Source organism: Pleurodeles waltl, chromosome 6 (genome assembly GCF_031143425.1).
Source record: "Pleurodeles waltl isolate 20211129_DDA chromosome 6, aPleWal1.hap1.20221129, whole genome shotgun sequence".
Classification (NCBI taxonomy): domain Eukaryota; kingdom Metazoa; phylum Chordata; class Amphibia; order Caudata; family Salamandridae; genus Pleurodeles; species Pleurodeles waltl.
The window spans coordinates 1,404,059,904-1,404,131,992 of NC_090445.1; positions in this window are offsets into that span (position 1 = coordinate 1,404,059,904).

Genomic DNA, 72,089 nt, shown 5'->3' on the forward strand with positions numbered 1-72,089 from the left:
AAGGCAGCCGAGAGGTTGAGGAGGATGAGGGCGACTGTTTCACCGTTGTCCATCAGGGTTCTGATGTCGTCTGTGACTGAGATGAGGGCGGTTTCAGTGCTGTGGTTGGTTCGGAATCCGGTTTGTGAAGGGTCGAGCAGGTTGTTGTTTTCCAGGAAGGTGGTCAGCTGTTTGTTGACGGTCTTCTCTATTACCTTGGCGGGGAAGGGCAGGAGTGAGATGGGGCGGAAGTTTTTCAGGTCGCTCGGGTCAGCCATAGGTTTCTTTAGTAGGGCGTTGACTTCGGCGTGTTTCCAGCATTTGGGGAAGGTAGCAGAAGAAAATGAAGAGTTGATGACGGCCTGGAGGTGCGGGGCGATGATGTCGTCGGCTTTATTGAAGATGAAGTGAGGGCAGGGGTCCGATGGGGCGCCGGAGTGGATTGAGTTCATGATGGTTTTGGTTTCTTCAGTGTTGATGTGGGTCCAGTCGTTGAGGGTGATGGCCGGGGGTGCGGGTTCGGTGATGCTTGGTTGGGTCTGGTGTCCGAAGCTGTCGTGGAGGTCGCTGATCTTGCAATGGAAGAAGGTGGCGAGGGAGACGCACAAATCTTGTGAGGGCGTGACGGCGTTGGCGTTGGGGTTGGAGAACTCCTTGACGATGCTAAAAAGTTCTCTGCTGTTGTGGCTGTTTTTGTCCAGTCTGTCGGTGAAAAAGTTCCTTTTGGCAGCGCGGATCAGGTGGTGGTGTTTGCGGGTAGCGTTCTTGAGGGCGGTCATGTTGTCAGCAGTGTGGTCCTTGCGCCAGGCCTTCTCGAGGGTGCGACAAGTTTTCTTCGATTCTTTGAGGGTGTCAGAGAACCAGAGAGGTTTTTTGGTGTTGGCCTGTCGATGCGTGCGTTTGAGGGGAGCAAGGTTGTCTGCGCAGTTGGAGATCCAGTTCGTGAGGCTGAGGGCTGCGTCGTTGGGGTCGGTGGTGAGGGTGGGTTGGTTGGCGGCGAGTGCGGAGAAGAGTTGCTCTTCGGGGATTTTGTTCCACTGTCGACGAGGGATGGGTTGAGTGCGGAGGTGGCGGGTCTCGCGTCGGAATGTGAAGTAGACACAGCTGTGGTCGGTCCAGTGTAGAGCGGAGGTAAACAATTTACATAATTATCAATTAACTATTTTAATTAACATTAAACAATATTAAAAATTACAACTTTTACTTTCAAAACCTTCCTACCCTATTCCCTTACTAGCAAAACAATGAGCTGCTAAATTACAAATAACTAATTAAATGTTAAAATATGTTAGTAACACATTAGAAATTACAAAATCCAGTACAGAATTTGAAAGTATGGTATTGACAATACTAACACCTAAATAAAAATATTTAAATATATTAAAATAATTTACAAAATGATGTGTAATCCAAATATATTAAAGTAACAAAAGTAACAAATATTATAAACAATAACGTATTAAAAAACAAAAGTATATACATGAAAAATAATATTATTGCATGCTTTGTTTTGTTCCAAGATATTGTCTAGCATTGATTTTGACATGACATTCATGTCACACAATATTTTTGATTCAATATTTTTGTCATTCACGCTACTTAGTCAACCCATTTTGTAAGAAATATTGGAATTTGCTATGCTCTAGCTTGATAAAGTTGTTCATATGGGTAGAAAATATGGCCCTCACTGGTGGTTTGCTAAATACCATCTTGTATATTGTGTATGGTGTTTTCTTATTAACTTTGGTCAGTGAGTTGCACCATTACTGATAACTGCAGAAATTCCCTCAATGCATAAACTGTATTCCACTTCCAAGTCATTTAATCATATCTAAGTGATATAAGTGAGCGACCTCCCTAAATATGTTACTTTTCCTTTCACAAGGATGTTGGATAAAATAATTTTAAAATCCGGGATTCCTAATAGTTGAATACAGCTGATGTATGCAATGGGGTGGTACTTCCTAAGGCAGATCATAATAATAAAATGTAGTATGTAACATTGCAAACTTATGTTGATAGCATATTTCACATTATTATTGAAAATTATTTTAACTGGTGTCGTAAATTATATTTATATAGTGATTACTGCCTCTGACAAGGCATTGAAGTGCTTTGTGGCAAGTAGCATACTGCACTGGAACGCAGGGCTAGAGGTAAATAGGCTCAAGTAAATATAACTTGTGCCCTAAGGTAACTATAACTCGCGTCCCTGCCAAGCACAGTTTTTTCGTCCAAAATTTTATTGCAAATATTACATAGATATTATCACTGATGTTATGAAAGATGACATGATTGCCGTAATTTGTGGGGTAATTAGCAGTGCATGGCGAGGGCACGAGTTATAGTTACCTTAGAGCACAAGTAATAGTTACTTGAGGTAAATCTAACTATAACCGGTGAATTTATATAGTTTAGTACGGTTAAAATCTGATCCTGACTATAAAGTTCCTGTAACCTTTGTTTGTTTAAGTGAATTTCTATGTTTTCTTAAAATACTATTTCCTAACTATAACGTCCCAGTAACCTTTGTTGTTTTCAACAAACTTCTATGGTTTTTTTTTATGTACACTAATTTTAATTACTATACGTTAATCCAACCACCACCATGCACATGTATGCACGGGTCTGTGAGTGGGTGCTTCAGGGTGTCAGTGGGTCTCTGAGTGGGTTCGTAGCTGTCTGAGTGGGTACATGAGGGTCAGACTGGGGCTGTGAGTGAGTGCATGAGAGTCTGAGTGGGTCTGTGAGTGGGTGCGTGAGTGTTTGAGTGGGACTGTGAGTGGGTGCGTGAGTATCTGAGTGGGACTGTGAGTGGGTTCGTAAGTGTCTGAATGGGTGTGCGAGTAGGAGAATTCATTGAAAGAGAGAGAGAGAGAGCGAAAGAAATTGAAAGGGAGAGGGATAGAGTTTTTTAGTTTTTTAGTCCTTGATGTCTTATAAACTTAGAGTTGTATCCAATTTAAAATCAAAGATGTCTTTTTTTCAAAATAGAATATTTTTTATTTAAAAGAATTGAAATCAGTCCAACTGGAATCTATCCCCTAAAGCTCAGTGTGAAGGTCACAGAGCTACGGTCTTTTTTCTTTAATTTTATTTTTAGCCCTTTATGGCATATCTGGGACCACGAGGGAGCCCTTCACCCCTTCGCTGCCAGACCTTTCTCCCCTCAGGTGCCAGGTCTTTATTTGGCTATTTGGGGAAGTTCGCGCTTAGGCCCTTATAACGTTTTGTCCACATAAGCTACCCACGCCAAATTTGTGTCCTTTTTTCCAACATCCTAGGGATTCTAGAGGTACCCATAGTTTGTGGGTTCCCCTGAAGGAGACCAAGAAAGTAGCCAATATACAGCAAGATTTTTGTTTTGTTTTTAAAAATGGGGAAAAAGGCTGCAGAAGAAGGCTTGTGGTTTGTTCCCTAAAAATGGCATCAACAAAGGGTTGGCAGTGCTAAAATCACCACCCTCCCAGCTTTCAGGACCAGGTCACCATCCTCCCAGCTTTCAGGACCATGTAGACTTAAATCAAAAACACATTTTTCAACACAAGTTTTGCATTTTACTGGGACACACCCCATTTTTACAATTTTTTGTACTTTCAGCCTCCTTCCAGTTAGTGACAGAAATGGGTTTGTAGCCAAGTATAGATCCTGGACAGCAAAACACTTCTAAAAAGTAGACACAATTCTGAATTCAGCAAGGGGTCATTTGAGTAGATCCTACAAGGTTTTCCTACAGACAATAACAGCTGAAATAAACAAATATTGAAATTGAAATGAAAAAAACAGCCATTTTTCTCCACGTTTTACTCTGTAACTCTTTCCTGCGATGCCAGATTTCTTTTTAAAGCAATATACCGTTATGTCTGCTGCACTCTTCTGGTTGTGGGCATATATGGGGCGTGTAGGTTCATCAAGAACCCTAGGTACCCAGAGCCAATAAAGGAGCTACACCTTGCAATGGGTTTTCATTCTATACCGGGTATACAGCAATTCATTTGCTGAAATTTACAGAGGGAAAAATAGGTATCAAGAAAACCTTTGTATTTCCAAAATGGGCACAAGATAAGGTGTTGAGAAGCAGTTGTTATTTACACATCTCTGAATTCCGGGGAGCCCATACTAGCATGAGAATTACAGAGCATTTCTCAAATAGATGTCTTTTTTACACACTATCTTACATTTGGAAGGAAAAAATGTGGAGAAAGAAAAGGGACAATAACACTTGTTTTTCTATCTGTGTTCCCACAGGTCTCCCAATAAAAATGGTACCTCACTTGCATGGGTAGGCCCACGACAGGAAACGCAACATGGACAAATCACATTTTGACATTTTAAACTGATGTGTTTTTTGGAAAGTGCCTAGCTGTGGATTTTGATCTCTAGCTCAGCCGACACCTAGTGAAACCTACCAAACCTGTCCATTTGTGAAAACTAGACTCCTAGGGAAATCCAAGATGGGGTGACTTGTGGGGATATCGCCAGGTTCTGTTACCCAGAATCCTTTGCAAACCTCAGATTTTGGCCATAAAAACACTTTTTCCTCACATTTCGGTGTCAGAAAGTTCTGGAATGTGAGAGGAGCCACAAATTTCCTTCCACCCAGCGTTTCCCTAAGTCTCCCAATAAGAATGGCACCTCACTTGTGAAGGTAGGCCTAGTGACCGCGAAAGGAAATGCCCCAAAACACAACGTGGACACATCACATTTTCCCAAAGAAAACAGAGCTGTTTTTTGCAAAGTGCCTAGCTGTGGATTTTGGCATTTAGCTCAGCTGGCACCTAGGGAACCCTACCAAACCTGTGCATTTTTTAAAACTAGACACCTAGGGAAATCCAAGATGGGGTGACTTGTGGGGCTCTCACCAGGTTCTGTTACCCAGAATCCTTTGCAAACCTGAAAATTTGGCCCAAAAAATACTTTTTCCTCACATTTTGGTAACAGAAAGTTCTGGAATCTGAGAGGAGCCACACATTTCCTTCCACCCAGATTCCCCAAGTCTCCCGATAAAAATGGTACCTCACTTGTGTGGGTAGGCCTAGTTACCGCAAAAGGAAATGCCCCAAAACACTATCTGGACAAATCAAAATGATTCAATACAAAACTACCTGTTTCTGCGGAGGGCACCTCTGTTTTTGGTCCTGGGCTCAGCAGCCATACAGGGAAACCTACCAAACCAAGATATTTCTGAAAACTAGTCCAGGGAGGTGTGACTTGCATGGATCCCCCAGTGTTTTCTTACCCAGAATCCTCAGCAAACCTCAAATTTAGCAAAAAAATCTAATTTTCCTACATTTCTGTGTGGGATCGCCGCACCGGGACAAATTTACTACCACCCAATGTTCCCCTCAGTCTCCCCGTAAAAACGATACCTCACTTGTGTAGGTGGGCCAAATGCCTGTGACAGGGAAGACCTAAAAACATGTTGAAATTGTGGGAGAACCAAAGCGGGTCCAAAAGGGCAGTTTGGAAAAAAAGCATTTTTAGGCTGACAAGTGGGGCAGAATTTTTATTGGTATAGATAGGACAATGCTGGGTGGTAGGAATTTTGTGGATTCCTGCAGGTTTCGGAAGATTCCATCACAAAAATGTGGGAAAAATGTCTGCTTTCCAACAAAGTTATAGGTTTGCAGAGCATTGTGGGTAAGAAAATGGTGTAGGGTGCATGTGAAGCACACCACCCTGGATTCACCCAGATGTTTAGTTTTCAGATGTATCTAGGGCTTGTGGATTTTTCTACATGGTAGCGCCCCAAAGTCCAAAAAGTGCAGCGCTCAACATTCCAACTGGGACGATTTTGAGAGTTAGCCAAGCTCTCATGGTCCAAATGAACACCAAAACACAAAGTAATCAAATGTCCCCTTGCTTGCCATGGGATAAGATCTTTTAGTGTGCAGGGGAGAGCTGAAAGACTGTTACCCCCTTCAGTTGGGGTGGGGGTATAACCTTGCCCATACTGGTTGGTAGCCACCACCCCACTATTTTTCTTTTTTTTTTATTCCCTGGCATCTACTAGGTTTTCTGTCCTCCACAGGGTGTGAATTGGGGGTAATTGCTCCATCTGCCCACTGGTGGGCAGAACAACTTTGGCCCCATTTATTTGGGGTGGGGTTATGGCCATACCTCCACCCTCTTTAAAAAAAAATAATCTTCCCTGGTCTCTGGTGGGCTTTCTGCCCTCGTTGGGGGCAGATGGGCCTTCCAAAAATAGGTCAATATGCCCCCAAGGGGGCAGATATGGCCAACAGTAATGTGCCCCCATAGGGAGCAACCCTTGCCCAAGGCGCCGGCCTCCCAAACAAAACACACACATACACACACACACCAATCTCTGGTGCCTAAGTATTTTTTGCCCCCTCAGGGGCAGATCGGCCTAATAGAAATAGACCGATCTGTTCCCAAGAGAAGCAAAAATGCCCTACAATAAATCCCCCCCAGGGGAGTGACCCTTGCTTAAGTGGTTGCTACCCTTGCGTAAAATTGGTGCAAAAAGAAAATCCCCGGTGCCTAGAGGTTTCTGCCCACCTAATAAAAATAGGCCGATCTGCTTATAAAGTAAACAAAATAAAATATATCCCTGGTGTCTAGGGGTTTCTGCCCCCCCGGGGGCAGATCGGCCTAATTATAATAGGCTGAAATGGCCTTAAATTAATGTGCCCCCCTAGGGAGCGACCCTTGTCCAAGGGGATGCTTCCCTGATGACAATAACCTATAAAAAAAAAATTCTCTGGTGCCTAGTGGGCATTTATGCTGCCTCTCTCGCCCGCTCCAGGTGATCGAAGGTGAAATGCTTTTGCATTTCTTCTCTGATCACAGAGGGCGAAGCCTCTTATGACGTCAGTGCGAAAACACACGCTGAGGTCATCAGACGCCACGGAGGGACAGGGGTGCTGGGGTGGAAGGGGAATTCCCCTTCCATCGCTGCCCAGGGGAGCGGGTGCTTGGCCCTTAGGGGGCACCGGGCAACCATAGCTGAGGGCGACATCAGGTCGTTCTGGGCACCATAGGGGTTAAGGGCTCCCTCGTGCTCCCTGCTCATATATTTTTTTTAAAACTGTAACTAAAATGCCCTTTATGGGCTAACTGAGATCACAAGATAACTCTTATGGGCTCCCCCACGGTCCCTCCATATTTTTTTTATTTTTTTAAAATAAAATGTTCTCTTTACGGGCTACCTGAAACTGCAGGGAAAGGATTAAGGCTTCCCCTGCAGTGCCAATGCTTCAGCAAGCACGGAGCAGAGGACAGAGATGAAAGGTCTGCATTTTCACAGTGGGACCTGCTTTAAAGGCCCTGCTGTCAAACAGCAGAGTGTTTGCTGTGGCTTGGGTGCAGCCAAGCCACAGCAAGCAGCTATGCGCTGGGTGTGGGCACCCCGGGACATAGCATGAGCCGAACCGAGGGATGGCAGTCCCCAGAACTATCTGTGGCTCCACAAGGTGGGCACCGCGCCCCACCGCCAACGTAAAGATAGCCCTGGGGGGTGGTGGTCCCCGTGGTGCGGGGTCTGAAATGGAACCCCTTTCAATTTTTTACTGTTTGCCCCGGGGATGGTGGTCCATGGGGCATGTATCTATATAGAAGCCCCAGGGGGGTGGTCATCCCTGGGGCTTGGGGTCCCCTAGGGACTCTCTTTATTTTTTTTAAAGATTTGCCCCGGGGTGGGGGTTACCAGAGCAGCGGGGGGACTACAGGCCACCCTGCATAAAATGCGCTCAATGCTCTGGGGAGGTGGTGGTCCCTGGGGCAGTGGGGGGCCCAGACTGCCCTACCTCACCTATTACATAAACGTTCTGGGAGGTGGCGGTCCCCAGGGCATACAAAAAAAGTAAGCCCCAGGGAATGTGGCAGGAGACCCCTTGCTTTTTTTTTTTCACCCGGGGTCATTAGACTAACGAAGTGCGGGAGACCATGCCTCATTTTTTTTTATTTTACGAGCGGAGTCGTGGGTCCACTGCATTTCTGCTCGTAAAATGAAAAACAAATGCTTTTTAGCCCTGTGGGAGACCCTTTGGGACTCCACCACCAGAGCTAAGGGGTCAGGGTGTTCCCAAGATGGCTGACAACACTTCAACAGCTTCTGTTGTTGAGGTGTTATCAGCCAGTCAGATCTCTGCACGAGAATGTTAGGGGTCGCGAATACTTAGCATCCCTAGATATACAAATTTGTTTTCCCCTTAATTTCTCAAAAACTACTGAACAGAATCACATCAAAACAAATTAAAAACTCTTTCTGGACCAGGGCCTACCTTCCTGCCAAATTTGGTGTAATTGCTTCCAGTAGTTTTTGGGCTATTGCTGTTCAAAATCCCTATTGAAAAATGAATGGAGAAAATGTGTTTTGGGACCCCACTTTTTTCTCGGCCCCCCTCTGGAAGGATCATCCCGAAACTTTCCAGGCACCAGCTGACAGGACTGGCAAAATTTTTTGGAAAGGTTTGTGAAGATTTGTCAAACGGTGAAAAAGATATAGGCAAGTATGAAAAAGCTTTTTATGTAGAAACCAGGTCCTAACTATAACTACCTAGTGGCGACCGCCAGTAGGTCATAAATATATATATATGTGTGTGTTTGTGTGTGTGTCTGTGTGTGTGTATATACAAGGAAGCATAAGTCTACATACATACACACTGGTATATACACATCATCTACATACATATTTTGACATGTTTTCATATATGTACACTATCATTTTTTGCTGTCATTTTTTAAAATCTAAATATTTTGTTATATACCTATAGAAAGCATAAGACTATGTGCATAGGTACCTACCTAAATTCATAGTAACATACTATGGCATATATGTATTCTCATACCTAGAGGCATAAACCCATGTACATACACACATATGTTATCTACACTCTATTCACATAGTCATATTTATACACCCAGACATGCTTGAATTGTCCTAATCATAAGATTTTAAAGATTTTTAATATATATATTCAAACACATATATCACATATATTCACATATACATAAACATACATGCACATTTATGCAGGTACATCTCTGTACAAAGCTTAAACTTATATTGATGCACACATGCTTATGCACACAACAACAGTTACACACCCAGATACATGTATTAATGTAATTCATAAATATACATATATTGCCATATACATAATGGCTTTTTTAACATAGATATAGATACATGTACCTGGAGACATAGATGTGCAATTGTATTCACACATACATACACATAACAGTGCATCTCTATACAAAGTATAAAACCACATACATTCACACATGTGCATATGTAGGACAATGTCTCCATACATAGACATATATAAATTTGTATAAATAGACATGCATTGTTATGCACATAGCAGAGGTTTCATTTTTAATGTCTTTGTCATACTATTGCTATATTGTTGTGGGGTCAGTATTCTGTTTATCTAGGGAAGAGACAGCTTTTGACTAGTCTTCTGAAGCTGAAATTGTTCTCAGTTGATCTTATTTGTGGTGTAACAAATTCCATAGGTTAGCTGTTTATAAAGAGAAAGATGCCCCTCACCCCATGTTTTTACTTATGCTGAGATTTATAGACTGGGTGCCAGTCTAGAGCATAGGTTCCTGTGTTATATATATTTTGTGATTTTCTTCCTGATAAAAGTGATCTGTTGCCAGTTATTGTCTTGTGGGTGATACAAAACAGCTTGCAGGAGGATCTTCCGGTAACTAGTGAAGGGCCTCCAAGGCTGGGTTGATTTTGACTTGTAGCTTTACATGTAGGACGAGTGTGGCAGCAGAGTTCCGAAATCAAGGTTATCCATGATATAGAGTATTAGCTTATTCTATTTTTGAAGGGACAAGAGAGATTGTTGCTAGGACCTGGTGGGCGAAATCTAGGTGTGGGATCTGTGTTGAAGAGTTTCCATGGTAAGAAATGTTGATCTGGGTAGCTTATCCATCGTAATCCAACAATTCTTACCTCCTTGGATATGTATGATGATTGTCTAAGATCATCAAGTGCAGAGAGGGTCATAATTTTTCGATTCGCTACAGGTGAGTATTTAATTTGAGGTGGCTCTATTTCATACACTGGTCAATGGTTCAGCGGCAAATCAATATTTTTGACTTTCCAATGTCCTCACGGCTTTTAAATTTAAGACGTCTCAGTGCATTGCCCGTATGGTTATAGGAAGTGAAGTCAAAAACGTTGATTAGTTCTGATATCGATCTCATTGAAACGTTAAAAAAGAGGGGTGAAATGATAAAACTTTGAGGGACTCCTGATTTTATGCTGTAAGAAGGATGTACGGATAGGCAAGAGAAGATCCAAGTGAGAGTGGCATCCACTATGCCATCTACCTTGAATTTTAGGATTAATGTTTTATGATTGACTATGTTGAAGGCAGCTGAGAGGTCCAGGAGAAGTAGTGCACCAACACATTCTGGTCCACTGTGTATTTAAGGTAATCCCAGATGGAGATTAGGACTGATTCAGTACCTCTTCCTGGACCGAATCATGTTTGGAAGTTGGAAAGTAGGAAGTTTTCTTCAATGAACTTTGACATTTAGCTGAAGGCTGCTCTTTCTATAAGTTTGCCTAAGAATGGTCCTTTGTATATGCCTTTTTAGGTCTTCCGGATAAACCCCTGTTATTAATTAGTCGCCAATAAGTATTTTGACTGGGATGAATGCTGAAGTTGTTGCTGAAGTTATTTGATTTTAAATGTTATTGGGGACAAGGGTCATAGACTACCACCTGGCTTGCTAGATATGACTACTTACTGAAATTCAATTGCTTATCGTTCTTTGGAAAAAAAGCATAGGTTGTGTTTACATTCCCCTGTAGGGTTTTGTTGGAAGTGGTTTGTGCTGTTTGTTTCTTTTATGTTTTAATTATGGATGCAGCATGTCTGCTTTGGTTGTGTGATGAGTTGCAAAATTGGGTCAAAAATTCAGAGAAATGAGATGAGTTCCTGTGGTGCATTTGAGATTGTGAAATCCTGTGAGTATTTAAAAAAAAAATGTTTATTAGGGGCATTTTGCATTCTGGATTCTACTTGAGTAGTAGATTATGAAGCTTTTTATTGACAATTTTATGTTTCTGTTATGTTTGTGTGACTGTATTTTTCTTGGGCGTTGTTTGTTTTCAGCGAGGCTAGTTGTTTTAGCTTTTATGAACTGTTTTCAAATCAGCTTCCTTTCAACTGGCTTTTTTTCTTTAGTTATGTTTTGATGTGTTCTATGGGATTAAAATATCAAACGCTTCATGGAGCAATCCAACAAGTTTTTGAGCTGAGTTTATTGTGTCCAAATATGTGTTGGAAGTAAGCTGAGTTTCTACATCTTCCAAATTGAGCTTGTTCTAAGGTAATGTAGTTGCGGTAAAGCTGAGTTTTGCTATGGTTAATTGTGGTGTCTTGAGTTTGAAGGCAATCGGGTGGTGGCATTCCCGTGTAACTGGAGTAATCCTTTGGAATGCTACTAGGCTTGCATTGCCGTAATTTGATAATTAACCCTAGTTTAAAAAACATTCAGTTAATGATCCCTGGTCATTTCTGTTATAAACACCTTTGGGAGCAAATTGTTCGAGTTTGGTAAAGTGGCATGCTGCATAGTTAAAGAAACTGCTGGCAGATATTCACTTTCAAAACATGAAAGGGTCAACCTGCTGGTCATGAGTTCATATCTTCTTGGTAGGTGATTGCCACTTTCAGACAATGCATGGGATGAAGTTTGGTCCAGTTTATTTTTGCAATGCATTTATTGCTGTTGGCCCAGCATGCAAGTGGGTCTTTTTCTGGTCTCTCTTGACCTACTTTATTTTTTATGTTTTGTTATTTTGGGAGTCCAGGTTAGCTGACGGGCTGGATGATAGGCCTTAAGGTCAGTCTTGGGCTTCATTTATCTTCGTGGTGGTTCATTCACATTTTTGTAATCTTTTTTTTATTGCAGATTAAATTGGTATGCTGATTCTCTTGAGGTGATCCTCATGAATCCTTTAGATTCTTATTACTATTTTAACTGAAAGGAGTCTGAACTTCAGGTCACCTGTCTTACTTTGTACCCTTAGATAGCAATTACTACCTCTGGGCTTTCCTTTTGTTTCTCCTGGGATGGCCCTGATGGCAGTGGCAGGAACAACAAGCTATGGTATAGCCAATAGTTCTTGCCTCTGATCCCTGATAACTTTTTTAATGCTTTTTGGTAATGCTGAACAGCGTCAGGTAAATGCTGTGGCTTTTACCGATGTTCGTTTATATCGGTAAAATAAATAGGTGTGGTGGTGTGCATACTGTTGACATTCACGGCATGCATGCACATGCCTACAGAATGATATGGGGGTCACTTAGATCGGCGAATAAAAAAATAAATTCAGTGTGCAAAAGCACTTTTCTGGAGGGCTGACAGCAATTTGTTGCCTGCCACTCCAAAAAATAAAAGTGAAAACATAATTAATTTAAAAACAGAACAGCAGATGTGCTGGGGTTACAGAGGAGCGGGTGAGGGAGCAGTTCCAGAAAACAATGAGGAGGGGCACGAGAGAAGTACCAACGTAGAGCTTGATGGAAAAGTACAACAGAAGGCCAGAAACGTAGGAACGGGGGTAGTTGTACATGTGGGAGACATAAACACGGAGCATGTTGCATACGGGAGGAGAAATACAGGAAGAGAGAGCAGGCAGCCATGAAAAAGAGCAAACACAAAGAACAGAGAAGATATTTAAGGACAGGGGAGAAAAACTCAAAAGGGAGAGAGCTAGAAAACTTGTACACTCTGTTGGAATGCTCCATAAAAAAAACAAGCAGTTCCTTAACTGTAAGACCTGGTACATTGTTGGTAAACCAAAATAATTATTTCATAACCAAACAGCTTGTACTGTCTGCTAGTCTAGTCATAAAAGAGAAAGCGAGCATTTTTTACTTTCAGAATTTCCCCTCTTTGCCCTTATAATGGCCTCTTCGCAGCAAATAAGAGTTTCTAAAATGCCAAGAGCAGGATTAAAGTTTTATTAAATGTCATCGGAATTAAAGGCGAGGTGAAGTCACTTCTAAAACTACTGGCATAATAGAGACTATTGCACACACACAACACACAAAATCTTGTTTAGATAATAAAAACCTTAACAATCAGCACATAATATACAATATGTAAAGTCCTATAAAATTCCATAAAATAATTTGTACTAAAATACTATAAAAAATATATCTTTAATCAAATTTATAAAACTAAGGTGTAACGCGTTGACTTTTTGACAGCATTCAGTTCTAGGCTATGGAGGGACAAAACCAATCATTAAACATACTTATAAAACACATAGGCCCTCATTACAATCTCGGCGGTCTTTTGGCTGCGGGAGCCAGAATACCGCCAGTGCCAGCAGTATTGCTGGCTCCCTATTATGACTTTTCCGCTGGGCCAGCGGACGGTAACAGTGTTACATTCTGCTGGCCCAGCGAAAAAGTCACATCAACATTGCTGCCGGCTCGTAATAGAGCCGGCGGCAATGCTGATGTGCAGGGGGTGCAGTAGCACCCGTCACGCATTTCACTGCCCGAAATTCGGGCAGTGAAATGCACGAACGGGCTATGCCTGGGGGCCACTGCACTGCCCATGCCAAGTGCATGGACGGTGCAGGGGCCCCCAGGGGCACCCCATGTCCCCCTTACCACCAGCCTTTCCATGGCGGTGTTTACCGCCGTGGCCAGGCTGGCGGTCGGGGACTCATAATCCCCAGGGCAGCGGTGCTTGCAGGTATAGTGGAGGGGCCAGCGACATGGCCGACATTGCGCCATGGTCATAATAGCTGGCGGAACACTGCCAGCCCTTTGGCGGTTTTACCGCCAGCTTACCGCTGGCCGCCAGGGTCATAATGAGGCCCATCAAATACATGGACATTTGAAGATGGAAAATGTTCTCCAGTTGAACTTCCTGAAGTTCAGAGGAATGCAAACTTTCAATTCAAGTCCTATTTGTGGAACAGAGTAGCTTTAATAAATACACCTGTGTTCCTTGCACGGATATTCATTAGTCTAATGTCATGCTGTAATTGACTTAGTAGTAGTATTAATATTAGTGTTGGTATTTTTTATCATTGTTAATAATAGTAGGAGAAAGAGATGCCTGAAAATGCACCCTTGAAAAAAGGCCACGTTTGAAAGCATACAAAAACGTTATTTTCTACCAAAAAGCCTCTCAAATATATTGAGCCTCTCGTGTGCATTTGAAATGTTTTAAAAATATCACTCGCTTTGTTTTGATTCGTTCCAGGCTGTTAGCTTCGCCATCTGGCTGCAAGACGGCAGAACGGAAAAATGTAAACTTTGCGAGATGAATAGAAGTAAAAAAAAAACACATCAACACAGAGTTGGTGGGTTTGGCTAGCCCACTCTTTCTCTGTGGCTCCTCACAAGAGATCCCGATGAGCAGAGACTGCAGTGAAAAGGGCAAGGATCAGGAATGCTGTGTGGGGCACATTTGTCCTCTATGCCAGACAACTGATTAAAAGTAGAAATTTTCGGGCAATAGATCTCCAAACTGTTTCACATCTCTACCAGATTTCGACAGTTTCCTCTTGGTGGTTATGCTACTCACTAACATCCTGCTGTTGGTGTGCAGGAATTATTGTTGTGTTGCTTGGGGGGACCAACCAAGGTTAATCCTAGGATTGAAGTGCCTATAATGCAGCTAGCAGTTCATGGTCCCATGCTGTATGGACATAGTCATAGACCAGATAGATGGCCCAAGAGTGATGTTGCTGTTCCTCTCACGGTGAAGAAAAGGAGAAGTCAGTTGGGCAGGCACTCTAAATCTCCAGCAAGGGAAATGTATCAGTATTTCCAATACCTGCGCCATTCCACAGCTGGGGAATCTGGGTTGGAATAATATAATCCAAAGAAAAGTGTGCTTGGTGAGGGACCGGAGGAACAAGAAGAGGCCGACACGGAGAGGAGGAACATAAGATACCCTTGCATTGGTACAGCTAGCCAAGAATAAAACATTGCATGCTGCCAAAGGCCATTTGTGCTTGGAAAGCATTGAGATCATACACACAACTGCACAAGACTCAACATTTGTGGTGTCTTCAACACCAAAAAGATGAGTGAGGGAGCTCAGGTGGCTGCTCCAGGAGGAGTACATGGAACCGAAACCATAAGGAGGAGCATATTACATTGTCTAAGGTGCTGGTGAAGCTGCCGCTGGAAGATATGCACAAGGAACTGCTGAGACAGGAACTGCTAGCAATAGCTCTCAACCCTTTACACTATCATCCAGCTAGCAATCGAGATCCAGGGAGGCCTCTGTGAAACTGTACCATATGAGAAACCAACTCCAGGGACAAAGGTCCGTTGCAGGCCTCCATCCTTACATTTGTGGCCAGCCACAAAAGCAGGTCGTTTTGTCATCCTGAGCAAATATACAATTTACCATGCAACCTATTACTAAACAGGTTGCATCTCAAATTTCACTCTCACTTGCAAGCCAGTCAGTGTGCTAACTGCACATCCGTGGTTTGGGAAAGGGAATAATACAACTGTCCCTAAGTTATTAAAGATTCCAGTGCTGTTATCTGTTCTCTTGGTACCATCTCCTCCTCCCAGCCATTATTAATGATGCATCTCTTGTTGTGTGCAAATTTCTCTGACCTCCAATTTCTCTAATAATGTCAAGCTCCACGAATTAGCCAGCTGGCAAATTTCTTAAATAAATAAAAATCAGTTGCTAGTGACACAATCCTTTCTGTTGCTGTGAATTGTGTAGGTATGACAACTGCAGAAGGGAAAGATCTTCCCTGAATATGGGCAGCATTGTTTCGGCCAAACAAGCCCCAACTCTAAGCATGTGCACTATTCAGGGGTTTGAAACAACCGAAGTGGTAGTGATCCTTGAGTATGGTGGTGTTTAAACTTCCCTGTCAAATTTCATTGACAGAGTGATCGAAGTGAGTGATCCTGACTTCCTGCTAGATGGTTGTTCGGAGGGTAGGATCTCCCTGCAAGAAATATGGGGGAAAAAATGAAGAAATAGTGCATTTCACAGCACAATTTCCACATGCATGTTCTAAAAAACACAAGAGAGGCTCCTGAAATTGCACAGTACTGTCATGGTGTGTGCAAGAAAACTGTCCCTCCACGTGAATATTGGGAATTCACCATCCCTAAGATCATTTTGAGAAAACTATTGGAAAGTAGTGCAGTTTCCTCCACAAATGCCATACAAATACATTAAAAGGCATATGTGATGAAGTCACTTCAGAAAATGCAATTTCACATAACCTACTACCAGGTGCTGAGATTAACGCAATAATTAATTCCTTCCATCACTTTGTTTTTTGGTGCAGTACATGCCTTAATGTAAAGGAAATGCCTAGAAGTGGATCCTGTGATCACTGTGCCATAGGACAAGATTTCCCTCATAAGGGTCGCACTGGAAAAGAGGGGCCCCCGTTAGCGAATCAGTTAGATAAAAAAGTAGGCCACATATACAAATTGGTAAGGTTTTGAACATGTAAAGACACTGTACAGATGTTTTGAAAGGTATCAGAGACTACATGCATTTCTATATAATGCTGCAACGCTTGTGATCATATTAGGGAACTCAACAAACCATAAAACAGGCCTATCAGGTTAGACTTCCTGGCACTGCCAGATTGCATTACAGGCCAGTCTTACCCTGCCACTTCCTAATAAAGCCCAGATAGGCTGAATTGGTCTGGGGCTACTTAAGTTCCCATTTATTGAGGACCTGGCACAGCAGTTAGGGCTGGATTGTTCCTATGAAGGTAAGTCCATGAATCATTTACATATGGCTGGTCTCTTTCTAGAGAGGCATTGTAGGTGAAAAACAATGGACTGGATTGCCAGAGCTGAGATTAATCAAAGCATTCTTTCCACCACTATGTTGTTTGTTCTAGTTGACGCCTTAAAGGCAACAGGTATGTTCAGATGTCGGTCCTGTGATCGCTGTCATAAGATCCAAGCTACACTTCACTGACGAGGCATAAGAAGGCCTAAAGCAATCAATCAGAGGTTGCTTGCGCTCCCATCTGAAAGAGACATGACCTGATAGTTTGGGCTGAGCTGTTTATGTTGGAGCAGGTGCAAAACTGATTTAAATGTAGTCTTTCTCTCTTTCAAGTGGCATAGTGGATGACAAACTATGCACTGGAAGTCGCCCCAGTGTGATGGCCAGTGACTGAGATTAATTCAAGAAATCCTTCCAACACTTTTTAGGTTTGTTGCTATCTTTTTTATTGCACCGATCTTCACTTTCTCTCATTTTTTCACTGTGTCTTATAACAAAGAAATACAATTTTTCAATCAAGTACACGTTTTTAATTTTGGAGAAATGTACGGTTCCATAGACATAATTGAATGCCCACTTGAGATTACAAAAGAGAAAAATACAGTGGGGGGCCCTACAAGCAAGTGTGTCCCCTTCTGTAATATTTAGATCGCACTGTACCTGTCTGTGGTGCAGCTCTTCTTTAAAGGGATTCAACAAGCACAAACATGGACAGTGCCCTGAAGTCATTGCTGCCCTCAAGGCAGCTCATTAGTAAAAGGCAAAGCAGGTCCATCTTTCACTGTGCAAGTCGCACCCTGCCTGCAGTTTAATTGGGGAACACTGCAGGTGAGTGCAGAGAATGACTGCACCCACATGCAGGTGGATGTCTGTGTGGGTCCATGGAACTCCCTTTCACCTATTTCAGACTGCACCCTCGAGGGGGGTGGTGGGGATCGCAATGGCTGTCTACCACAAAGAGACGAGGTACACAGTCAGTTTGTCCCCTGAGGACTTCTTTGCCTCTGCACCCACATCCATAATGTGACACGAATGCAGAGGCAAAGTGTTTCTCGTCATTTGAATGGGCCCACGCTTCCGTGCCAAAAAAAGGGTAACTTCCTTAAAATATGGCAGGCGCTATCTGTATTAAATAAAGTGAATGCATACGCGCCTGCAGCCACGTATGTAATACCACAGTGCCACGTGGAGTATAAAAACAGGAGCAAATGTCCAATCCACTCCAGGGGCACTGTATGTATTACAGCTTTTGAAGCACTTCTGTAATAAGCCAATAAGGACCCAAAAGCCGTTGTGAATCAGGCCTTAAATTTCACATCTGAAAGAAAACATAGCCCAGACAAGCTTTTGCAAATATTATATATAGTCTATTCCAAAGAAGGAGCTGCTCGGTTTGTAGGCCGGTAACATGTTTACTTGAACGTCTTCTCGTGTTGCCTGGCGAGAGCCAATGCTTTGCTTATTATTGGGAGAGAATGAAGATACACGACTCGGTTCGCTTGTGTGCAAAAGGCCGCTTTATTGGAACAGGTGCCCCTGACAACTACCCCTTTGGTCTTTGCCTTACAAAACTAAAGCCTCACTAGACAATAAAATAACCTGGCCCCTGCCCTTCCCCTACCCCACCCTCCCCCCCTACCCTTGTTCTGTCTTTCCTTCTCCTCTCGTTTCTTTAATTTTCCCTGTCCTACCCTGTAATTTTGAACCTGTCCGCTAATGAGCAGTCCCCTGCCTGTCATGTCTAAGTAATGCTCCTTCCCCCTCTAATACCTAAATTGCCCTGCCAAGTCCGTCCTCCACCCGAGTTTTTAATAGCTGCCCTGCAGCTGTCACCGCCGCGGCACGCACCTGTCCAAAGCGACAACCTACTAAGAACAGACACACCTGCTCCAACAAATACGCCTAGGCATGGGAGGGAGGGGCAAAAGACGCTGTATACCCTACCACCCTGGCCACCAGGTCACCTTTCGCAAAATGGTGACGGTGCCACAAAATGTCCGGCTTTATTGCCGGACCACCCACCCCGATTGACAGCCCCGGGGTCCAACTGAGTCGCGGGGCAAACCATCTCCCCCAAACACCCCCGGGGGGGAACTCCTCGTTCCTCCTCCTCCCCTCCGGGACCCCATTGGGAGAGAATGAAGATACACGACTCGGTTCGCTTGTGTGCAAAAGGCCGCTTTATTGGAACAGGTGCCCCTGACAACTACCCCCTTGGCCTTTGGCTTACAAAACTAAAGCCTCACTAGACAATAAAATAACCTAGCCCTTGCCCTTCCCCTACCCCGCCCTCCCCCCCACCCTTGTTCTGTCTTTCCTTCTCCTCTCGTTTCTTTAATTTTCCCCGTCCTACCCTGTACTTTTGAACCTGTCCGCTAATGAGCAGTCCCCTGCCTGTCATGTCTAAGTAATGCTCCTTCCCCCTATAATACCTAAATTGCCCTGCCAAGTCCGTCCTCCACCCGAGCTTTTAATAGCTGCCCTGCAGCTGTCACCGCCACCAGGAAAAGTCCCCAGCTTTTCCTGCCCTCCCCCCCAGGGCTTCTTAAAGAGTGATTTGACCTGCTCCTTCAGTTGTAGCAAATACAACTCCATCCCCACGAATGAGAGATGAACCCCATCGTCCTGAAAAAACTCAGAATCTTCTAAACGCAAATCCGCATGTTCCAAAAAAGTCAAACCCCTCTGCGCACAAAAGCCTCTCATCTCTTTGTTCAATTTCCTCCTGGCCCTCTCTATCGCCCCCGGCTTCCTGGCCCCTCTCCAAACCCGACGCGGAACAAAACCAGTGAAAATCACGTGACATCCCCCCCACTGTTCTAATAGGACCTTTAATTCCTTCTTCATAGCCTTCAAAAGGTTAAGCCCTGTGTTGCTCACTAAATCGTTCTCCCCCAAATGAATACACAGTACATCAGGACAATGGCCCCTCCCCTTAATCGCCTGCAAACGCGGCAACAGCTCAGACCATTTCATCCCCCCTTTCCCAAACCAACGGACGCTGTATCTCTCAGGGTCCAGGCCCAGATTGTCCCCGAGAGCAGTTCTCCGGGCTTGGCGCTGAGCCCATTTGACAAAGGAGTGGCCGATCACCCAAATGGACAGGTACTCCGCTTCAGGACCCCGGACCACACCTGAAAAAGAAAAAAGAAGTGAAGCCACATGACCACTACAAGCTCATACCCTCCAACTCCACACCTCTCACATACCTACGAAAGCAATCCGAGCGCCACCTCCCCAAAGCCTTCAACTCCTCCCGGCCCCAACCTTTGTTTCCTGCCTCTGTCGCAACCCCAATTCGAAAGGAATGTGTTCCAAAGCAGGCGGCATCCAGCCCTAGGCGAGACAAACCCTTGCGCAATACGCCTAAAAGCTGAGAGGCAGAAACACGGGTCCCGTCAGCGTGACAAAAAAACAGCCCGTCCACTCCCCCTGCCTCCACCCGCAATTGCCCTTCCAATAATCCCGGGCAAATGGACCTGGCAGGAAAACGTCACAGGAACACCGTTGTCCCCACACCCTTCTGATCCATCTTCGACCTCCTGATACCCAAAACCACACCGTCCGCCACTGGTCGAACTTCGCACCACAGAATTCCCACGTGCCCTGGGAGTCCCAGCAGCTCCGAAACCCTGAAGGCCCCAAAAAATAACCATGACATCAATGTCCGAAAAAGCAGGGCTTCCCGCGCGTCGTGGCATATATCCCCCAGAACCGGGAACAGCCGCTTTAATAGCACCACCGATATCGGCCGTCTCACCCGCCCGGTAGCCCCTAATTCTCTTGCCCACCCATCTAAGATCCTGTGCCCCAGCTCCCCTGCGTATGGCGGGTATCCCCATAAAAGCTTACCCATAAACCCCAGCGCCGCTAACTTACCCGCTATTGCAACTCTTGTTTGACCTTTCTCGATCAAAACCATAATAAATTGTACCACATCCTCCACGACCTCGTCCTGCCTCACCCGTCGCCGCGCCCCAGATCCTAGGAACTCCTCCCAGGTTCTCGCATATGCCTTCCTTGTAGACGGCGCCAAAGAATTCATAACCAGTTGGAGCATCCTGCCGTGCCTATTCCCCACATCGAAACGGGCATGTGAATCCTGCGAAGGGCCACACCTGTAGCTAATCCATGGAACCGCACCCACTGAGAACGAGACAAAGCATCAGCAATGTCAGTGTTAACACCCGGCACGTGTCTCGCTCTAAAATAAATGTCATTTTGCAGACATTGCAGCACAAAAACGCGCATCAATTGCAAAACCCGCGCCTCCCGAGCTGTTTGCCGATTAACCATCTGTACGACAGATAAATTGTCCACACGGAAAAGAACCCTAGAGTGTCTAAGCTCTTTACCCCACAAGCACACCGCGACAATCAGAGGAAAAAGCTCCAGAAAAGCAATACTACAACCCCCATTTTTCCATTCACTCGGCCACTGCTCCGCACACCACCACCCATCCCAATAAAGCCCAAACCCCGACGACCCCGCCGCATCGGAGAACATCTGCACATCCCATTCACAGTCTCTCCACACACTCAACGGGATGCCGTTGAACGATTCCAGAAACTTGGCCCACATTCGCAAATCTTCGCGGACCCCCACCTGCAACCGGACGTGATGATGGGGAAGCGCTCGTCCCGATAACGCCAACGCTAGTCTTCTACAGAACGTCCTTCCCGCCCTCACCACCCGGCAGGCAAAATTCAAATGTCCTAACAACACTTGTACATCCTGCAGGGAACACAACAAACCATAAAACAGGCCTATCAGGTCAGACTTCCTGGCACTGCCAGATTGCATTACAGGCCAGTCTTACCCTGCCACTTCCTAATAAAGCCCAGATAGGCTGAATTGGTCTGGGGCTAATTATGTTCCCATTTATTGAGGACCTGGCACAGCAGTTAGACCTGGATTGTTCATATGAAGGTAAGTCCATGAATCATTTACATATGGCTGGTCTCTTTCTAGAGAGGCATTGTAGGTGAAACACAATGGACTGGATTGCCAGAGCTGAGATTAATCAAAGCATTCTTTCCACCACTATGTTGTTTGTTCTAGTTGACGCCTTAAAGGCAACAGGTATGTTCAGATGTCGGTCCTGTGATCACTGTCATAAGATCCAAGCTACATTTCACTGACGAGGCATAAGAAGGCCTAAAGCAATCAATCAGAGGTTGCTTGCGCTCCCATCTGAAAGAGACATGGCCTGATAGTTTGGGCTGAGCTGTTGATGTTGGAGCAGGTGCAGAACTGATTTAAATTTAGTCTTTCTCTCTTTCAAGTGGCATAGTGGATGACAAACTATGCACTGGAAGTCGCCCCAGTGTGATGGCCAGTGACTGAGATTAATTCAAGAAATCCTTCAAACACTTTTTAGGATTGTTGCTATCTTTTTTATTGCACCGATCTTCACTTTCTCTCATTTTTTCACTGTGTCTTATAACAAAGAAATAAAATTTTTCAATCAAGTACACGTTTTTCATTTTGGAGAAATGAACGGTTCCATAGACATAATTGAATGCCCACTTGAGATTACACAAGAGAAAAATACAGTGGGGGGCCCTACAAGCAAGTGTGTCCCTTTCTGTAATATTTAGAGCGCACTGTACCTGTCTGTGGTGCAGCTCTTCTTTAAAGGGATTCACCAGGCGCAAACATGGACAGTGCCCTGAAGTCATTGCTGCCCTCAAGGCAGCTCATTAGTAAAAGGCAAAGCAGGTCCATCTTTCACTGTGCAAGTCGCACCCTGCCTGCAGTTTAATTGGGGAACACTGCAGGTGAGTGCAGTGAATGACTGCACCCACATGCAGGTGGATGTCTGTGTGGGTCCATGGAACTCCCTTTCACCTATTTCAGACTGCACCCTCAAGGGGGGTGGTGGGGATCGCAATGGCTGTCTACCACAAAGAGACGAGGTACACAGTCAGTTTGTCTCCTGAGGACTTCTTTGCCTCTGCACCCACTTCCATAATGTAACACGAATGCAGAGGCAAAGTGTTTCTCGTCATTTGAATGGGCCCACGCTCCCGTGCCAAAAAAAGGGTAACTTCCTTAAAATATGGCAGGTGCTATCTGTATTAAATAAAGTGAATGCATACGCGCCTGCAGCCACGTATGTAATACCACAGTGCCACATGGAGTATAAAAACAGGAGCAAATGTCCAATCCACTCCAGGGGCACTGTATGTAATACAGCTTTTGAAGCACTTCTGTAATAAGCCAATAAGGACCCAAAAGCCGTTGTGAATCAGGCCTTAAATTTCACATCTGAAAGAAAACATAGCCCAGACAAGCTTTTGCAAATATTATATATAGTCTATTCCAAAGAAGGAGCTGCTCGGTTTGTAGGCCGGTAACATGTTTACCTGAACGTCTTCTCGTGTTGCCTGGTGAGAGCCAATGCTTTGCTTATTATTGGGAGAGAATGAAGATACACGACTTGGTTCGCTTGTGTGCAAAAGGCCGCTTTATTGGAACAGGTGCCCCTGACAACTACCCCCTTGGCCTTTGCCTTACAAAACTAAAGCCTCACTAGACAATAAAATAACCTAGCCCCTGCCCCTCCCCTACCCCGCCCTTCCCCCCACCCTCATTCTGTCTTTCCTTCTCCCCTCGTTTCTTTAATTTTCCCCGTCCTACCCTGTACTTTTGAACCTGTCCGCTAATGAGCAGTCCCCTGCCTGTCATGTCTAAGTAATGCTCCTTCCCCCTCTAATACCTAAATTGCCCTGCCAAGTCCGTCCTCCACCCGAGCTTTTAATAGCTGCCCTGCAGCTGTCACCGCCACCAGGAAGAGTCCCCGGCTTTTCCTGCCCCCCCCAGGGCTCCTTAAAGAGTGATTTGACCTGCTCCTTCAGTTGTAGCAAATACAACTCCATCCCCACGAATGAGAGATGAACCCCATCGTCCTGAAAAAACTCAGAATCTTCTAAACGCAAATCCGCATGTTCCAAAAAAGTCAAACCCCTCTGCGAACAAAAGCCTCTCATCTCTTTGTTCAATTTCCTCCTGGCCCTCTCTATCGCCCCCGGCTTCCTGGCCCCTCTCCAAACCCGATGCGGAACAAAACCAGTGAAAATCACGTGACATCCCCCCCACTGTTCTATTAGGACCTGTAATTCCTTCTTCATAACCTTCAAAAGGTTAAGCCCTGTGTTGCTCACTAAATCGTTCTCCCCCAAATGAATACACAGTACATCAGGACAATGGCCCCTCCCCTTAATCGCCTGCAAACGCGGCAACAGCTCGGACCATTTCATCCCCCCTTTCCCAAACCAACGGATGCTGTATCTCTCAGGGTCCAGGCCCAGATTGTCCCCGAGAGCAGTTCTCCAGGCTTGGCGCTGAGCCCATTTGACAAAGGTGTGGCCGATCACCCAAATGGACAGGTACTCCGCTTCAGGACCCAGGACCACACCTGAAAAAGAAAAAAGAAGTGAAGCCACATGACCACTACAAGCTCATACCCTCCAACTCCACACCTCTTACATACCTACGAAAGCAATCCGAGCGCTACCTCCCAAAGCCTTGAACTCCTCCGGCCCCAACCTTTGTTTCCTGCCTCTGTCGCAACCCCAATTCGAAAGGAATGTGTTCCAAAGCGGGCGGCATCCAGCCCTAGGCGAGACAAACCCTTGCACAATACGCCTAAAAGCTGAGAGGCAAAAACCCGGGTCCCGTCAGCATGACAAAAAAACGGCCCGTCCACTTCCCCTGCCTCCACCCGCAATTGCCCTTCCAATAACCCCGGGCAAATGGACCTGGCAGGATAACGTCACAGGAACACCGTTGTCCCCACACCCTTCTGATCCATCTTCGACCTCCTGATACCCAAAACCACACCGTCCGCCACCGGTCGAACTTCGCACACAGAATTCCCACGCGCCCTGGGAGTCCCAGCAGCTCCGAAACCCTGAAGGCCCCAAAAAATAACCATGACATCAATGTCCGAAAAAGCAGGGCTTCCCGCGCGTCGTGGCATATATCCCCCAGAACCGGGAACAGCCGCTTTAATAGCACCACCGACATCGGCCGTCTCACCCGCCCGGTAGCCCCTAATTCTCTTGCCCACCCGTCTAAGAACCTGTGCCCCAGCTCCCCTGCGGATGGCGGGTATCCCCACAAAAGCTTACCCATAAACCCCAGCGCCGCTAACTTACCCGCTATCGCAACTCTTGTTTGACCTTTCTCGATCAAAACCATAATAAATTGTACCACATCCTCCACGACCTCGTCCTGCCTCACCCGTCGCCGCGCCCCAGATCCTAGGAACTCCTCCCAGGCTCTCGCATATGCCTTCCTTGTAAACGGCGCCAAAGAATTCATAACCAGTTGAAGCATCCTGCCGTGCCTATTCCCCACATCGAAACGGGCATGTGAATCCTGCGAAGGGCCACACCCGTAGCTAATCCATGGAACCGCTCCCACTGAGAACGAGACAAAGCATCAGCAATGTCAGTGTTAACACCCGGCACGTGTCTCGCTCTAAAATAAATGTCATTTCGCAGACATTGCAGCACAAAAACGGGCATCAATTGCAAAACCCGCGCCTCCCGAGCTGTTTGCCGATTAACCATCTGTACGACAGATAAATTGTCCACACGGAAAAGAACCCTAGAGTGTCTAAGCTCTTTACCCCACAAGTACACCGCCACAATCAGAGGAAAAAGCTCCAGAAAAGCAATACTACGACCCCCATTTTTCCATTCACTCGGCCACTGCTCCGCACACCACCACCCATCCCAATAAAGCCCAAACCCCGACGACCCCGCTGCATCAGAGAACATCTGCACATCCCATTCACAGTCTCTCCACACACTCAACGGGATGCCGTTGAACGATTCCAGAAACTTGGCCCACATTCGCAAATCTTCGCGGACCCCCACCTGCAACCGGACGTGATGATGGGGAAGCGCTCGTCCCGATAACGCCAACGCTAGTCTTCTACAGAACGTCCTTCCCGCCCTCACCACCCAGCAGGCAAAATTCAAATGTCCTAACAACACTTGTACATCCTGCAGGGAACACAACAAACCATAAAACAGGCCTATCAGGTCAGACTTCCTGGCACTGCCAGATTGCATTACAGGCCAGTCTTACCCTGCCACTTCCTAATAAAGCCCAGATAGGCTAAATTGGTCTGGGGCTACTTATGTTCCCATTTATTGAGGACCTGGCACAGCAGTTAGGGCTGGATTGTTCCTATGAAGGTAAGTCCATGAATCATTTACATATGGCTGGTCTCTTTCTAGAGAGGCATTGTAGGTGAAAAACAAAGGACTGGATTGCCAGAGCTGAGATTAATCAAAGCATTCTTTCCACCACTATGTTGTTTGTTCTAGTTGACGCCTTAAAGGCAACAGGTATGTTCAGATGTCGGTCCTGTGATCACTGTCATAAGATCCAAGCTACACTTCACTGACGAGGCATAAGAAGGCCTAAAGCAATCAATCAGAGGTTGCTTGCGCTCCCATCTGAAAGAGACATGGCCTGATAGTTTGGGCTGAGCTGTTTATGTTGGAGCAGGTGCAAAACTGATTTAAATGTATTTTTTCTCTCTTTCAAGTGGCATAGTGGATGACAAACTATGCACTGGAAGTCGCCCCAGTGTGATGGCCAGTGACTGAGATTAATTCAAGAAATCCTTCCAACACTTTTTAGGTTTGTTGCTATCTTTTTTATTGCACCGATCTTCACTTTCTCTCATTTTTTCACTGTGTCTTATAACAAAGAAATAAAAATTTTCAATCAAGTACACGTTTTTAATTTTGGGGAAATGTACGGTTCCATAGACATAATTGAATGCCCACTTGAGATTACACAAGAGAAAAATACAGTGGGGGGCCCTACAAGCAAGTGTGTCCCCTTCTGTAATATTTAGATCGCACTGTACCTGTCTGTGGTGCAGCTCTTCTTTAAAGGGATTCACGAGGCGCAAACATGGACAGTGCCCTGAAGTCATTGCTGCCCTCAAGTCAGCTCATTAGTAAAAGGCAAAGCAGGTCCGTCTTTCACTGTGCAAGTCGCACCCTGCCTGCAGTTTAATTGGGGAACACTGCAGGTGAGTGCAGTGAATGACTGCACCCACATGCAGGTGGATGTCTGTGTGGGTCCATGGAACTCCCTTTCACCTATTTCAGACTGCACCCTCGAGGGGGGTGGTGGGAATCGCAATGGTTTTTTACCACAAAGAGACGAGGTACACAGTCAGTTTGTCTCCTGAGGACTTCTTTGCCTCTGCGCCCACATCCATAATGTGACACGAATGCAGAGGCAAAGTGTTTCTCGTCATTTGAATGGGCCCAGGCTCCCGTGCAAAAAAGGGGAACTCCCTTAAAATATGGCAGGCGCTATCTGTATTAAATAAGGTGAATGCATACGCGCCTGCAGCCACCTAAGTAATACCCCAGTGCCACGTGGAGTATAAAAAACAGGCGCAAATGTCCAATCCACTCCAGGGGCATTGTATGTAATACAGCTCTTGAATCACTTCTGTAATAAGCCAATAAGGACCCAAAAGCCGTTGTGAATCAGGCCTTAAATTTCACATCTGGTAGAAAACATAGCCCAGACAAGCTTTTGCAAATATTATATATAGTCTATTCCAAAGAAGGAGCTGCTCGGTTTGTAGGCCGGTAACATGTTTACTTGAACGTCTTCTCGTGTTGCCTGGCGAGAGCCAATGCTTTGCTTATTATTCTCGGTTTGCTGCATAACTCTCCCCCACGGTGACTGCTGTTTGACCTGCTGTCCGCTCAGAGACCCAGGGAGGAGGGCGGGAGGCAGAGCTTCAGGCTGGCATGCAACTCATTTGTATTCATTAGAAAAACATGGACGGCACTGGCTGCGCTGAGCAGGGCTGTCAAGGCCCAGCTCCCGCAGAGATGGGGCAACATATCACCCCTGGCTACAAAGAGAGCCATTCAGAACAGCAGGTCACAGCGTGGCCTGGAATTAATCTTTTAGCACTTCTTGCAATGACTTAAGAGTCGGGAAACAGTCGGGGTGGATGGTTCAGAAATGTGGATTTCGCAATGCTAATTTCTCCATCTCGCTTCGATTAAACAGATAGTTTCTGAATGTATAGCACCGAGTACTGATGTTTGCAGCATCGAAAGACGTTCTATAACCCCATACATGAACATAATATTGAGAAGAAAAAAAACACCGACCCACTCGAATAGTGTCTTAAGCTTAGTTTCTTAACGCAGCAGCCTTGGAGGAGGATGCCAACTTGCCATCTGCTGACACCACCATGGTGGATCAGGGTTATTTCTTGAAGGGATATGGACACCTATTCCACCACTGCCAGGAGCACAGGAGACTAGTGATTTGAGGACGTGGGGTGAAGGGAGGAGACACTCCATGAGTCTGTTCCAGAGATCACATTGAAACCAGTAAGGGCACATATATTCATAACTACTGTGTCCAGTTTCTGCGCATCCGATTCGACTTGACTACACTTAGATCACTGTGAAGCCCACTTTTTGAGATTTACATGTGGTGCAGATTGGCCACCCCATCGCACTGCACCAGCATTATTTGTTCCCTGCTCCCTCTTCCTCTCAGACTAGATATTTGTGTCTGTTTTCTCCCGTCTCTGGCCCCTCATACTTATGTCCTGACCTTCAACCTGTGTACATTTTGAAATTTCCTGTTGAGGCTGGACCAGGGATTTGAATTAGTATGGTCCCTATCTGGAGCGACACAGCAAGCATAAAAACATGGACTAGAATTCGTGACTCAGATTAAATGAAGCACACCCTCCACTACTGCCTTGTTTTCTCAGTGAGCTGCCTTAAGTTCAAAGGTTCGAGTCAGACTAGGGAACCAAAAGCAGTATTGGCAAAAATGCTCAAACAAGCCCCATTTCCTTCGCCTTTTTGCACACTTTCTCTTTCCATCCATCCATTCTCTCTCTCTTCTCATCTCTCTTTCTGTCTCTTCCAACTTTGATCACTTTGTCTTTACCTTTCCAGATCCATCCCCCTCTTTCTGTGTTTCTTGAAGCCCCACCATTCCTGCTGCAATTAATCTCGGGGAGCTGGGGTAAATTACAGAGGCACCAGAAGCAGTCCTGGGCTATCAAGATTGGCCGTCAGGGGCTGCAACCCACCGGGTAAATGCCCAGTGGAATAAAAGGCCTTTCCAACCCTGTAAAAGATATTCCCAGATTTAGGTTCAGTGTTTGTGCTCAGTGTGTCATAGGATAGATGATGCACTTAATTGGTGATCCCCTACCTGAGTCTGGGACTACTTTTGTTCTTGTTGGAATAGGAAAAACGGCATGGCAGTTCAGACTGGACTCTTCCTGTTGAGGTAGGAACAAAGTTCATTTGGCAAAGGTTTGGTTCCTCTTTGTAGTGACAGAGTGAGCACAAAAAGATACACCTCAAAGTGGCTCACAGTAATTACCACTGGCGCAGATGGATTCAATCATTCCACCTACGGCTTTTACATTTTTCTCAAATCAACTGAAATGAAACACCAGCTCTGGGAGGAAAAGAGGTAAATGTTCTGAGCTTTCCTTGGTTATGTACATTTACCTGAACATGCACAGTAAAAACAGGGTCTACTTTTGTCCCCTTCCACTTGCGTTACACTGCTTGTGTGCATGTATGGGCATATGAGCAGTCATGGGCTACCCACAGGTGCCTGTAATGCATTTAATTTGTGGATCCACATTGTTCAGTGCACCTGATCTCCTCATTCTAGAAGAGCCCTGACAGAACCTATGTGATGTGAACCATGATTAGGAAACCTGACCACTAAGCGAGGATAACTAAAAACATGGGACTGTCAGTAAAAAAAGGATCACCCAATTTCAATGGACATTGAGACTGTGTAGGATGCTGGCTATCTATGCAGTGTATCAAATGTAGGGGTACACTATGTATAAAGTACAGGCGATCCTTGTTGGTTTAGAGGGGTAAAAGCAATAATCCCCAAAACTCTCTTTTTTGTGGTAGTGTGGGCAAGTAGGGCTAATCAGCGGTTAATGCTAAGCATTTATTGAACAAACAGTCAATAAATGAGACACACACTAAAGAAGGAACTCAAGATCATTGTTTAGAAAATAATTGATTTGTTTATATAAAGTTTTAACACCAGAATGCTTTATAAAAGATAAATACTGTTACATTTGTATCGTTTTAGCAAGTAAGTAACACTTACTCAAATGCGATTTTACACTGTAAAGACTTAGAAGTTCTTTTACTGCATATGGGGTTCTTGCAAACAGTTCTCGGGGGTCCCCTGTGGATTGTAGTGTGCAAGGGATGCAAAGTCACTAGCAAGACCAGCAATACAGTTTTACCGGCCCTCAGGTGTCCTGGTGCAGTGGTGCTATTTGAGTCAGGTGTCTTGGGCCCCGCACAATTGGCGACAAGAGGTGACCCCTAGAAAGAGACTGGAAGGGAGGACTTGGGGACACGTCTGGGAGCTCCTAATGAGGGGCTAAGTTGGTGGGGGTCCAGGGAGCAAGGGAACACTGCCTGATGTCATGGACCAGGGCCGTGGAGCTTCGGTGCAGAGGGTCTTTGTCGTTGGTCCTCCGTCAAGGCGCCCACTGTTCTTTGGGGGACCTGCAAGAAGAGGAACAAAACAGGGCAGCTGGACTACTCTGGATGATGCTTCTGTGTTGCTGACATCCCATGATTGATGATCTTGCATTTGCAACGTTGAAATCTAGATTGGACTTCAACATGCCTTGGCTGCTGCACGGGGTCCAACACCCCAGGTATTGGTGCAGCACAGCTCTGGTTGGTCCTTATGACTTCTCACTTGGTGGGGAGACGAGACTGGCCTCTTGGAGCATGGTGAGCTCCTCCTGGGTGGCTGCTGCATCCGTTGGCCCGTATTCAGCACAGCAGTAAGCCAGATGTTGTGGTTAGTGCCTTCAGGAAGCAGGTAAGTGGTTCCTCTACTCCAAGGGCGATGCTGACTGGCTGACGAAGTGCTGGAGAACCTCAGAGGCTTTTGGAGTCCCCACAACTGCAAGATAAGTGAGAATGGTGCAATTGTTGGGACAGAAGCAGGTAGGCAGGTGGGGTTTTTTGGCCCAAAGGTCCACCAGTTGTCCACAGTTCTCACTCCTTATGCTCTTCTTTGTCCTTTTCTTCATGGGTCAGACAAATCTGTATTTCTGGTGTCAGGAGGCCACCTAACTACTCAATATAGGGGCATTTAGGGGAGTGTAGAATAGTAGCCAATAGACCACTTGCTTTTGGGGTGACTACACCCCCTATAAGCCACTTCCTGTGGGAAGTGGGCATAACTCTGTCCCTAATTCCTAGTTTCACCAAAATCAAGATGCTGGAACACGTTCCTCAATTATCCACTTCAGTAGCTCCCATAGGGGCGTGGCTAGCCCAAAGGTGGAACTTGTCTTCCTTCATAACTAATTTTCCCACCTGCCCTAGTGCCAAGGGGGTCTCAGGGCAGGGAGTGGCAACTCATAGGTCTGGGGGAAGCTGGGGTCGCATACTAAAAGAGGCAGGGCCTTTGAGGTGCCTGGCCTTGGTATGTATATTCACTAGCCATCCTGCTGGAATAGGTGATAATACTTTCCTCTGGAGCAGGCATTGTTTCTCTAGCTGTTTGGATGCTTACTCGCAGAGGTTCAACTGCCAGCAAGTTTATGATGGATTAAAGATAGACCTTTTTTTACCATCATCTTAAGAAAGAAACATGGTATACTTGTAAATGTATGGTCTATTGACTGTTTAAGGTTTATAGTGCTTCTCCCTTATTTGCTCTGCTAATCACAGGCTTGACCTGTTCAGTCATTGACAAGACAGTATCACAATTTACTCCTAAATACTTCACACTGGAGACTAGAAAGGATTAGGCCCTAATGAAGGGAGCTACAAAGGGAGGCTCCAAAGAGAGGATAACTCCACAGGGTAATGTACCTCCATCTTGCTTCTCTCTACTTTAAGAAGGTTAACATTCATCCATTGAACCTGTGATAGTAGTAAAATGAGTAGCCACAGCATTAGGATTGATGGTGATCTTTTAAACAATCTGAATGCAATCAGTATAAATTATAGATTCGAAAGTAAGGGAGGCAATATTGACCTGTGGGGTTCTGCACAGGATAGCAAGCAGACTGGAGAAAAAGGTGTAGGAAAGTACCATCTTGCCTGGCATGTTACCCCCATATTTCACTGTATGTATGTTGTTTTAGTCCTTGTGTCACTGGGACCCTGCCACGCAGGGCCCCAGTGCTCATAGTATGTGCCCTGTATGTGTTCCCTGTGTGGTGACTAACTGTCTCACGGAGGCTCTGCTAACCAGAACCTCAGTGGTTATGCTCTCTCTGCTTTCCAAATTTGTCACTAATAGGCTAGTGACTAAATTTACCAATTCACATTGGCATACTGGTACACCCATATAATTATCTTGTATATGGTACTGAGGTACCCAGGGTATTGGGGTTCCAGGAGATCCCTATGGGCTGCAGCATTTCTTTTGCCACCCATAGGGAGCTCTGACAATTCTTACACAGGCCTGCCACTGCAGCCTGCGTGAAATAACATCCACGTTATTTCACAGCCATTTACCACTGCACATAAGTAACTTACAAGTCACCTATATGTCTAACCTTCACCTGGTGAAGGTTAGGTGCAAAGTTACTTAGTGTGTGGGCACCCTGGCACTAGCCAAGGTGCCCCTACATCGTTCAGGGCAAATTCCCCGGACTTTGTGAGTGCAGGGACACAATTAAACGCGTGCACTATACATAGGTCACTACTTATGTATAGCGTCATAATGATAACTCCGAACATGGCGATGTAACATGTCTAAGATCATGGAATTTTCACCCCAATACCATTCTGGTCTCTAGCACTGAACCCGGGTACTGCCAAACTGCCTTTCCGTGGTCTCCACTGCAGCTGCTTCTGCTGCCAACCCCTCAGACAGGGTTCTGCCCTCCTGGGGTCCAGGCAGCCTTGGCCCAGAAAGGCAGAACAAAGGATTTCCTCTGAGAGAGGGTGTTACACCCTCTCCCTTTGGAAAAAGGTGTGAAGGGCTGGGGAGGAGTAGCCTCCCCCAGCCTCTGGAAATGCTTTGATGGGCACAGATGGTGCCCATCTCTGCATAAGCCAGTCTGCACCGGTTCAGGGATCCCCCAGCCCTGCTCTGGCCCGAAACTGGACAAAGGAAAGGGGAGTGATCACTCTCCTGACCAGTACCTCCCAGGGGAGGTGCCCAGAGCTCCTCCAGGTTGTCCCAGACCGCTGCCATCTTGGAAACAGAGGTGTTGGGGGCACACTGGACTGCTCTGAGTGGCCAGTGCCAGCAGGTGACATCAGAGGCTCCTTCTGATAGGCTCTTACCTCTCTTGGTAGCCAATCCTCCTTCCTTGGTAGCCAAACCTCCTTTTCTGGCTATCTAGGCTCTCTGCTTTGGGGAATTCTTCAGATAACGAATGCAAGATCTCACCAGAGTTCCTCTGTATCTCCCTCTTCACCTACTACCAAGTATCGACTGCCGACTGCTCCAGGACGCCTGCAAAACAGCAACAAAGTAGCAAGACGACTACCAGCAACATTGTAGCGCCTAATCCTGCCGGCTTTCTCAACTGTTTCCTGGTGGTACATGCTCTGGGGGTAGCCTGCCTTCACCCTGCACCAGAAGTTCCGAAGAAATATCCTGTGGGTCGACGGAATATTCCCCCTGCTAACAAAAGGAACCAAAAGACTGCATCACCTGTCCTCTGGGTCCCCTCTCATCCTGACGAGCGTGGTCCCTGGAACACAGCAACTCTGTCCAAGTGACTCCCACAGTCCAGTGACTCTTCAGTTCAAGTTTGGTGGAGGTAAGTCCTTGCCTCCCCACGCCAGACTGCAAAGCTGTGTACTGCGTGATTTGCAGCTGCTCCGGCTCCTGTGCACACTTCCAGGATTTCCTTCGTGCACAGCCTAGCCTGGGTCCCTAGCACTCCGTCCTGCAGTACACAACCTTCTGAGTTGTCTTCCGACTTCGTGGGACCCCCTTTTGTAACTTCGCGTGGGCTCCGGTTCACTCTTCTTCTAAGTGGCTGTTAGTGTAGCCATTTTTAATGTAGCTTTCTGCGCGTTTGCTAAAAGTATTAGGCCTCTGTGCACTTTGCCCTAGATGCATTTTATTTTGCCTCGCACTGTTATTTTACAATAACCAGTTTCATGGTCTTGTTTTATTTTCTTCTATCACACTGTTTAGCTTACTTCAGCACTGAAGTTCTCAAACAATACATTCTTGCTCACTCTGTGCTTCAGTCAAGGTACAGTCTGGTACATTGCCGATAGACGTGGTAGAAGTTTAGTCTTTAGGGTTTGTAGAAAGTGCACATTCTTACGTAGGGACGTTTCTTAGAACACCGGCGTGTTAGTTATAAAAACACTTCCCAGTCCTGGTACACGTAAGAGGGAGATTCCGACCAGGAACCCACAACTAGATGCTGACTGCCCTATTGCAGATGCTGATCCAGATCACAGGCCTTTGCTCAGGTATGAGGGTCGATGTCCTCCCGGGGGAACCTGAAAGGCAGGCTTAGAGCTTCACATGCTGTGCTCAAAATATATCTTAGAGAGAGAACGTAGTCTGGTTGCACTATGATAGCATTATTCTTATGTTTCACTCTCCTCGTTACTATTTCAATCCTACTGTGTTGTATGGTTCTGGTTATTGCGGCTCACGCCTTGTTATCTAAAATGCAGTCGTTTTATTAAACCAATCTTTAAAACTCAAACTGCCTTTGTCATTTATATATGAGACCACACTGTGTATGAGAGAACTGGTTGTGACCTGAGTGACCACGACTTCCCTGGGAAGCACTAAGATGTCATACACTCGGCTGCCCAATTGTCTCTTCCTTTTGGGAGAGATAAGGCACTGCTAGTTAGCCGGAGCTCAACCCGGATTTGGGGTGACAAGGGTCCTTTGCCGTGGGTCAGACTTAGTCCCCCACACTGTGAATGATCTTGCCGCCCAAAAATCCAGTAGTCTCATTAGGATAATGAGCGCCTACGCAACACCTGTTGGGGTACTTCTGCAGGAGCTTCCTGCTTCTGTGAGGGCTCTCTGAGTTGCTGAGTGCCCCCTCTGTCTCTTCCCCCAAAAGGCGACATCCTGGTCCTTCCTGGTCCTCAACAGCACCCAAAAACCTCTACCGCGACCCTTGCAGCTAGCAAGGCTTGTTTGCGGTCTTTCTGCGTGGGAACACCTCTGCAAGCTTCATCGCGATGTGGGACATCCATCTTCCAAAGGAGAAGTCCCTAGTCCTCTTCTTTCTTGCAGAACTCCAAGCTTCTTCCAACCAGAGGCAGCTTCCTTGCACCTTCATCCGGGGTTTCCTTGGCTCCTGCCCCCCCCCTGGACACTGTCGCGACTATTGGACTTGGTCCCCTTGCCTTGCAGGTCCTCAGGTCTGGAAATCTGTTGTCAGTGCACTGCTGGTGTTTGTTCTTCCTGCAGAATCCCCATATCACGACTATTGTGCTCTCTGGGGGAAGTAGATGCACTTTACTCCTACTTTTCAGGGTCTTGGGGTGGGGTATTTTTCTAACCCTCACTGTTTTCTTACAATCCCAGCGACCCTCTACAAGCTCACATAGGTCTGGGGTCCATTCGTGGTTCGCATTCTACTTTTTGAGTATATGGTTTGTGTTGCCCCTATACCTATGTTCTCCTATTGCAACCTATTGTAATTCTACACTGTTTGCATTACTTTTCTTGCTCTTACTTAACCTGATTTGGGTTTGTGTACATATAACTTGTGTATATTACTTACCTTCTTACTGAGGGTACTCACTGAGATACTTTAGGCATATTGTCATAAAAATAAAGTACCTTTATTTTTAGTAACTCTGTGTATTGTGTTTTCTTATGATATTGTGCATATGATATAAGTGGTATAGTAGGAGCTTTGCATGCCTCCTAGTTCAGCCTAAGCTGCTTTGCCATAGCTACCTTCTATCAGTCTAAGCTGCTAGAAACACCTCTTCTACACTAATATGGGATAACTGGACCTGGCACAAGGTGTAAGTACCTTTGGTACCCACTACAAGCCAAGCCAGCCTCCTACAAAAGGCACCTGATGTGAATTGAAATACACTCTCCAAAAAAAGCTGTGGAACCAAGATCAGGACTGACTTTCAACACTAATGTCTCTTAAATGATCCAACAGGATCTTATGATTAACCATATTGAAGGCCTGATGATTGACCATATCAAAGGCGACTGAAAGGTCTAATAAAACCAGCATGGTGGGAAGATTGGCATCTGTACACCACCATAGATCGTCTAGTGCAGAAATCACCACAACCTCCATTTTGCATCCAGAGCAAAAGCCTACTTTAAAGGATCCAGCAAATTGTTGGACCAAAAGCAGAGGTCTGATGAAAGGCTGTTCTCACCAGCTGCTTACCCAAGGCAGCAGATATTGGGCTGTAGTTGGATAGCACTTCAAGATCTAGTGACAATTTATTTAGCAGAGGAGTAGCAGCTACAGGTTTAAACTCAGAAGAAAAAACGCCCAACAGCAGAGGCATTAAGAATGTTTTTAGGAGAACTTTATTCCATCTTTAGTAGGGCCCTAGAAGTTTTTGCATGGAGGGAGTCTGTGGCAATCCAGACAGTTTACTTTCAATCACCAATTGAAGAAAATCCTAATTAAGAGTGAGAACTGCCATGAATTTCCATAATTGTCAACAGGGTCATGATGCTTGAAGCCATGAGAGGAAAGAGAATACAGTAGCATGACGTTCACAATAGACAAGATGTTATCTTCAAACCGTGGTGAATTTTCAAAAGAATACTTTCTGGGGCATAAAATTTTGCTTGGAGACCGGTGACCAGCGCTGCTGATTGTAGCTACGCTGAATACAAAGGCTGTGTAGTCTTGAATCCACCTTATGGCTCTTTAAAACAATATTAGACACCCCTCAACCATTTATCTCACTCTTGCAGGTATCTGCGTTCTCCCTCCGTCTTTCCACCTTCTGTGGTTTTCACTCTCTTGCTCTTTTTGGTCAAAATTCGAAGAGGAACAAATAAGTGCTGAGCCCGAGCTTTAACCACTTACTCACACTAAGCGCTGTCTTCAAAAGAAATAGTATGCAATCAGATTATTTTAACCATTGGAATCCCAATTAGATGATGGTAGTGGTAGATCTAGGAACTCTACTGGATGGTAAAATGGCAGCCGCCATGCTAGAGGCTGAAAAGAACCACATTTTAGTCTTGTGAATAGTACATTTATAAATATGATTTAGCATTTCCAGATGCATATTATTACACAGCTGAATGTCACTTATTTTATCGACCTCAGGGTGATAGAGACCAAGTGGACCCTCCTGGATTCAAATCTGTGACCAGAATCTCAAACATCAATCTCTGAAGTGGTTGCATTAGTCCACTAGCCACCGTTCCTAGAATATCTGTCTTTTTGCAGAGCTCTATAGCAGCACTATAGCCATCTTTTCCTATGCTGAGTTCTGATGATGGTAGCCTTTCTGGCAGTCTAGGTTCAAGCAAAGAGGCCAACGTGTGAACAGGCTATATCCTCAGGAAAACAATTCCTAGTGATGCCAAGTTGGCACCACCACAATAACTAAGCATCCTCAAATGCCTCAGTCTGTTTGTAGAACCCTCAAATTAGAGGAGCTGGAGGAAAGACATTCAGTAAAAAGCATTAGCAGTGCAACGTGTCTAACATTTGCTTGAGTTAGAGCTATTGGCATTATAAATTCATAACTGTACTTTTCTTGCCACATAAATTGCCCAACCTGTCTCCTAATGTGGCCTTTTCCTGCCACATAATTCCAGTGGCCCTGAATATAACTAAAGCACTTCCATTTACCTTCTTCCGCTATCTGCAGCCAAAAATGAAAATGTTGCCATTTAGCATCCTAATTTAAATCTGCCATGCTAATTCCAATAGAATATAATTTTTTACCACCCCACCATCAGAGTTGCTGGCTGGCTAACACAATTCCCCAAAAAAAGACACAAAACAGCCACAGTAACGAGAGGAATTAACTAAAAGGTTCACACAAACACATCAAGAGTGTTCAAACAGTCATAGTGTAATAAGGATGTTAAGATGGCCTGTTCATGGTCGTAATTACAATAAGGAGAGATTAATAAAACATATACAATTATCATATAAGGCAATTGTGCAATTATCCATGTATTAGGGTCAGTCTGCAAGGTGTAACACAGATAGATAACAACAGGTCGGAAAAGCAGGGTTTGTGCACTGCTATGCTCGACCTAAAAAGGAGGAGTCCTGGAGAAGGTGGTCCTTGGGTGTGACAGAGAGGAATCCTTGAGAGGAGTTCTCAAGAGAGTTGTTGAGAGTTGTATTTTCTCATCAGGCCGATCATGATCTTGTGTATTTTTACCTGTTACTATTTAAAGATAAGTGTTGAGAAGTGAAGTTCACTCTTGGTTAGTTCTGAAGGAGAGAAGAAATACTGTGTATTGTCTGTGAACTGCAACAGCCACAAATATATCTTAGAGAAAACGAGTCCTGCTCTGAGCAGCTGCCTGTGTGTTCGGCACTGGGGCTCTGGCTGCTGAGATGGTGCAGCTTTAGTGCCATGTGAATAAAAAATGTTGAAAGTGGGGCTGTGCGGGTGTTTGCATGTTCAGGGTGTGTTCACTGGGAGCAGGAAGCGGAGTCTGTGACTGTGCCGGATGGTGTGTGTCTGGTAGGGCTCGGCTGTTGGTTGTTGCGAGGAGGAGCACCCAGGCCCAAACTCATCAATGGCAGCCTAAAGGAGCGCAGTCCGAGCAGCCGCACCACCTCTTCCTGCTCCCGCCAGGCCTCCCCACACAGCGCCGCAGTGGACCCAATGTAGCACCAGGTCTGGGGAGGGGACATAACAAGATGGCGGGTAGGTGGCTGCCAGCTGGAAAGGGGGCCTCCCTGGCGTGTTCGTAGCAGCTCCAATGATTTCCTTTGCACATACAGACACTGGTTATGACCAATGAATGGTATGAGGAGAGAGAAGGCAAGATTGGTTTGCAATGTTCAAGCAATTATTACGTCTCCTCATCACTACCTTTGCTGGCGCTCCAATACCTCAGATGGAGTTCACACTTATCGCAACTTCAAAGTGCCATGACCGCCATGAAGCGCCAAGGATAGAGACAAAAGAAACAAGTAGTTTGCCCATACTTAAGTACATTGGCAATCGTGCAATTATCCGTGTAACAGGGTCAGTCTACAAGGCGTAACAAAACCGCCCCAAGATGGGACAAAGGCAAATCATTTATCAATGACATCAAGGGATTTTTTAAAGGTAAGCCCAGGAATGAATGAAAGTGTTGGATGTGAGTTGAGCATGGTTAAAGCCCACAAATAGATAACAACAGGTCGGAAAAACAGAGCTTTCGCTCTGCAGTGCTTGGTCTATTTCCATGTGGTAAGCTCATTACATCTAAATTCATATGGAAGTTGAGAACGACTATGACTGGTGAACAAAGACTGCAAAGGAGGAGAAAGAGGTCTCTGGTGGATTTCCCACTTGTGTGAAAAGTGCAGTCACTTAGTCAAGCTGTCTCCTGTGATGTTTAGAGTGCAGTAGTCTAACACCAGAAAGCATATACCCTGCTTGAGCACAGCCATACTACCATTAGGCTGAAATGTAGTAAGGGGTACCCCGTTTTCTCATGTAAAAGGTAGGTGGGGTTGCCTTTCTTTATCATCAACTCTCTGGTTCCCACTAACACCAATAAGGCTTTCAATGCTAAAAAAGGACATTAACCTCCAACAAATGTATGTGCCAAATCGAATCTGATCTATTCCACAAGGATGGAGAGATTTCCACAGTGAGCACTCTCACCCCCTTACAGTGAAAGGTCTGTTGTGACGGCAGTTCCTGACAAGAGAGCTGGAAGGAAAATCTCAATAATTGGGAGACTGTGCTCAGCAATGAAAGGCTGGGACAAAGGAGAGAAGGTCTGAGACAGGGCTGGACCGATCATCCAATAGCTGGGTCCAATAGTATGGCTGATGAAGGTGCCAATGAATTGGCCCAGGAAGTCTTTTTTATGCAGATTTCTGTAATCACCCAGATTATTGACATCTCTTTTGTTAAGAGTTGGTCCACTGTGTGGCCGATGGCCAACTCTCTATTCCATCCACCAGCCGTTTGAGAGGACCCTAGGCTAACATAAAGCACCATGCAAACTGCCAACAGCACATAACAGAACCACAATTGTCCAATCAATATGCATGCCATATTGTTTTTTCAAAATCTTTTTTAATTAAGCATTTTACCAATACCATATGAAATCACAGGATAATTGCAACATGTCCTATACATCAGGATCGACATAGAGCAAGATAAACATATCACTATGAAGCTCAGAATAGGACCAAAATGGGGGCTGGGCCATGATCGAGCTAGCACTAAAAGAGGAAGGGCTCAAGTCAACTGTGTGGTCTGGGCTGAGTGTTTGAGGAAGTGTGTTGTTTCATCAAGTCATATCTATGTACGGGTGCTTCTAAGACACTGAACTTGGGGTAGGGGTGGAGGAACATGGCAGCGCAAGATGCAGGGGATCGTCGTGTCGGGGTGGAATTATGACAGATGAGGGGACACCCAGGGACGTGCCATGGCAGGGAGTGTGACTCATGGTAAAGTAGAACAAAGGTGTCAGAATGGGCAATGCACAGGGAGGCCAAAAGGGACTTATTTGGCGTGATCAGGGAGCTGGGAAGTGCATGATTAATCAATTGTGGGAGGGGACTGGAGGGAGGGGGGTGGGGGGAAAGTGGGATGCGGAGGGTTTATGCCCTGGCTGCTCAGAGGCATGGGGGATTGTCAGCTTCCCACAGCTTCCTGCAGAATTGTGTGAGAATGGTATCCCAGGTGTCTGCTATGGGCCGTGTACAGAGGCAGTGGATTTCTTCGTAATGCAGGCTTGTGCTTTTGGCATCTTCCCACCAGAGAAGGGCATTCTGCAATGTGATCGGGAGTGATGGCTGGGAGGCCCTCCAGTGTAGAGTAATGACTCTCTTGGCAAGCAGTAGTGCCAGTTTAGCGAAAAGGGCCCTAACGATATGTTTTGGCCCCCACTTATCGAACCCCAGGGCTGTCGCCTCCCACGTTGTGAGGTACCCGAGTTCAGTAACAGATGCCAGGGCGGTATGAATTGCCTACCAATAGGTGGCGAGCGTAGGGCACTCCTTCAACACATGCCAGTGGTCCGCAGCATTAGAATGGCACCAGGGGGCATGCAATGTTATTGGTGGGGAATATGCAGTTGAGCTTTGCTGGGGTTGAGTAGGCTCAGAGTAAGACTATGTACTGAATACATTTAAATTGCTCATTGCGGTAATTGACCCGAGGCAAATCATGTGCCTCTTCCTACTCTAAGTTGTGTGGGTGTCGTCCAATATCATCTTCCCACTTGTGGATCAAGGACACCAAGGAGACTTTGATGTGTTCCCTAATAGCCTTGTGTATCCAAGAGATCAAATGGTGCCCAGTACCAATAATGCAGTGTTTGGATGACTGCATGTGTAGGTGACTCCTCATCCACTGTGTGCAACTGCCTGTTGTACGTCACCAAGAGCTGAACATGTAGGAGGAACTGACCCAAGGATACCATTGTCTTTACGTAGTTGGTCAAAAAGTTAACAGGTGATGGACTTGGAAGAGGTCTCCCAGGGTGTCGATAGACCTATTGTGCCAGGGGTCAGGTCTTCTCATGTGAACACTCCTGGAAAGTCCCTGGAGGGGGATCCTGGGGGCATAGGGTAGGACATGGTGTATTAGCTGAAACGTCTGTGTCAGGCATTTGCGGGCTACCCACACTAGTAGTGAACAGGATCTATGAGGTTTAACGTAGGGGAGTAGAAGCTGATGGAGAACAACACTCAGGAAGGGCCTGTCTTCTGTTGAAGTTTCATCTAAGTTGCCTCCTGCCAGCCAGTGGGACACCCACTGGAGCTGCGCTACCAGATAGTGGGATTCAAAATGAAGGAGCACCCAGTCCACCTTGCCCCACTGGCAGTTGGAGTTTAGTGTGGGCTACCCAGTGGCATTTATCATCCCATAGCAGTTCCCCTAGCAAAATGTCTAGGTCACGCAAGAATGCCCTTTGCGAATATACCAGGAGGTTTACAAAATAATATAACATGCAGGGGAGGACTACTATCCTGGAAAGGGTGATTTTTCCCGTAATCACCAATGGCGATTCCAGAACTGTGTCTAGGATTTGTGGGAAGTTAATGCTCATTTCAGGTTTCCCTTAAATGGTAGGTCTGGGAAGTTGAGTCCCTAAGTATTGGGTAGTCACCACCCATCCAGAGATCTAAAGGAGGTTCCACTTGGTGAAAGGGGAGGACATGGGACATAGCCCAATTGAACCAGAGGCCGGATGCCTTTTTTAATATCCAGGAGCATGGTGCGTACAAGTTCTGGGCTAACGCAGACCTCACAGATTTATATCAAGACATAGGGGGTGATTCTGACCCCGGCGGTCAAGGACCGCCGGGGTCGGCGGGAGCACCGCCAACAGGCTGGCGGTGCTCCGCAGGGCATTCTGACTGCAGCGGTATGGCCGCGGTCAGAACAGGAAAACCGGCGGTGTCCCGCCGGTTTTCCGCTGCCCTGCTGAATCCTCCATGGCGGCGCAGCTTGCTTCGCCGCCATGGGGATTCCGACCCCCTCACCGCCATCCTGTTCCTGGCGGTTTCGACCGCCAGGAACAGGATGGCGGTGAGGGGTGTCGTGGGGCCCCTGGTGGCCCCTGCAGTGCCCATGCCAATGGCATGGGCACTGCAGGGGCCCCCGTAAGAGGGCCCCACTTTGAATTTCAGTGTCTGCTTAGCAGACACTGAAATTCGCGACGGGTGATACTGCACCCGTCGCACCCTTCCCACTCCGCCGGCTCCATTCGGAGACGGCTTCCTCGTGGGAAGGGGTTTCCCGCTGGGCTGGCGGGCGGCCTTCTGGCGGTCGCCCGCCAGCCCAGCGGGAAACACAGAATAACCGCGGCGGTCTTCTGACCGCGTAGCGGTATTCTGTTGGGGGAACTTTGGCGGGCGGCCTCCGCCGCCCGTCAAAGTTGGAATGACCCCCATAATCTGTGTAAAATGATTCTGTGTGGGCCCTTCGCCCCACTGGGTTTCCTCAGCACTTGCCCTCCACCCTAAGACAAATGGCGAGGGGCTCCATTGCGTTGGCAATCAAAACGGGGGAGAGGGGACAGCCCTGGCGGCTGCCCCTCCTAATTAGAAAAGGAGCGAAGATCAGGTGGCCAATCCACACCCTGGAGCCCGGGTCAGTATAGAGCAGTTTTGTATATGCAAGTAGCTGGTTTTCTATGCCAGCCTTCACAAGGACTTGAAAGAGATAATCCCAAGACTGTGTGCCGAATGCCTTCTCTAGGTCAAGAATCTGGGATGCAGCATGCGGGAATAGGAGTGACACCTGATTAATTACATGGAAGGGTTGCCGAGATTGTTAGAGGTGTTACGGCAGGAGACAAACCCATTTTGGTCTGGGTGTACTCGATGGGGTAGTACTCAAAGGTAGCAGTCCGCAGTATTTTCCCTAAGATCTTAGAATCAGCCCTTAGGACTGATATGGGGCGCTAGACTGATAAGTGCATAGGGTCTCTCCCAAGTTTTAGCAGGGATGTGATCAGGGATTCCCTGTGGCTGGGAGGCAAAGTTCCCATCTCAAGTGCCTCGTTATACATGGCCACAAGTTTCAGAATCAAATTGGCCAAAAAATCATTCATAGTATTCGACAGGCATACTTTCCATGCCTGTTGTTTTGTTGCTGTAGGAGGCTGGCCTGGTTTGTAGTGGGTACCTATGGTACTTACACCTTATACAAGGTCCAGTTATCCCTTTTTAGTGAAATGTAGTCAGTGTCTAGAAGCCAGGCTGTCAAGAGGTAGCTGTAGGCAGAGCAGTCAAGGCTGAACTAAGTGACATACAAAGCTCTTGCAATAATACTGTAGTCACACAGTACTCACACACATGAAAGACAATACTCAGTGTTGCAAAAAAATAAGGGTACTTTATTTTAGTGACACTTTGCCCAAAATACTTTGGAGACTATACTCCCTTAGGAGGTAAGTAAATTACACAATATATACACTAGAAACCAAAAACAGGTAAGTAACTAGTCAGAAAATGGTGCAAACTGTGAAAATCACAATAGGTTGCAATGGGCCTAGGGGGAACACAAACCTTCTCCTAAAATAGTGGAATGCAAAAGTTGGTTTCCCACCTAGGCAAGTGTAGTGTGTAGAGGGGCACTAGGAGTGTAAGAAAACACCAAAGTATGTCATATACCCCACCCCAGAGCCCAGGAAAGCAGGAGTAAAACATAAGTTTCATAAAACACACTAGAAGTCATGATAGAAGATAATGCAAGAACCAGAAGAGACTACAAGACACCAACGATGGGTTCCTGGACCTGATGTCCTGTGAAAGAAGGGGACCAAGTCCAAGAAGCACTGAAGAGTCCAGGAAGAACAGGAGCCCCTGCTAACCAGGATGAATGTGCAAATGTGAACCACCAGTGAGAAGACGAAGTCAGTATTGCACCAAAGAAGACTGATGCGGGTTCCTGGTTGGTGCAGAAGATGTCCCACGCTGGACGGATGAATGCAGTCTGGTTTGCGTTGCTGTATTCTGCCAACAGGTGTTGGTATATGCAAAGCTCAAGGTTAGCAGAAAACGGCGCTGCCTGGGCCCAGGGAGGACCAGGTCGACTCTAAGACACTCAGAGAGCCCTCAGAAGACCAGGCAGCGTGCACAGGAGTCCCACAACATGGGCACAAACGAGGTGCAAATGGAGGCCCATGCAGCAAGACACAAAGGATTTCCACACCGCCGGAGAACCACTCATGAAGCTGTGCCTCGCAGGCTTGAGTGCTGGGGGCCTTAGATATGCTGTGCATGAAGAACTACTTGGAAGGTAGTACACAAGCCTTGGCAACTGCAAGTCACACAGTGCACGAGGTACTGTCTTGCATGGGGAGGCAAGCCCTTACCTTCACTGAAGTTGGGCAGCTGGACGTTGGGACTACCGGAGTCACTTTAGTCCACCACTTGAGTCGCTGGATCCACGCCTGTCGTCTGTAAAGGGGACCCAAGACCCCAGTTATTGCTGCAGAGAGGTGCCTGCTGAAGCAGGGAAGTGACTCCATCACTCCAACGGAGATTCCTTCGGTTCTTCTGGTTCAGGCTGAAGACAGGCAGTCCTCGGCGGATGTACAACATGGAAACTGTTGCAGTTGCTGGTAGGAGTTAAAGATACAATGTTGCAGAAGTCATCGTAGCTTCTTTGTTGCAGTTTTGTATAGTCACTGTTCATCCGTGGGTAGAAGATGAAGTAAATGATGCAGAGGATTCCAGCTGAAGTCTGAAGAGAGGGGGATTGATCACCTAACCCGGTAAGCACCTATCAGGAGGGGTGTCTGACATCCCCTGCTGGCACTGGCCACTCAGATGCTCCCAGAGTTCCCTGGCCATCCTGAAAACAAGATGGCAGAACCCACGGACACCCTAGAGAAGCTCGGGCACCACCCCTGGGGTGGTGATGGACTGGGGAGTGGTCACTCCCCTTTCCTTTGTCCAGTTTCACTACGGAGCAGGGATTGGGGGTCCCTGAACCTGTGTAGACTGGATTATGCAAGGACGGCACCATCTGTGCCCTTCAAAGCATTTCCAGAGGCTCTGAGAGGATACACCCCCATGCCTGTAAAACCTAGTTCCAAAGGGAGAGGGTGTAACACCCCTCTCCTAAAGGAAATGCATTGTTCTGCCTTCCTGGGATTGAGCTGCTCAGGTCTATGAGGCCAGAAGCCTGTTTGTGAGGTGGCAGCAGCTGGGGCTGCAGTGGAAACCTCAGAAGGCTTGTATGGCAATACTGGGAGTCCACTGTGAAGCTCCCAGAGTGCATGGGATTGTGCAACCTATACTGGAATCAGTATTGGGGTACAAGTCCCAGTTGTTAGAAACCTTAATTAGCCATAAAGGGAGTTACAGTTGTGAAGCTGTGCATAGGTATTGACCTATGGACAGTGCACACTTAAAATGGCGTCCCTGCACTCACAAAGCCTGGGAAAATGGGCCTGGACAACGTAGGAGCACCTCTGCTACTGCAGGGGTGCCCTTACACACAGGTACTTTGCACCCAGCCTTCAGGGTTGGAAGACCTGATATATAGTTGACTTATAAGTGACCTGGTGCAGTGAAAATGGCTATGAAATAGTGCAGGCACTATTTCACACAGGCTGCAATTGCAGTCCGGAAGAAGTCTTTGTATGGTCTCCTTATGGAGGCAAAAGAAATGCTGCAGCACATAAGGAATCCCTGGAACCCCAATGCCCTGGGTACCTATGTGCCATATATTAGGGACTTATAAGGGGGGGTCCAGTATGCCAATTTGGAGTGAAATACAGAGTCACTAGTATGTAGTGACAAATTTAGAAAGAGAGAGAGCATGAATACTGGAGTTCTGATTAGCAGGCCTCCAGTGACAATTTGGAAAACAGTGAAACACACTGACAAGCAGGCCATAAACCATAAGCACTGGGGTCCTAACTAGCAGAATCCCAGTGACACAGTCAAAAACACACTGACAACAGGCAGAAATTGGGGGTAACATGCCAAAAAGAGGGTACTTTCCTACAGTTGTGGGCAAGATTGTGAATGGCTACCTTCACCTCGGCCTCTGAAATGGGGGTGTATAGCTCCTCCGGCCCGTGCCGAAATTCTGGGAAGGGGACACCTGTCAGAAAGGAACAGGTCTCCACCAACAGTCAACTGAACTTGTGTGGTATAAGTCTGAGTAATAGGTGTGAAAAGCTTGAAGGATGTTATGTTGCTTCTGAGTGGAGGGTCTTGATCTGGGGTAATTTCCGTGATTGAAGGAGTGATGCCCTCTTGGCGAGCTAGTCAAGCCAGGAGGTGCCTGGTCCATTGCCTGTAGAATGTATCTGAACTGTATATGCAGTGAAGCTGTAGCAACCGACACGCTGTAAAAGATTAGAGTTTCTGGACTTAATATCAGTGCGGGTTGTCTGCCTCATGTGGGGCAGAACGCTCTTGCTCTGTCAGGGCTGACTCATCTGGGTCAAGTCTCCTGGTGCAAACCAACTACATTTTGGATACACACCAGTGGAGGAGCAGAGGAATCTATAAATATGGACATTCAATTTATGAGGGGATGGATAATGGGAATACTGCTTGTGGGTCGGATGGTGTGCCCTCCAGGCATCGCACAAGGATCAATACCTGCTCCACTGTGCAAATTGTGCAGAGTGGAGGTGTGTGGGTGCTTACGGGAGGGGTGGGTGAGACCTGTCAAGGTGGACATCCAATACACTATTAAAGTCCCCGTCCAATATCCAGGGGATGTCTGCCCATTGCACTAGGACCCTTTACTGAGTGGTCCAGAATCCGGTCTGGTCTGTGTTCAGGGCATACATGCTAGGATGACTAGGGTTCAGTCAAGACGGCCCTCTGTTAAGGTATACCTGCCCTCGCTGTCTACAACCGTGGTCAACAGTTGAAAGTTGTGCCCAGGCAGACCTAGATTAAAGCTCCTCCGGCAAATGTGGAATAGGTTGTGCCATAGATCGTTCCCCACCACCGCTTTCACAGGCGCTGTAAGTCTATACTGGTAATGTGGGTTTCCTGCAGGAATCAAATGTGTTCCTGTTGATGCTTTAAGTAAGAGTATGTGCAATAGTAGTGGTGCGCAGTGTTCATGCCTCTGGTGTTTAGGGTTAGAAATCATGTCTGTGGATGGTGTGGCATCTACCACAGACTAAGTGATGTAGACAAAAGGATTGGGGGATTCCCTGAGATAGCCACTTCCCCCACCCAATTCTGAGTAGGGATGTGGTATGCGATGTTGGTTGTGGGAAACGCCCGGAACAATGACTCCGAAACCGCGAAGTTGTGAAAAACAATAGCGAAACAATGTTTTCCACGACTTCCTGGTTTTCAGACCTTAACCACACATGTTTGAACCACGTACATGTGTGGTTAAGGTACAGAAGAAGGGAGTCGGAGTCGACGCAGTGAAGGAGGAGGTAAGTTGGGCTGGGACTGTGGCTGTTTTTTTTGGGGTGGGGTAGGGGGCTTGGGGTGATTAGGGTTTGGGGGGTCAGGGTTTAGGTTTAAGGGGTGGGTTGGGGTGTTTAGGTTTTAGGGGCGGGGTGGGGACTCGTTTTTTTCTTTCATTTTTCGGGTGGGGCGGGGGCTGGGGTGATTAGGGTTTAGGGGAGTCAGGGTTTAGGTTTAAGGGGTGGGTTAGGGGGTCAGGGTGTTTAGGTTTTAGGGGCAGGGGTGGGGACTCAGTGTATTTTTTGTTTTTGGGGTGGGGGCTGGGGGTTATTAGGGTTTAGGGGAGGGGGGTCAGGGTTTAGGTTTAAGGGGTGGATTGGGGGTTGGGGTGTTTAGGTTTTAGGGGAGGTGGGTTGGGGTTGTGGTAATTTTGGGGGTGGGGGTTGGGGTAGTTGTGGGGATGGGGGGTCGCTGTAATTTTTGGGGGTGGGGGGCTAGGGGGGAAGCATGCTGGAACTGTGCATGCTGATCACTAATGCCTTTACAAGGAATGCATTTACAACGGAAAATCGTTGTAAACACATTCGTGGTAAAGGCATTAGTGATAAGAACGAGGTCGTTGCTCCGATCTCGTTGTTGATCCATGGGTGCTTGAAGCACTCGTGGTTCCGACATATAACCGTTGGTTGCTCATGCTGTATGGGGGAAAACTTGGAACAACATGGCAAAGCCAAAACTGTAACTAGAACTGGCAGCAACAGGCTGCTCACCGAAACTGAAGTTCAACATAGTTATCGTGAATGGAGGTGGTGGAGACAGTGGCAAGATGAAAGAAATTAGGGAGTCAGAGGGTTAAGGGTGAGCTCCAGAAGGGCAGTTGGGGGTCCATCCAGTCGGAGCAAAGAACTTGTACCAGATGGCCTGGGTCCAATTCTCAAGGGTGTGGTAAGAGAGACAATCTCTGGCCGGGCCAGGCACACGACATAATAGTGTCAGCTGGAATCACGGGGCAGGAGTCCCCCAGCCGGTGGAGGGTGAATCACCACCGAACCCTCTTGAATAGAAGATGCAGGTCTGGATTCTGACCCTCCTGAGGCAACAGGACTATCAAAGGATGCACTTGGATATTTGTGGAATAAGCTGCGGACCTGTCACAGACCCCAGAAAGGTAGGCTAGTCAGCACCATGGTGGTTGTCACTGGCAGTAGATGAGGAGTCTGAGTCAGAGGGCAACAACAGTTGTCGGAACGACATGGCCATTGCAATGGGCAACTACTAGCCTTCATGGAGCTCATGCGGGGAAGGCAATCTTGGTGAGCTGGGTCGGTCCCTGGAACCGTGGCCATGGCAAGTTTGCTGCAGTTGGGCTCTCAACTGTGTTACAGTCCTATTGATGGAGGAGGTGCTTGGGATATCCAGGCATTCTATCCAGTCCCAGGACGATGAGCGGGTGGGGAGGGGTTCAGTGAAAAATTAGGCGTGCTGGACCTGTATGACTTTAAGGTTGGCTGAAATTTGAAGATTCATGTCGCGGAACCAGCATTTCACTTCACGAAAGGATGATTGCTGTCGCTGTCCTGCTATTGTGAAGTCTGTGAAGATGGACACTGTGATGTTTTCAATCACCAGAGAGCCCACCCGTCGAGCCGCTTGTAAAATAGAGTCCTTATCTTTGGAATGGAGAAGACAGGCTACAACCATGTGTGGGAGGGAGCCCTGCTGCAGAGGGCGGGCTGGGTCCCGGTTTGCTCGCTCAAAGGAGAAGTAAGGGAATTGGTCCATGGCTGTACTGAAGGACCAGAACCAGTTCTCCAGATAGGGTATCATGGCATCTGAGTTTTAATGCCCCTCTGCGAGTCCTACCACACAAATGTTATTGCATTGCACACAGCCCTCAGCATTTTAAGCATGGTCCTCAAGTCCATTGAGGCCTTCGGCGAGATCCTGGGTACATTTTCCCTGAGCCTTTAATTAAGGCATGACGTCATATAGAGTGCATTCCGTGTCCATCACCCTGGAGGCGAGCTTTAGCTGATCTTCCCTGAGTACCCCAAGCTCGGTGCGCAGCTCCTCAATCTTTGTTTGCATGGATGCAATGACTTTTAGGATAGCATCCAGCTTATTCAAAGATTGTTCCTCCTGTGAGTGGCCATGATCCAGTCTGTCTGCTGGTGGACCCCTCGTCAGACTCTGGCGTCCATTGTCGGTCAGGCTATCCTGATATCGATGTGACATAGGTAGGATAGCACCCGCACCGGGTGCTGCCGTACCTCACTATCCAGCAGTGTCAGGATCTGATCAGGAGTCACTGGAATGGTGCACACAGCCGGCGGTGTCATGACACAAAGTTACTTCAGCGCCAGGCCCATCTCTTCTGCGTCAGGTTCACGTACCAACGGCTTTGGGCCTCTGAGCAGTAGCAGGTTGCAGATCAGGGAGGGTCAGGTAACTCGCTGTAGCATGAAACAGCGTCCACATGGACTGTTCCCTCAAGATTTACTGCTGGCAAAGGCACAAGATCATGTGCCGCTAGGCCTTCCAGATGTGGGAAGGTGCTAGGTGCAGTCACCCCAGGCAGTAGTCTATTAGGGTTAATCATGGCCGCTCTGGTGAGAGTCTTACAGTAGTTTGGGCTATAGGGAGGAGGGGCACTCACCTGAGCTGTGTGCTGATGAGACTCAGGCCTGGTAGTGGAGTCATTCCATGGCTCTGGGTGATGATTGGGACTTGGGCTTTAAGAGGACTGTGATGCCAGGGGCCATGTTTTAGAGAAAGGAAAATGGAGGGGGGCGGAGGTAGGCTGCACTGATAAGCGCCTCTCAGGGGCTAAAGCCGCAGGAGGGAGGGACACTCTGCTAAAGTATATATGGCTGGCTTACAGCAATGTTATCCCTTCCAGACTCCAACGCAGGTTAGGCCCTGGTCCCCGGAGAGACTTGATTAGTGGCATGCAGGACCCCCTGTTACCTGGCATGTCTCAGTGCTGCCGGCACCTGGTGACGTGGGACAGAGGGCCATCAAACTAGGTCCGCCTCAGGGTCGAATAACATGTTACAATACCCTCGCTGGCAGAAAGGAAGGCCCTGGCAAAAGTGATGGCTTCTGGGTCCAGCCCCAGCGCCCTTTACAGCCTGCAGTAATACACAGGCCTCAGGGCCAAGGACATCTGCTGTAGAAGGGGAGGGGATGCAGGATATAGAGCTCAAAGGAGCAACCCGACCATGCCATTAAGCAATGATCCCAATGCAGCATCAGCCTAAGGGGGGGGCGATCTACCAGACTTCTAACTGCAGTGCTCTGAATCTGGCGCTGGTGACTACTCACAGCCACCGGTGGACGTTGGGCCCCCTACTCCAGGTACAGCAGTGCTGGATGTCATGAAGACAAGAGGGGCAACCCCCTGGGTAGGTTGCTCCAATGGGTGCAGCGTCTGAGTGTAAGCCTCAGGGCAGGGGACGCTCACTAGAAGGAGTAGCAATCATCCCTCTGGCGAGGTGCTGATGTGACGCTCATGCATCCTGGTGCTGGAGGGGCTCCTGCCATTTGGGGAGTGGCCTGTTACTCCAGAAGCGCAATGAACCCGCACCGTGCGGGTTGCCCCAATGTCAATGTCCCCAGCATCAGGTTTAACAAGGCGCTGAGTTGCTGAGTGGGGCCTGCCATAAGATTATGGTTGGCAAGTTGTTGCCCCCGCCAGCAGGCAGAGCAGATATCGGCGCCCCCACAGTCTGTGCCCACCTCCCCTGAGTGATGGCTGGGGAAGTGCACTGTATTTGCAGGATAGATCCCTCAGTGCAGAGCTCTACAGAAGGTAGACTGCCCTCTTGTGTGGCCAAGCCACAACCCATCCATGAATGGCATGATAATGATAGTGTCTCGGAAATGAGAAGAGGGGTTTCAAATATTTAACATGAAAACTAGAGGTCCACAGGTGTGTCAGTGCCCCAAGTTTGCCTAGGTGTTGCAGCAAAGTGTCTCGCCCATTTATCTTATATTACACAGTGAAAAAGGAGCTCTGTCTGACCAAGCATATTCCTGCCATGTAAGTCTGTATTCCTGCCATGTAAGCCTGTAGGATCCAGTGTTATCACGTCAGAACATCAGTCTCAATAGCTTCTGTGCGTGGGCATCCAGGTAGAAAGAGAGGGAGTCACCCCTAGGGTGTGCAGGCTAATGCTCCCAGTGGTAAAGCTTCTAAACCACTAAAATCTCATGCCCTAAGTGCCCTGGTGTATCTCAAAGGAAGATTTATTTTCATAGATAATACTGGACCTGAAGGGAGAAGTGACCGAAGGGAAAAGCAGCCATCTTAACTTGTTTCTTTCTATTTGGCCTTTCATAGTCATAGGCCTCTTCCACAGACATCTCACTGTCACATTCCTCTCCCCTTCTCTATGCTCCTCACAGTAACAGACCTCTCCCCCTTACAGCTGCAGGCTTATCGCAGTATTGCAATGTAAGATATACTAAAATAGCCCCTGTTGGAGTCCTGATTACAAGGCCAGCCACCAAATGCCTTCTCCTCTCTTGCTGCAATCTTAGCAGGTTACATCAATTTCCTCACTGGCATAAAAAAAATGCTTTCTGTTTGCAAGGCCAGCCACAGTTCATTAGTTTGTTAAGCAATGCCACACTAAATCCTTGATTGAGAAAAGGCTGAGGAAGTTACCAAAGTGATGCTAATGTGTTACTGAAGTCCCACAAAACAATAGGGAACAAAGGGTGATGGGGTAACTTGGGATCTCTCAAGTTGCAAAGAAGCACTTACAGAGATCCATGCATGATGTGTGTATATTTTCTAGAACAGAGCTGGGATGGCTTTTTTTAGGTTGCAGCCAAAACAGACAGTGCAGGGGTCTGGTTTGCTAATGACATCTTGGGGAATTTCAGAAAGTTGACTTAGGAATGCATTCCAGTAGTTGATTATCATTGACTTTGTGGTTTGTAACTCACACAATCCAGCTTTTCAATTCCTGGCTTTATTTGCTTTAGGCTCTCCAGGTTCAGTTCGTCCCTCCTGTTGCCTAATCCAATATTACTGTATTTTTCCACAAACTCGCTTTCTGTTAACAGGCCTTTAAACCTTGTTCTTATCTTGGCACATTTGCTGTGCCTTCAAAGACTGAGGTCAAATGTCAAGAGGTGTCTACCAAAGGTGCTTGTTTAATTTTCTTTCTCTGACTTCAAAGTGAGAGGATTGTGGGTTTTTTAAAAGAAATTTGTGTTCATTTGCAGCTTTAGCCAACTACAAGCAGTGTTGTCAATCGTAACATTCCCTTCTTCATGTACAAATCCATAACATAATAGCTATTAAGACCCATCCCGCAACACCCATCCACCCCACATGGTCGTGCCCCTTGTTTACTTAACACAGGTTGGTATTTCGGTTGAAGTGAAAACATCATGGCGTGATGAGTCCTAATGAACTGTCATCCTAATCATAGGATCCAGTGTTATCACGTCAGAACATCAGTCTCAATAGGTTCTGTGCGTGGGGATCCAGGTAGAAAGAGAGGGAGTCACCCCTAGGGTGTGCAGGCTAATGCTCCTAGTGGTGAAGGTTCTGGGTGCGTTACACTGTTCACTAGTGCCCCCCATGCCCTGGCCATATCACGTGACCCTGACCACATCTAGCTTCTCAGGGCAGTATTGTGCTTTCATAGCCCGTCCATCATTCTAGTTCTCGGTACCACACCCCCACCTGGGGACATCCCAGAGCCTCCAGGCGTCGGATATCTTCGTCCGGGGAAGTCACGATCAGCGGGGGTCCTCGGCTTCCCTCTGCAGATATCGTCGTGGGGGTGCAGGGAGGTCAGCCCAGGGTGGACACATCGTTGGAGTCGCCTGGGGACCCTCTCTGGGTCACTATTTTCTCTGGACAGGGGCCATGGGTGTCTGGTGCAGAGTGGTGGGGACTCACGCTTTTGGAGTGAGGTGGGAGACCCTTTAAAGATGGTTTCTTCTTTCTTGGTTGGACAGATCCACTGTCCATGGGAGTTCTTGATCCTGTTTAGGTGCAGGGCAGCCCTCTGAGTCGGCAGAGGTTCCTGGGCCCTCAGGATGCGTAGCTGGTGCAGGTTCTCTGAAGTAGGAGACAGGGCGGATGGGCTGGGGCCAAAGCAGTTGTCATCTTCCATCTCTCTGCAGAGTTTTTAAACTAAGCAGTCCTTCTTCTTTGTAGGTCGTCAGGAATCTAAAATCCTGGGTCACCCCTAAATACTGATTTTAGGGGTGCGTTAGGGTCACAGGGCAGTAGCCAATGGATACTGTCCTTGAGGGTGGCTACACCCTCCTTGTGCTCCCTCCCTTTGGGGTGGGGAGCACATCCCTATTCCTATTGGGCTAAATCCTCCAAAACAATGTGGAGGATTTTCTAAGGAGGGGGTCACTTCAGCTCTGGTCACCTTAGGAGTGGTCCTGACTGAGGGGGTTACTCCTCCTTGTTTTTCTCATTATCTCCCCAGACTCGCCACCAAAAGTGGGGGCTGAGTCCGGAGGGCGGGCATCTCCACTAGCTGGAGTGCCCTGGGGCATTGTAACACCAGGCTCGAGCCTTTGAGGCTCACCACCAGGTGTTACAGTTCCGGCAGGGGGATGTGTGAGGCACCTCCACCCAGGACAGACTTTGTTTCTGACCACAGAGTGCACGAAGGCGCTCACCCCATGTGGTCAGAAACTCGTCTGGAAGTGGCAGGCTGGCACAGACCAATCGGTCACACACTAACAGTAGAGCTGGCATACAGGGGGCATCTCTAAGATGCCCTTTGTGCGCATTTCTCAATAAATCCAACATTGGCATCAGTGTGGGTTTATTGTGCTGAGAAGTTTAATACCAAACATCTCAGCATTCAGTGTAGCCATAATGGAAATGTGGAGTTCGTTTTTGACAAACTCCCAGACCATATACTTAGTATGGCTACCCTGCACTTACAATTTCTAAGAATTGACTTAGACACTGTAAGGGCATAGTGCTCATGCAACTATGCCCTCACCTGTGGTATAGTGCACCCTGCCTTAGGGCTGTAAGGCCTGCTAGACGGGTGACTTACCTATGCAACAGGCAGGGGGTTGTGGGCATGGCACTCTGAGGGAAGTGCCATGTTGACTTAGGGGGTAATTCTAACCCTGGCGGTCGGTGTTAAAGCGGCGGCCAACCCGCCAACAGGCTGGCGGTAAAAAATATGGAATTCTGACCCTGGCGGGAACCGCCAACACAGACAGCCACTTTAACACTCCGCCCGCCACGGCGGTACAAACAAACAGCGCGGCGGTCACCGCCAACAGCCAGGCGGCAGACAATGTACCGCCCACACTATCACAACTCACCAATCCGCCACCTTTTCCGGGGCGGGAGCACCGCCGATAAAAACACAGCGGAAACAGACTACGAACGGGAAAACGCTCACCACTACGCACTCCAGGAGGAAGGAGGACAGCATGGAACCCGAATTAAACATCCTACCTGCTCTCGTCTACCTTCTCATCTACCACGAGTACGAAGTCCGGCGCAGACGACAACGGTGAGTACTGCACCTACGACACACGGGAGGGGGGAGGACGAAAGGTTACGGGCACACACATATGCGACCCCCCCCACCCCCAACTATGTACACACCAATGCAGAGCAACAAGTCACAGTGACACCACCCAAACACCCCTGAAAAATGCTAGGACATAATCAAATTTGGAATAAATATTTATGTACCAAAAAGCTCCTGAAAATTATCGTACAACCATGAAAGATATTCACAAGAAAACAAATGACATACACATCAGTGTATAACTGAAGTAACAAGTCCTGCACATCCTACGAATTCATCATGTCCGTGGGCCAAAGTTTTGAGAAACAAGGGCAAAGCCCACACAGGAGACCTGAGTCCTTTGGAGAGAACACTGCAGGGGCATCAGATGTAAAAACTACAGGCACCTCAGGGGGAAGGGAAGGGGGGGGCACCACAGCCACATGAGTCCACGACGCCAGATCCACGAGGAGCCACCATGCCCACTGTACCATCCTGGGGAGTGCAAAGCCACAGTCTCTCAATGTCACTACAGTGGGTGGGCTGCCCACTGTACCATCCTGGGGAGTGCAAAGCCACAGTCTCTCAATGTCTCTACAGTGGGTGGGCTGCCCACTGTACCATCCTGGGGAGTGCAAAGCCACAGTCTCTCAATGTCTCTACAGTGGGTGGGCTGCCCACTGTACCATCCTGGGGAGTGCAAAGCCACAGTCTCTCAATGTCACTACGGTGGGTGGGCTGCCCACTGTACCATCCTGGGGAGTGCAAAGCCACAGTCTCTCAATGTCTCTACAGTGGGTGGGCTGCCCACTGTACCATCCTGGGGAGTGCAAAGCCACAGTCTCTCAATGTCACTACAGTGGGTGGGCTGCCCACTGTACCATCCTGGGGAGTGCAAAGCCACAGTCTCTCAATGTCTCTACAGTGGGTGGGCTGCCCACTGTACCATCCTGGGGAGTGCAAAGCCACAGTCCATCAGGTGGATGACAGTCTCCACTGGTCAAGGAGGAGGCATGGTGGGCACAGTGAACCATAAACAGTGATTGAGACGGCGGTGCCCAGCGCGGTGCTTGAGATGAAGGGCCCAGCGAAGCGGTGCTTGAGAAGAAGGGCCCAGCGGAGCGGTGCTTGAGATGAAGGGCCCAGCGGAGCGGTGCTTGAGACGGCGGGGCCCAGCGGAGCGGTGCTTGAGACGGCGGGGCCCAGCGGAGCGGTGCTTGAGACGGCGGGCCCAGCGGAGCGGTGCTTGAGACGGCGGGGCCCAGTGGAGCGGTGCTTGAGAAGAAGGGCCCAGCGGAGCGGTGCTTGAGAAGAAGGGCCCAGCGGAGCGGTGCTTGAGACGGCGGGGCCCAGCGGAGCGGTGCTTGAGACGGCGGGGCCCAGCGGAGCGGTGCTTGAGACGGCGGGGCCCAGCGGAGCGGTGCTTGAGACGGCGGGGCCCAGCGGAGCGGTGCTTGAGAAGAAGGGCCCAGCGGAGCGGTACTTGAGAAGAAGGGCCCAGCGGAGCGGTGCTTGAGACGGCGGGGCCCAGCGGAGCGGTGCTTGAGACGGCGGGGCCCAGCGGAGCGGTGCTTGAGAAGAAGGGCCCAGCGGAGCGGTGCTTGAGAAGAAGGGCCCAGCGGAGCGGTGCTTGAGACGGCGGGGCCCAGCGGAGCGGTGCTTGAGAAGAAGGGCCCAGCGGATCGGTGCTTGAGATGAAGGGCCCAGTGGAGCGGTGCTTGAGACGGCGGGGCCCAGCGGAGCGGTGCTTGAGACGGCGGGGCCCAGCGGAGCGGTGCTTGAGAAGAAGGGCCCAGCGGAGCGGTGCTTGAGACGGCGGGGCACTCTTCAGCGGTGCCTATCCTCACGGCGGGGCCCTCTTCAGCGGTGCTCTTCTCCACGGCGGGCCCTGTTCAGCGGTGCTCTTCTGCACCGCGGGCCCTGTTCAGCGGTGCTCTTCTCCACGGCGGGCCCTCTTCAGCGGTGCCTATCCTCACGGCGGGGCCCTGTTCAGCGGTGCTCTTCTGCACCGCGGGCCCTGTTCAGCGGTGCCTATCTTCACGGCGGGGCCCTGTTCAGCGGTGCTCTTCTGCACCGCGGGCCCTGTTCAGCGGTGCTCTTCTCCACGGCGGGCCCTGTTCAGCGGTGCTCTTCTGCACCGCGGGCCCTGTTCAGCGGTGCTCTTCTCCACGGCGGGCCCTGTTCAGCGGTGCTCTTCTCCACGGCGGGCCCTATTCAGCGGTGCTCTTCTGCACCGCGGGCCCTGTTCAGCGGTGCTCTTCTGCCCCGCGGGCCCTGTTCAGCGGTGCTCATCCAGCAGGTCAAGGGAGCCAGACCTGGCCTGGACTCCCTGCTCAGTCGCCCTCGGACCGTGACGTTTCTGGACCCTTCGGAGACGGACTCCTGGCCTCCTTAGTGTCCTCCTTCCCAGCTGGGATGTGACATGTGGGGTCCACCTTCTCCGCGCTCCTGCTGCCCTTCCGCTCCTTTGATGGGGCTCTCGGGCCCTTGCCTCCCCTAGATGGTGTGGGTGGTGAAGTGGCCGCACATTGCTCCTTGGGGGCAGCCCTGTCGGTCCTCGCACGGCGGCCCTTGTTTTTGCGGGTCCTCTTGCCGGGGGGGGGGGGCTGGACGTGTCCTTGCTGCTGATCGATGTGTCACTGCTGGCAAAGGGTGGGCTCCAGAACCCATGCACAACAGTGACACCCGAAGCTGGGCTGGTGGTGGCTGCGGTGCTCTTGGGACTCTTTGAAGATGGAGGGGGAGCTCATCGGAGGGAAAGAGGTCAAGGTTAGCCATGAAAAGTTTTTTAGGGCCAAGGTAAAGGGTAGGAGAAGTGGAGATGGAAGTGGAGGAAGAGGAGGTGGTTGTAGGAGAGTCAGGTGTGCTGTCATTGGGTGAAGGTGCTGGTGCTGTAGGCTGTCGTGAGGTGGATGGCTGTTGGGTGGGTGTCTGCCTGCGTTTGTGTGTCTTGGAAGAGGGGGTGACAGACACAGTGGGAGAGGACACAGGGGACGTGTAAATGGCAGTGGGGGTGGTGACTGCACGAGTGTGGACTGTACTGGAGGGTGAGGTGGTGATGGAAGCACTGGCTGATGTTGGGGTGCATGCAGGTGTGAGTGTAGACGTCACAGGGAGGGAGGAGGGAGACGAGGAGGAGGGGGACACAGGGGTGGCAGTGGCTGTTGGCATGTCTGCATCTGGGTGTTGCTTGGGTGAGTGTTTGTGGGATCTGTGGTGCTTGTGTTTGGATGAGCTGCTCTTGGGTGTTGAGGTGTGTGCAGGCTGGTCTGATGGTGTGGATGGGATAGGCTGAGGAACAGGAGACAGAGAAAGGCTGGAGGCAGTAAGAAGAGGGAGGCTGGAAACAGGGACAATGGCTGCCGTCAGTGCTGAGGCCAGAGCAGTGAACGCTCGTTGATGGGCAGCCTGACCCGAATGAATGCCCTCCAGGTACGCATTGCTCTGTTGCACCTCCCTTTGCACACCCTGGATGGCATTCAAAAGGGTCGTCTGCCCAACAATGAGCGTCCTTACCAGGTCAATGAGCTCCGCACTGAGGGCAGCAGGGGCAACAGGGGCAGGGGCTGAGGTGCCTGGGGCGAAGGAGACGCGCGCCTTCCTGGGCGAACGGGCACGGAGCGAAGACTGAGGGGCTGCTGGGAGGGCGGGGCTGGTGCGCTGGGTGGCGGCTGTACCTGTAGAGGCGGGGGGCACGGATGTTGCCGCCACCGATAGGGAGCTCCCATTCGAGGACGTGTCGCTGTCGCTGCTCTCACCAGCGGTCCCCGTCGTGGTGCTCACTCGCCCTCCGGATCACTGGTGCCCTCGGTGTCTGTTCCTGGGCCCACCGGGGCCTTGTGTCCTGCAGCTCCCTCGTGCTCCGATGCCAAATCTCCTCCGCCTGATGATGCTAATGCACACATGCACAAGAAGATGAAGAGAAAGGGTGGGGGGAGAAAAAAGAAGACCAGGTTGAGTGCATGCAATGTCAACACCGTTGGCGGAGAGGACAGACACAGGAGCCTAATGCACTAAGCCGCGCATTCGGGGTACACTACTCAGTACTACTGACTAGGACAACAGGCCAAGAGACGTCAAACGCGCACATGGGAGATGCTGGACCTTCAATGGCTGTACTTGTCACCCTACAGAGGTGGGGGCCGGGGGCACAGGGCCATGCCTAAGGGAGAGGACTACACTACAGAAAGCGCCCTGGCCTAATGTCACCCACAGCCCTCCTCCCCCACCCAGACGCCTCCACTGCGCAGAAAGATAGGAGAATGTGCTGATACTCACCCCCTTGTGTCTGCTGTGATGTCTTAAAGCGCCCATCCAATTCAGGGTAGGCCACCGCCAGGATCCGGGACATCAGGGGGGTCATGGTGCGACTGGCACCCCTCCTAGGTTGGGAGGCCATCCCCAGCAGTGTTTCTGCGGTCTTCCTTGTTCCGCGGCGGATGTCCTCCCACCTCTTGCGGCAGTGGGTGCCCCGTCTGTTGTGGACCCCCAAGTTCCGGACTTCCTTGGCGATGGCACGCCAAATCTCGATCTTCTGATGGGCGCTGACCTATTTGACATGTACAGGGTGGAAAGGAGGAAATCATCAATGACCTGCATGTTAGATGTGATTGGCCCCCCCTACCAACTTTGCCATATGGCACATGCTCTCATCTGTCGGGCGTTGCACTCCTCATTCGCCCCCCACCCCACCAACTTACATCCACCCCAATCCACACAGGCATAGCCCATTCCATGTGCACCCGGTGTACTCACTTGTTGGTCTGGAGGACCGTAGAGTAGCGCATACTGGGGGAGGACCCCATCCACGAGCTTCTCCAACTCTTCAGACGTGAAGGCAGGGGCCCTTTCCCCAGTCGCAGCAGCCATTGTATCTTCCAGACCGAGGTCACAGCAGCACTTGCAGTATAGGTCCTCTCCTGTGGATGATCAGGTCTCGAGTGATTAATCAGATAGAAAATGGCGGTCACGCCCGCGGCGGTGCGTACCGCGACCGCCGGCGCACATCGTCATTGGCTCCTGAAACCCATAGGCTTCAATGTTAACCAATGCGGCTTTGCGCCGCGGTCTTCGACCGCCTACCGCCACGGTGTGCCCCGCCAGCGCATTGACCTCACATCCCATTGTCCCACTTCACAGGTCAGGCAGCTGCCATTTCAAGGGCCTACATGGCTTAATTTTGACTGCGACACACAGGCCTAGGCCTTGCATTGCCACACATACACGCCTTTCAACCCATTGCCATTCTTTAACTGTGCAAGCTGTCTGTACGTACCTGTGGTTTGGCTGACTCTGTGCTCCATGTTGTCCTTCCTAGGCACCGTCCGCTGGGACTTGCGATGAGAAGGAGGAATCCTCGCGTGTACCGACCGCTGGTGGACCTGTCGACAATGGAAGAACGCCATATAATACTTCGATACAGACTTGACCGTGCCACTATCCATGAACTGTGTGCCCAGCTGGAGCCAGCCCTGATGTCCCCCATCCGCCAACCCACAGGGATTCCCCCTCTGGTGCAGGTTTTGTCAGTCCTCCATTTTTTGGCAACTGGGTCATTCCAGACCACAGTGGCCATGTCATCTGGAATGTCTCAGCCTATGTTTTCAAAGATTTTGAGCAGAGTGTTGTCTGCCCTGATGAAACTCATGCGGAGCTACATCATTTTCCCAGAGGAGGGTGACTTGCCTACAGTGAAGGGTGATTTCTATGCCCTTGGACATATCCCCAACATCATTGGTGCCATTGATGGGACCCATGTGGCTTTGGTACCCCCAAAAGACGATGAGCAGGTGTACCGAAACAGAAAAAGTTATCATTCGATGAATGTCCAGGTGGTCTGTTTGGCTGACCAGTACATCTCCCATGTAAATGCCAAGTTCCCAGGGTCAGTGCATGACGCGTATGTGATGCGAAATAGCAGCATCCCCTATGTGATGGAGCAGCTACAGAGACAACGTGTGTGGCTAATAGGTGACTCTGGTTACCCCAACCTGCCTTGGCTACTGACCCCAGTAAGGAATCCCCGGACCAGGGCAGAGGAACGGTACAATGAGGCCCATGGGCGAACTAGGAGGATCATCAAAAGGACCTTTGGCCTCCTGAAGGCCAGGTTTAGGTGCCTGCATATGACTGGGGGATCCCTGATGTACTCACCAAAGAAGGTGTGCCACATCATCGTGGCCTGCTGTATGCTTCACAATCTGGCATTGTGACGTCAGGTTCCTTTCCTGCAGGAGGATGGTGCAGATGGTGGTGTTGAAGCAGCTGTGGAGCCTGCGGAGAGTGAAGAGGAGGAAGACTCAGAGGACGACACAGACAACAGGGACAGAGTAATAGAACAGTATTTCCAGTAGCACACAGGTAATAATCACCCATGCCATTTTACATTTCCTGAAAGCCTCCTGCATCTCAACATTGTCGATTTCCCCCCAGACCTATGAACACGATGTTTGATTTTCCCTTCCCTTTTCTGTGCTTTATGAGCCACTGCGTGACCTCGGCTTGGTTGGCCCATGGACTAATGCTAAGTTACCTCGGTATGTGTAATTCACAATGTTAATAATACGTAATTGATGTAATGTGTCATACATTTGTAAATAAGACAGGCTGAGTCCTGATTGATTTCAGTGCAATGTGTGATTTATTATTAGTGCATAGATATTGGTACATGATAGTGAAACAGTGATGGGTGGGGGTGGAGTAATGTCCATGGCGGAGTCCAGTTCTCAGTCTCACAGGTGCATTGTCCATATGCCTGTGGCAGGATGGAGCAGGGGCAGTTCAAGGTTTGACAGGGTGGCAATGTGGAACAGTGGGAGGACTTCAGGGGGTATGTGATGCTGGCGGGGGACTTGACATCCTACTCTGTCGTTTTTTTTTATCTCAGGCTCCTTTTGCGGGGCGGTTGTTGTTCAGCAGGAGGTGGGGTTCTGGTGGGCTGTCGTTGTGGTGGGGCCTCCTGTCCACTAGCGCCGGCGGAGGTGGTAGGCTGTTCCTGTTCCTGGCTAGTGACAGGGGCCCTGTGTGATGCCACATGGTCCCGAAACGTGTCCTCTATACGGTTCAGGGCCTGGACTATGCTCCCCATAGCGGTTGAGATGTTGCTGAGTTGGTCGCTGAACCCCATGTAGCGTTGCTCCTGCTGTGCCTGGATCTCCTGGAACCTGGCCAGTACCGTCGCCATCGTCTCTTGTGAGTGGTGGTAGGCTGCCATGATGGTGGTGAGGGCCTCTTGGAGAGTGGGTTCCCTGGGCCTCTCCTCCCCCCCCTGTCGCACAGCAGCCCTCCGAGTTGCCCTGTTTCCCTGGGCCTCTGTCCCCTGGACGGTGTGCCCACTCCCACTGCCCCCAGGTCCCTGTTGTTGTTGGGTTGGTGGGTTACCCTGGGGGCCCTGTAGTGGTAGACACACCGCTGCTTGACCTGTCCTAGAGACAGAGGCATGGGCCTGCTGGGTGGGAGCTGTGCTGTTGTTCCCAGAGGGGGTTGGGTCTGCAGTGGCCTGTGTCTGGGTGAGGGGAACCGACTGCCCAGAGGTCCCCGATGGTCCGGGCTGGTCGTCAGGTTCCAGGTCGACAGAGCTGCTGTCATCACTAGGGGCCTGTTCCGGGGGTGGGATGGACATTTCTGGTCCCTCCTGACCGGTGTGTTGTCGTTCGGGTCCTGCATGGGGTAAGAGGGTATGGTTATTGTTTCTGTGTGTGCATTAGCTTGCGTTTTATGGGTGCCCTTGTCCCCCAGTGCTGGCATTCCCTTGGGGGAGGTGTTGTGAGGGTGTTTTGTGGGGGGGGGGGGGGTGATGGGTATGTGCAGTGGTCGTGCTTAGGTGATGGGTGTCCATAGTTTGGGGGTGGCATGCAGGGGTTGGTGTTGGGTGGGTTGTGCTGGGGAGACATTCTCAGGGAGGATGTGTGCTGGGGGGTTGGGGGTGAGGGTGGGGGTTAGCATGCTGGGGGGGGGGGGTGAAGTGGTTGGCCTTGTACTTACCAGAGTCCATTCCTCCGTGTACTCCAGCGAGGCCATCAGGATGCAGGATGTTGAGTACCTCTTGCTCCCATGTTGTGAATTCGGGTGGAGTGGGTGGGGGTCCCCCGCCAGTCTTCTGCACTGCGATGTTGTGTCGCGAGACCATTGAGCGCACCTTCCCCCGTAGGTCGTTCCATCATTTGCGGATGTCCTCTCGATTTCTGGGATGCTGTCCCACCGCGTTGACCCTGTCCACGATCCGCTGCCAGAGCTCCGCCTTCCTTGCTATGGTGGTGTGCTGGACCTGTGAGCCGAAGAGCTGGGGTTCCACTCTTATGATCTCCTCCACCATGACCCGGAGTTCTTGGTCCGAAAAGCGTGGGTGCCTTTGTGGTGCCATGGGGTGCTGTGTATGAGGTGTGGGGTGGTGTATGTGATGATGTGTGTGTTGGTGTGTGGTGCTTTGTGCTTCTATGTGGTGTGTGTGATGTTGCGGTGTGCCTCTGTGTGTCTGGCTCTCTATTCTCTGATGTGTCTCTCTCTCTCCTTCGTCTCTGGTTTTTGTTGGTAGGGGTTTGTGGGTGATGTGGGTGTGTGTTTTATATGGTATTGGATGTGTGGGAGTGGTGTGTGTATGTGTTTCAGGTGTGTGCCTTTCAAATTGTCCAATGTGGTAGGGGTTTGTAAAGGTGTGTGTATTTTGACTGCGGCGGTGTGTACCGCCCATGGAATACTGCGGTTGAATGACCGCCGCGTGGATTTGCGGGTCATAATGGGATGGGCGTATTTCTGTTGGCGTGGCGGTGGAGGTTTGGTCTTCTCCAGTTTATCGCTGGCCGCTGATGTGGCGGGCTGCAGTGGAGGACGGATTTTCGGAGGTTTTGCAGTTGTGGGTCAGAATGTCCGTGGCGGCTGACCGCGGCCGCGGCGGTATTGTGGCGGCCTTCTGACCGGCGGTAAGCGGCTTTTACAGCCGAGGTCAGAATGACCCCCTTAGTCTTTTTCTCCCCACCAGCACACACAAGCTGTGAGGCAGTGTGCATGTGCTGAGTGAGGGGTCCCCGGGGTGGCATAATACATGCTGCAGCCCTTAGAGACCTTCCCTGGCATCAGGGCCCTTGGTACCAGAGGAGAAAAAGGTACAGTTTTAGGGAAAGAACACTGGTGCTGGGGCCTAGTTAGCAGGGTCCCAGCACACTTCCAATCAAAGCTGGTATTAACAAAAGGCAAAAGTTTAGGGGGTAACCATGACAACAGTGGCATTTTCCTACACAACCCCCTCTAAACGAAAGAGGATGAGACTAACCTTTCTCAAGACAGTCTTCATTGTCTAAGTGGGAGAACCTGGAAAGGCCATCTGCATTGGCATGAGCTGTCTCATATCTGTGTTCCACTACAAAGTCCATTCCCTGTAGGGATATGGACCGCCTCAAACGTTTAGGGTTCTTTCCTTTCATTTGCATGAGCCATCTGAGAGGACTGTGGTCAGTTTGAACTATGAAGTGAGTACCAAACAGGTATGGTCTCATCTTTTTCAATGACCAAACCAAAGCGAAGGCCTCCCTCTCAATGGCACTACAAATCTGCTCCCTGGGGAGTAACCTCCTGCTAATGAAAGCAACAGGCTGGTCAAGGCCATCATCATTGGTTTGGGACAGGACTGCTCCTATCCCATGTTCAGAGGCATCTAACGCACAATGAATTGCTTAGAATAATCTGGAGCTTTTGGAACTGGTGCTGAGCACATAGTTCTTTTAGGGAGTCAAAGGCCTTTTACAGTCTAAGGTCCAGTTAACATTCTTGGGCATTTTCATGGAGGTAAGTTCTGAGAGGGGAGTCACTATGGATCCATATCCCTTTACAAACCTCCTGTAGTATTCACTCAAGCCAAGGAATGCCCTGACTTGAGTTTGGGTTTTTGGAGCTCCCCAGTCCAGAATTGTCTGGATCTTGGGTTGTAAGGGTTGCACTTGGCCTCCACCTACAAGGTGGCCCAAGTATACAACTGTTCCCTGCCCTATCGGGCATTTGGATGCCTTGATAGAGAGGCCTCCTGCTTCCAGGGCCTGCAAAACCTTCTTCAGGTGGACCAGGTGATCCTGCCAGTTGGAGCTAAAGACAGAAATATCATCTAGATATCCAAGCCAGCAGGGAATTGATTCACCAACCTTTGGAATGCCCATCAGGTGTTGAGAATGCTGTTTTCTCTTTTGCTCCAGGTGCCATCCTAATTTGCCAGTACCCTGCAGTTAAGTCAAAGGTACTCAGAAATGTGGCTGCACCTTACTTGTCAATCAGCTCATCTGCTGTTGGTATGGGGTGAGCATCTGTCTTGGTGACAGAGCTGAGCCCTCTGTAGTCCACACAAAACGCCATCTTTCTCTTTCCATCTTTGGTGTGAGGTTTGGGGACAAATACCACTGTGCTAGCCCAGGGACTGTCAGAGTACTCTATTACCCCTAACTCCAGCATCTTGTGGACTTCCACTTTGATGCTTTCTTTGACTTGGTCAGACTGCCTGAATATTTTGTTTTTGACAGGTAAACTGTCTCCTGTGTCCACATCATGGGCACACAGATGTGTCTGACCAGGGGTCAAGGAAAAGAGCTCAGCATACTATTGTAGGACTTGCCTACAGTCAGCTTGCTGTTGGGCAGAAAGGGTGTCTGAATAGACAACTCCATCTACTGATCCATCCTTAGGGTCAGTGGAGAGGAGGTCAGGGAGAGGTTCACTATCTGCTTCCTCATCGTCATCAGTAACCTTTGCTAGCACGCCTGGTCCTTAATAAGTAAACTTACAAGGGGGAGCGTACAGGTTGATGAACCTTTTGATTTGCATGAAGTATCCTAGTCATGTAATAACCAATACCATCAAAAGTCAATATTCAATACAATAATCAATAAACAGGACATTAATCAATAGATAATAACATCAACATTCATGAATAACCACAACTCAATATACGTTTTAGCAATTTTATTTCCCTATTAGATACAATACTAAGTCATGGGTTTAATTCAAACTTTATTCACATCAACTCAAGATGAATTCATTAGTGACCACCAATAACATAATCTAATCAGAACTTGAGAAAACATGCGTTCTAATGCTTCAACGTAAACCAACAATTATAAATATGTCAACATGAGTAGTTCAACAAATCAGTCCGTCAATCATTTTTCACCATTTATGTCAACGTCTCAGAATAGGAACCCTACCTAACCCAAATCCCACATGTGGGACTTCATGCGAAAAAAAGATCATGAATTTGAAAAAAACGTCTATTTAGGAGAAAACTATTTAGACAGCGCAGTTGGTACCTAGAAAATGTTGCATCTTATTCTCCAGTCATTGTCTCCATTGTTCGAGTCCTAGGAAAGTACATCCCGTCAGCTTAACACCGGGTTGGATACAAACTTTAATTCCGTCATCTCCTGTTCGTCGGTTCATCGCATAGGATTTTTTCTGAGCAGATTTTATTAAACAATAAGCGGTTCATGGTCAGTTCAGCACATTAGCTTCTCTACATTGCGTTAATAATTCAGCTTCTGCATGAGGGCTGGCAAAACTAGGCTACAACTTCGGCTAAATTAGCTCTAGAATATAATGCAAAACATACGTTATATAACTCAATATGACATACTACTACATTATTCAATAGGTTTTCAATATTACATACAAGTTATTCATTTTATTAGTACATTTGTGAATCTTGGTGATCGCTCTCTGAGGGCACATTTTCAAATGCGCATATTATTTTTCTATGTTATTTATTTCTACATTTTATTATTATTATTCAAAATACATAAACATTCATTAAAATTTGTAATCAACATATCTGCTTTAACAATCCCCCCTCTGATGACTAAGGGGGTTATTCTAACTTTGGAGGAGGTGTTAATCCGTCCCAAAAGTGACGGAAAAGTGACGGATTTACCACCAGCCGTATTACGAGTCCATTATATCCGATGGAACTCGTAATACGGCTGGTGGTATATCCGTCACTTTACCGTCACTTTTGGGACGGATTAACACTCCTTCAAAGTTAGAATAACCCCCTAAATATGTTATCACACTACTTTTACCATTAACATTTTCATAACTCAATTTCTTCAGTATTTTGTCTCCTTCTCAAATCTTCTCTCTAAATTATTTCCCTGTTTCATTCTTCCGTTCTCTGATTATTTTTAGATCTTTTTAATTTAATCTTTTGACACAAATTACATGAACCTCATAATACTAATATGCAAGCAATCACAATTAATATTCCCAATATAACTTTTAATAATACCCCATTCCAAATGTTACTAAGCCAATTTCCCACTGAAGCAAATTCCTTTCTAACCTTTTCCCAAACACCTGGTTCTTTCAATTCCTTTAAATCCTTACTTGAGTCAGTCAAGTTAGAAAGTAAGTCTCTTATCTCCTTACTATTGTTAGGTATGTAAGAACAACAATGCCTAGAGTTAATCATTTTACAGACTCCGCCGTCCTTCGCTAGAAGGATGTCTAAGGCAAGACGATTTTAAAGAGTCATAGCTCTATCAGCAGCCAATTCAGTATCTATCAGGAGTATTGCCCCTGTAAAATTTGTCAACAGGTTATCCACAATAGTAGACAACTTCCGTATCTTGATCGAGTTCAGGATGACTCCCTGTGAAGGAATCGCCACACCAAAGATATCTCCCACAACTGAAGAAGAGGATTCCCTCCTCTGTCGCTTATAATGTAATTCAGTCAATTTCAGAAACTTCTTTAAGTCATCTATCTGATGAATCTTTGGGAAAACTATCCCCAAATAACACGTCCCATACCATCCTCTTGGAAGACGGTAATAATCATTAAGGGCCAGATGTAGCAAGAAGGCAAATTGCGAGTTGCAATTTGCGAGTCCTTCCGACTCGCAAATTGCAACTCGCAATTTGCTATGCAGAACGGTGTCTCAGACGCCATCTGCGAGTCGCTATGGGGTCGCAAAGACCCACCTCATTAATATTAATGAGGTGGGTCGCAATTTGCGACCCCATAGCGATTCAGGGCACTCACGGGGATGGAGGCCTGCTGTAGTCAGCAGACCTCCATGTCCGTGACTGCTTTTAAATAAAGCAGTTTTTTTTTTCAAAGTGCAACCCGTTTTCCTTAAAGGAAAACGAGCTGCACTTTGAAAAATAAACCAAAACCTTTCGTTTCGGTATTTTTCAGGGCAGGTAGTGGTCCACTGGACCACTGCCTGCTCTGAAAAATTATTTTTTATGCCAGACACAAAGGGGAAGGGGTCCCCTGGGGACCCCTTCCCGTTTGCGACTGGGTTACCATCCACTTCAAGTGGATGGTAACTGCGAGTCCATAAATGGAATTACATCGCATTGCGACTCGCAAATAGGAAGGGGACACCCCTTCCTATTTGCGACTCGGAAATGCATTTTGCAAGTCGGTTCCGACTCACAAAATGCATTTCAACATAGCAAAGTGGCGCCGTTTGCGAGTCGCTAAACCTTTGCTACATCTGGCCCTAAGTCCACAAATATAATAGATACCAGGAATCACAGCGTCCTGATCATTCAACATAAATGTCCATTTACTCTGAAACAAAAACACATGCCTACATTCACTCATTCCCACAAATAAAGTGTCAGTGCGTGATTTTGGCCTACATATACAAAGCTTCCCTACATGTAATGCATCTATAGCTAATTTCCCTTGCATCTTAATTGCATTGTAAACATAATAATTCTTGTAAGTCCTTTTCTCTAAGCCTTCTTCTAATTTCTCCTTTAGTGCCTTTCTCCTGTCATCAGTATGCTCTCTAAAGCTCTTCTCTAAGGATGTAAGCAAGCATGTGAGGTAATTTCTATGTGCGTAAGCAGTTCCAAATGTTAGTGTAGGCTCAAAGAATCCTCTAACTAATATTATATCATGATCTTTAGCTACTCTACTCAAATACTTAATAATAGGAACAAATGAAAACACCAAGTCGTAGTTAGAATAAAAATACTGTATATACTCTTGATTATAGAATCTTGCTAATAACAAACTACAGCTTATTCCGTAGGTTGATGGAAGGCTGTGGTACTTAACTCCCTCCTCTACTGACGAAGGAATTTGTGTACACACAAGACAATCCCTTGCATCCATCGCCTCAACAGATTCACTCAACAAGCAATAGAAGACATTAGAAGAAAGCTCTCCTTGAGCATTAGTATAGTCATGCAAATACTTCTCATCTAACTTAAACTTCTCTAAAGGTGTTAGGGTAGTAGTTTTAGAAGCTGTGGTATGGATGGCTCCTCTTGGATCAAGACAGACATACCCACAATCAATACAATAAACAAAATCCCACACATAATCGCCAATCCAATGCTCATATATTTACAGCGCCTAGCATTCCTAACTTGGTTATTTAACTCAGCCATGATATGTAAAGAATCAGAAAGCAGAAGCAACTCTTATATAACTGCAGTAAAACCAAAAATAAGGGGAAAAAATATTCTCTCGCAGTTCAGTCTCACTTTTAGGAACCCTTTTCCTTTGTCAAATCGATTAGCAGCTTGTCACATCCAGGTTTTATGTCAAATCAGGTTATCAATGTCTTCTCCGGGTTATTTTCAATAGTCTCTTTAAGGTCATTCAGATTGGTTCAACAATTCAGCTCCTTGTTCCCCTTCAGGTTACACCAAAATACTGACTCAGAACCTCTCTATCATAGCAAAAGGTCATAAACTTGTGTTGCCATTCATTAGTAGTTGCGTACGCCCATTCAGGACCTGCGTATTGCCGACTTGCTATTCTCTTTCTTTTCAACTTTCCATCACCGCTTAGTTCTCCTTCACTTAATTCTTCCTTTCTCGTAGTACCTACTTCTTCCTCTATTGTTCCATTTATGACCACCTCCTTTCTTTTTTCTACTTGTGATTCAGGCCAATTATTTCCTTTTCTTGATCCTTCTGTTAATATTCTTTTCAAGATTGGACTCTTCTCCTTCTCTTTTTCTATGATATTTTCTCTTGATGGACCTGCAACAGGCTCAGGAGGATCACCTTGGCTTTGATCCGTCTCAACTCCCTCCCCTTCTTGGTTTGGCACTTGCTCAGTCTGCTTTTCAGCATCGTCTGCTTCTGGGAGAACCTCTACTGAGCTAGGCTCTCCTGCTTTATCCGTTGAGATTGATTCTTCCGCACCCTCCTGTAATTCTTCACTTTCTTCTCTTACAGGGGTAATAGAACCATTTTCCACAAGCTCTTGTTCAATTTCAGACTCTCTTGGTTCTTTTTCTGGTTCAGGCGCGACAACCTGTTTCACTGTTGTTGGTGCTTTCAACAATGCTTCTTCATGATCCAATGGACATGCTACTTTCTTCGTATGACTCGCGTGAATCCAGTTCGGGAGTCTGCACACTTCACAGTTGTCGTAGTAGTTAGGATCACCTGATAAGGCCCTATCCAGCATTGCTCTAAACACGTCTTGCGAACATGTTTTCGGACAACGACCCAGTCGCCGGCTCTCAGATTGTGCAATGGATCATGGATGGGTGGCAGGGTAGTGGCCTCCACCTGCTGAGAGAAAGAGCGAACCACATCAATCAGACCCTTGCAGTAGTCCAACACCATATCATCTGTAATGATTGCAAGTGCATTTGCTGGAACTGCTGGTATTCTCATTGCTATGCCCATAAGGATCTTGGGGGCGACAGCCTGGTCTTCCTGTCAGGTGTATATCTCATCGACATCAACACAAAAGACAGTGTATCTGGCCATTTCAGATTCGAGGCTGCACACATCTTAGCAATTCTCGATTTCAAGGTACCATTCATCTGTTCCACTAGTCCTGATGCTTCAGAGCGATAGCTACAATGCAACTTCTGTTCAATGTTTAGTGCTGCACATAAGAGTTTAATCACCTCGTTGTTGAAGTGAGTTCCCCTATCTGATTCTAAAGAGATCGGAAACCCAAAACGTGGTATCAACTCCCTAAGCAACAACTTTGCTACTGTGAGACTGTCATTCCTTCTTGTGGGGTATGCTTGAATCCAGTGACTAAAAATGCATGCAATCACCAACACATACTTCAAACCTCTACACGCAGGCATCTCAATGAAATCCAATTGCATTCTGCTGAATGGACCTCCTGCTCTTCCAATGTGGCTCAAATTCACCTCTGTTCCTTTTCCGACATTTAGGTGCTGACAGATTATACAGTGATGACATATTGCGTCTGCTGCCTGCCTAAATTTAGGATTGAACCAGTCAACTTTAAACAGACGCACCATGGCATCCCTTCCAATGTGTGCCTGACCATGGTAATACATGTCCATTTGTGACAATAAACTATTTGGCAGGACCATTGGACCTTCCTCAGAAACCCATATCTCATGAGGCCTTTAAACACATTTTAGTTTGGACCAAAGTCGTTTCTCTTCTTTGTCAACATTATCGATCACTTTAAATGCAAAACTTGTACATATATTATCTTCTTATGGCATCAGTTCCCACTTGTCTTTGAACGATATACAGTTCAATGCTCAAAACCTTGCGACTTGATCTGCATATCCATTTCCCAGTGACACGTAATCCTGTGCACTGCATTTAACCTCAGCAATTTCTTCAGGTAACTGTATTGCATACAGCAGCTCCTTTATTCTGTCGCCATTTCTTACTGGTGTACCAGTAGAGGTTAGGAAACCTCTTTGTGACCACAACTGACCAAAATCATGGACAATTCCAAATCCATATTGACTATCTGTGTAGCTGGTAACTCTTAATCTTGCAGATACATGGCACGCTCTAGTAAGAGCTACCAATTCTGCTACATGTGCAGAATATACACCT